We start from the raw sequence: 72089 nt of genomic DNA on the forward strand, positions 1-72089 counted from the left end.
TCAAGACAGTGAAGCTGCAAGCATATGATTGGTTGAAGGAAATTGACATTGAAAAATGGACATTACATGCGGATGAAGGCAGGAGATGGGGGATGCTAATAACAAACAACTCAAAGTCATTCAATGGTTTGCTAAAATCTGCTCGGGGACTGCCCGTTATTGCAATAGTGAGAATGACTTACAAGTAAGTTGTGGAGCGGTTTGTGACTAGAACAAGACATGCCAAAGCCATATTAGCAGATGATGGGAAATGGATGCCAAATCCTGCAAAAATGTTCGAGCATCATAGGAAAAAATGTGAGCTACACAAGATGGTAAAGTATAACCATACTGAACGTGTGTATGAAGTCAGGACAGGTTATTACCAAGGCCGGGGAGGAAACATTCATACCGTTTATGAGAGCACAAGAACATGTAGTCGTGGTAAGTGGCAATCATACCACATGCCGTGTTGTCATGCCATCAAGTGTTTCGAGGCAATGAGAAAAACAGTATAAAATTATGTGGCATCGGAATATAGCGTCAAAAATTATCTTAAAGTATATGTCAGTAGTTTCTATCCACTTGGTGATCAGTCTTATTGGCCAAACGAGCCATTTTCAATGATTTCTAAGAAGGAGTATATTCATAAAATGCATGTTAACACACGAACTCGGATTCACAATCAAATGGATGTTCCGAATAGGACATACTCTTGAAGGTGCTCGCATACTCTTGAAGGTGCTCAACGTGTAAGGAGTTTGGCCATAATAAGCTTTTGTGTAACCTACGGGGTCGTGGTGGTGCAAGTACCTCTCGTAGTGGAAGAACCTCTCGTAGTGGAAGAGCCTCTCATTGTTGAAGAACCTCATGATTTTGTGAATGTATTTTAATTCTTCTTGATATATTCGAATTGTCTTGAATTATGAATCTTCAGTATTTTGTTCGTAATGAATGATGTATTTTTTTTTAATGAAGCATCTTGAATTAGGCATTTTTAGAATGTGAGTTTTTTTTAACCGAATGAGTTATATAAAAGTTTTTAATCAAAAGAGTTATATAAAAGTTCCGTAATATAGATGTGTCATATTTTGCGGTCAAAATGTTGCGCAATATAAGTGTGTTATATAAAGCGGTCAAAAGCGAGCATAGTGTTGTAAATAGTAAATAATTAACCCCTATTACGCATGAAATTCCTGTGCAAAAGGACTTAACAGCGCCGTTAACTGTTAAGGAAAAGATAGTAATGTAACTTTTTTTTTAGGGGGGTATTTTGATTCAGTTGCTTAGTTTTTGGGTCAATTAAGTTCCTGACTCCCTACAAGCTCGAGTGCAAATGTTGCCGCGGGGCAGAGATTTAGTCATTTCGTCTAGCAGATTAAAAAACATTTAAATCCTCTATTCTTTGGTTATTTTTTTCCACATACTTATTAGAACGTGTCTTCGATATCAAATAAAAGAATCTACGGAGTATCTATCTAACTGAAAATCTTAAATTCATACTGAAATTTTTATTATAAGCCCGATTAAATGTACTTACATGATCGATGTATTCTTTCTGGTCAGGGCATTCACACAAATGCCCCTATTTTTGGATGGTCTTTAATTTTGCCCTTCAATTTGTGGTCTTTATTTTTTGCCCTTCAGCATTATATTCTTGGCGCTGCATAGTTTAGAACTTTAGATTTCGTTCGGCGAAGTTTGCATTTAGCTCGGGCATATGTATCATAACATCCCAGAAGTTATGTCGGACAAGACAACTTTCAACGCTCAACATAATCTGAAAAACATCATATGTTTAGATTTCACTCGGCAAAAATTACATTTCACTTGGCATATGTATCACATCCACACAAATTATACCGGAAAAGACAAATCTTTCAACGCTCAACATAATCTGAACAATACTACACAACTTATGCTGATAACTTAATTCTTACCAAACTTGTGCTGAGCGAGGTAAAAGTTCTGTTCGAAGAAAAAAATATTACAAAGCTTATGCCGAGCGAAGCATGTCTGAAAATTTTCAAATTAAATGAGTCGCAAAGACAAAAATTAAAGATCACATATATACGGGACAAAAATTAAAGACCAGTACGTTTGAAGGTGCAAAAACTTCTTGCAATTATAATTTTTTTATATACATACAGAACTTTTTTGCCAATTGATAGCGTGCAAGAAGGGATGGGCCATTATAAAGGACTGCAGTATCAGTCCAATGTAAATGGGTCATTTGCACGATTGGCCTTCAGAGGCACTAGTCTTTAATTTTTGTCCTTCAAATTGGTTGTCTTTAATTTTTATCCTTCGCCTAATATAGCGAAGTCCTGGGTTCAAACTCCGGCTCAATAAAAAAAAAATCTCAAGCCAGAGTTTCGTAGCAAAATTAGGCCTATTCGGGCAAAAGTTAAGCCTTAAGACAGAGTTTTACAAAATTTCAACTGAATAAAAAAGAAAAATTTGCCTTAATGCAAATCTCTACCTTAAGGTAGAGTTTTGCCTTCAGGTATAAGACAAAACTCCGCCTTAAGGCAGAGTTTGTTTTGCCATGCCTGAGCAAAACTCTGCCTTAAGGCAGAGTTTGCCTCAAACTTTGCCTGATCAGGTAGAGTTTGCAGTCAAACTCTACCTGATAAGGCAGAGTTTGCCTCTAACGATGCCTGAAGGTAGCAAAACGCTGCCTTGCGAATTTATTTTAATTTTTGACTAAGCGGGGGTTCGAACCTGGAACCAAGGAGTTTTTAGCAAAGCCCAAAAATTAAAAAAATTCAATTTAAGGGACAAAAATTAAAAACCAATGCCTTTGAGGCCATTCCGCACAAAAAAAATGAAGGTAAATTATGGCAATTATGCCACTAATTGTGAACGCAGGGTCCATTCTCTGGACTTGTCCTTAAGTTACCTTTTATAACAAGAAAATTACTAATTTTATTTAAGTATAACGAAAAGTCATAAGGAGGAAATACATACTTTTTATGATATTTAGACAAACTAGTTTGAGCGTACGTGAAATAGCAATGGACGTTAAACATGTAAATTTGAGTTATAATTCCTATTAATAATATTACCTATACTTTTCTTAAAGCAGTCAAGATAGGAATTATATATTTAACCTCCGTTTTTGGTTGAAATTCTTTGATGGTTTAGTTCAATCATAAAATAAATTAGATACCCTGACGTTATCATACCCCTCTTCATATACTATCTTTCTATTGTGACATTTTTGATTCGTTACCTTTAGCGTTTGACATATATAGCTCTTTTATTGAAATTTAAATAGCAATAAAACTTAAGCCACTATCTAATTGAATGTAATGTTGACTTGGACAATGATCCACTTATGTGTAAAGGTACAACTTTTATATAAATGAAGCTAATTATTTTTTGAAGTTTTCCAATCTTTTCGTCCTATTTATAACATATAATCGGATAAAATAGTGTAAGATCAAACTACATATACATAATCCTGCTTAATCTTAAAAACATAAATATTAAATTTTTCCATCTATACATTTTAAATAAGGGAAGATTTATTAATAACTAAAATTTTAAATAATTTCAATGCTCTGCATATTAGGAAATATTTAACTGACTATTTTGTTTAGTGTGAAATAAAATTTTAAATTATATTATGTGAATTGTTAAAATTGTAATTTTATGTCTAAGTTATAAATTGAAATATATTATTATTATATTATGCTAATATGTTTATCTAAAATTTTAATCATTTGGTCTCAACATTATAGAACATTTATTTTTTGTTGGTCCAAATTCTTCTTATTAATTAGTTCATCCCAAATTTTATAAATATCTAATCTTAAAGTTTTACGTGAACTCTACGACGGAGAAGATAACTTTAGAAAAAATATAAGACATTGTTGTTTGTACACGCTTTGTGCATGACAAAAGTGCTCACATCATTTGACAACAAATACTAAAGTAAAAAAAAATGAACTTAGCTACGAACTTTGTTGTTAATTTATGGCTAAATTGCTTGTCATCAAAAGAAATTTCTAGTAATTCATTACTAATACCTCGCTATATAAAATTAGTGACGAATTTTCTGATAATTCATTACTAATACCTCGCTTTATAAAATTTGTGACGAATTTTACTAGGTAACTTTCCATCGATAATTCTTGTTCATTTAGTAGTGAAATAACTTAATATATAAAAGAATATTGAAAGTTTTCATTTGTTAGAGTAAATGTAATAAAAAATATGGCTATAAAGTTTAATTTTTCAATTCAAGCGTGAAAAATTAGATTTACGCAATCAATAGATGTAGAATAATCAATTACATTACTCACTATTATATTTCAGAAATTAATCACATTTTCAATAAATCATCAATTGTCATAGAAAAAAAACAATTATCACATCCAACTTAAATACGTCGATGAATGCATATAAACAACAATCACACGTCAATGAATGCATATAAACAAGAATCACACGTTTAGAAACTAAATAAACTTAGATAAATACTCAATCATGTCAATATTGGAAGAAAAATAAATGACTTGAGAATTTGTTAAAATGTAAAAGCTCAATATTGTTAGTAGAATTTGAGAACATGATAAAAATAAACCACTCACCTTGATATTACCGCTATAGAATTTCTATAATAGTCCTAGAATATTAAAATATATCCTTTTTTGCAAAAAATGAACATAAAACTAAAAATAATAGGTAATTGTTAACAAAAGTTAGAACCTAAAAAAATGAAGTAAAATTAATCAAGTTAATCACGATGAAAATTTTACCCAACGGAATGTTAGGCGCACGAAAGGTTCCTACTTTGATTTTTTTTTAACTAGTATTCGTACCCGCGCGATGCGTGGACAATATTAAAAAAATTATTCCTAATCATTTTAAATTGCTACATCATATCATAATTTGATATATTTTTTGTTTGAGAATATTTGATCATATTGTCTTAAAAAAGTTCAACCACTATATTATTTCTCCATAAATATTATGCCCCCAACACCACTCCCTAGTGACCAAACCTATATGAAAACAAAGATAACGAATTATATAATTATCAAATAACTTTTATGTTTCATATTTTTTTTAATTACATTGTTCATTATTTAAAATTATTAATATAAGTTTGTATTACCTTATCACTTGGCTTAATTTACCTATCGAGGGTTCTCCTCATTAATATAATTTTTCTTACTAGTGAATTTTAATTTTACTCTGTTGTTTATAATTATTCAATTTCTTAAGTTTATGAATATTTTGTGTATAACTATATTATTTATTTATTATATTATATTCTTAAAATTAATTATAAGGATAAATAACCTCATTTATCTCTACCCCCACCCCCTCCTCCCACCCCAAACTCCCACTCTCGTTGAACATATGTTGCTGCTGTATTTTAATCAATTTTCTCTATTTAACATTTTTACGTATAATCAATAAGTAGGGACATTGTTTTTGCATTAATTTTTTTTAAGAAAATCACTCATCCATTATTGTAATCGATATAATGGTTGAAAAGATATAAAAATCTATGCTAGTGCATATAAATGAAATTAAAAATTAAACAAAAGGAGATTATGAAAACTACCGTTTAACATAAAAGTTAAGAAATGTAGAAGCTATCTTGCAACTAATTTAGAGAGAAAATAGGTTAATTATTAAGTAGAATATGAAACAAATTATTCCTGTAGAGTTTTCTGAAGTCACGACCCCCCCCCCCCCCCCACACACACCTAAATTCATATAATTTTATTTTGTCAGTCATATGCTTACATGATCAAAGAATATTAGTATGATATATGATATTTCATAGTTTGTATGTTATTTAATATTTTTCTCATCACCTCAATTTTTTTAAACTTAATGTAACATCTCTACTTTATTTCTAGATGTTTCAGTTTCAATACATCTTAATTTGATATGCTCATTATATATATATATATATATATATATACACACACACACACACACACACACGCATACTTCGTCAATAATGCTTCATTGTGCAATTCTCAATATGCAAAAAGCAAATCTAAGGGACAAAAAACTCATCCATTTACTTATATTCAAATTTAAGAAGTTGCTTATTTACTGTTTCTTTAACATGAATGCACTATAACAAAAAAAAAAAAATCATATAGTGGTAAACAATAGAAGCATATACTGTATTTTTTCCAACTATTTTATAATTACCAGTTTATTCCCAATTAATATTTTACCTATAATCCAAATAATTCAACAAAAAATTATGAATTGCATCTCTGAATTCGTACTAATTATAAAAACAGAAGTTTTTTTAAAATCATTTTCCATATGATCTATCATTATTTTGAATAAATTAGTACCAAGTGCAATAAAAAAATTAAAATTTTGTTATCTTCTATTTTCAAAATAAATATTTGAGTTTCCCTACTATGATTTTTTTTGTTTTTTTCTTTAGAAATTTGTAATATATTGTATTTCTTGTGTGTATAAATTTTGGTATGCGGAAATATATGTTCAAGATTTTATCATAGTCATTATAAATATATGAACGTACCTAAAGAACATATCTAAAATTTTACTTGACTTTGGTCAATATAACTTAATTAACTTGTATATAACTAATATACCCAAATAATCATAAATCTTTTGCTATCATGATAATATTTGTTTATCAGAAAAGTTGTTACATACTTGCAAGTGCATAATGGTTGACGAAGGCATGAAGTTATTACTCTACAATTCTTCTTTTTTGGTCCTTGCGCCAAGCTTCCAGTTCTGTTGTATCCTTGCAGATTATAGTCAACCTCTATCACCATTAATTGTATCTGATTATCTAGTTCATATTGCACCTATCGGTTCAAAGGAAGAAAAAAAACGCTTATCAACCTTAAGCAAGAATATGGAAAAAATCATAACAAATAATAAGAAACCTTTTGTTCATCCTAATACAATAAAAGAAAATTAAAAGGATATCAATTTTATGTCGTCATATCCCGTAATACGACTATCACCATCTGCTCATAGAAAGTGAAAACGTTAACATAGAAGAAATCTTTGAAAATAAAGAATAGGAGAAATGCGGTAAATATAAATTCACAAATATAGCTAATGATTAATAACAAAAGAGGAGAACATCTAATATTATGTATTACTCAAGGGGTATATACATAAGAGGTTAAGAAGTTGGAACTTTATTCCAACTCAAATTTTATTTGAATTCAACTATCATATCAATTTGTTAGAGATAATTTTAAAAAATAATATAACGTGTGTTTAAGAAGATAGATTTCTAAGATATCTTTTATCTCATGAGATCAATTCAAAATATTCATACGAAACAGAAGATGTAGTCACTATTCCTTATCCTTGTTTTACCTTTTCCTTACGTTTTTTCCTCTGTTTTTTTTTTTCATTAACCTTCTTTTCTTTCTTTATATATTTATAAATTTTATTTTCTAACATAAAAGGATAGGTTTCTGCCACATTTATTTTATGTTTCCTACGTGAGAAATTCACCATATTTATTAAACTTTGTTTGATTTTTTTTTTCATTTTTTGTTTTTACTTCTGATTTTATCTTTTATTATTTCAGCAACGTAGTCTTATTCACGTGATGCTTTATCTTTTATTTTTTAATTAAAAATCTATATATAAGAACATTTATTAAAAAGCTTTATTTTTGAAGTTTAATTTGATGTGCTTACGTGACTCTTTTCTGATATACATAAGATTGGATAAAAAATGTACTTATCTAAGAATTAGTTTCCTTTTTTCAGTTTTAATAATAACAAAAGAGAAAGAAAAAAAAGTTAATGGGATATTCTGTTACGTTGCAATTTAATTTGGCATTTTCCATGAAAGTATTAGCATGGTTTTTCCATCTCTTGTAAAACTGATACTTAAAGTTGATTTTATGACCATTGCTTTTTTTTGTTAAACAAAAAAAATAAATAACAAAACTTATTTGTTATCCGTTAAAACCACAAACTTAGTTATACTTTATCAGAAGAAGAAAATCCTTATCTGAAAATTCAAATTCAAACTCAAATTCAAAAACTAACCATAAACAACTCAAACAAATTATCTTTCTATTAAATTTAAAATTAGCCATAATATAATAATCCGTTTAAACTAAAAAACTAATAAATTCTTATTCAAAAATGTTATATTAAAAAATCTCCATATTTATGTCAATAATTAGCTAGTACATTAGTAGGAGTAGTATTTGCCGATAATATCTCCATCTTTATCTTTAAGATTAACTTCCATTCATTATTTTTCTTTTCTTTCCGTTAATTAACAAAACAAAAGTTAATAGGTGCATGTATGAGAATGTTTCTGTGCTGATATTTGTTTTCAATTTGCTCCAGTTAATTAATATCACTATCTAACAACTTGCCACTTGCCTTAATTGCATGACAGGCTACCCTAATTGTGATATTATATAGATAATATAATATAGATACAGTCATATCGGTATAAATATATATTTATTTTGTCTTAAGCTTTTTTTTGTCTTAAGCTTTTTTCTTTTTGTGAAAATACTCTTTAATTTGCTCACTGAAATATATTTCAATTGCTTAAGTTTAAACTTCCAAATCACGTTAGCTTAAGGAAAAAAATTATTGTAAATTGATAGCTTTTAACTTTCAAAAGATACTTATCTTTAAATTCAAATTCAAATCGTTTTATCTCTCCAATCAAATTCAAATTTCTATCTCAATTTAATCTTTTTTAATTGGTGCAACAATTTAAACACTTTATTACGTACATTGCTTTTTGATATTGTCTTAAAATTGCCAAGTGACTTGCTATTAGCTTGCCACTTGGCTTAACCACGTTACTTGTACCTCTCCTATTTTATATATATATATAGATATAGATATAGATTATAAAATATCATTAATTGGCTTATTGAAAGAGATAGTTTGAATTTGAAAAGTCCTAAAATCACGATGCCAATGATAAAGATGAGTAGTTGTTTTAGGTAATTATGCTAGCTTTATATTAAAAAATTAAAGCTTTATTTTCAGTTATAAAATTAATTCATCAATTAAGGAATTTGATAATAATTATAAAAACCTTTGTCCTAATTCTCATTAACTTTGTCTTAAAATTGCTAACTGTCTTGTTATTAGCTTGCCACTTGGCTTAACCACATTACTTGTTCCTCTCCTTTTTTATATATATAGATTTTTGGTGTTATTTTTTCAATAAGGAGGGCTTTAGGAATACATAATATTATTTGAATATTTAAATGTCCTATTTATTAGGAAATATGCTGCAAAAAAAAAAATTAGAATCACGAACTTCACTAACTGAATCTTTTATAGAAGTGTTTGTCTATTTAATTTCCCAAATACACAAAGAAGAGATAGTTTTCAAGTACACAAGGAAAATTTGTTAAAAGCCTACAACCCACAAGTTATGTGAGAGAAAAACAAAGGAAGAGTCCTATACCTTAAACAAAGACTCATGTAATCACCTATAAATGAATGATGCAAACGACAACTTTACAAAATAATGTTATTTTCTTGTGTTATGATTTTCCTTTGCAAATACATTATATTATATAGTTCAAATAAGACAAAAATATTTTTTAAAAAATTAGTTGATTTAAAAATCTTAATATGTTGAAAAATAAATAAATATTTTACACAAGTTTTGAACTTTGAAGCCCATTCTTTTTAGTTTTGTAACCATGTCTAATTATAAAATAAACACTGTTTTTTGAAGAATAACTAAATGTCTCCCTCACAATAAATAAATATTATCCATAAGTTTTGAACTTTGAACTCTAGTTTTGTAACCATATCTAATTATCAAATAGACCATGTCATTCCATATACATGAAAAATAATAGATATTTATGAAAATTGTAATCGATACGTGCAATTTTCTTTTTGCAAACAATTCTCTATTTTCTTTATAAGTATGCTTCCAACAAAAAAAGGTATTAACTTGAACATATTAGATATTAAAATAGACAATAAAAAACTTAACAACATAAATAGAAATAATATGAAAGAGAAATAAAATTCAGAATAGAAGCATATCTTTAATTCCAAGCTTAATCAACATGAAGTCTCAATAACATACTCGAATCTTCCTTCGTCTGTATAAAATATATGAAGAATCAATTGAGAACCAGTACCCTCTTCCAGAGCCTCTATTGGTACCCTGTGACCAACATCCTCTTCCACGTTAACAATTGAAAATCTCTAAATTATAGTTGATGATTTGAAAATAATAGGACATATCTCATTCTTGACCTTCTCAAAATATTGGCAAGAAATAAATAACAAATAATAATACTCTGAAGGAAAAAATCATGGACAATTAATACTTACTGAAGCTATCAATTATCTAATCATGACCACGCTGTGAAGATAAAGGTTCTTTTTGGGTTGATCAAATAGTTCCCTAAAACAACAAAATCTAGGAATAAATCACCAAAAACTAATAAAAAAATATTTACGAGACTCTGTGAACCATATAAAGAACGAAAAAAAAGTATGTAACTGAAAATAATCTGCATATATAACATAGAGCTAACAGATTGGTATACTAAATATATGAATGTTTATGTATCACACAACATAAGAAGCTTGACATTCAAGACAAAGAAAGATGGCAGTGGGAGTGAAATTGAGAAGAATGAACAGAAAATTGTTAATGAGCCTATATAGAGGCATAGCCGACTCAAAGTAATTTGTGCATTTAGAATTTTTATGGCTTTAGAATTCAAAAATTACTATTTTACTTTTACTAAATTTTTTTTACAGGTTTAAATAAGGAAATATAGCATAAGCAAGAATTTTTTAGATTTGTAATTAATGATTGGTTGTAATTTAATTCTAGGAGTGAAATTACGTGGCAACTTATTAAAGTTTGTCCTTAATGTTCTTGCTATTATTGTAATGTTTTATAATTTGTATCATCTAAAGTTTAGACAACTTGTTAGAGTTAGCAATTAATGTCTCGTGTAAATTATTTTCTGATTTTGTATAATTTCAGTTTTTAATTGTTAGACTATTTTATGGAGTTCTACGTGGAAAGGAAAGCATTCATAGTAGTCTTAATTAATAGTATCTATTGATTTCAAAGTGTTAAATAATAGGGTTTCTACCTATGTAAAATAATGAATGATTTAATAAGGCGTTTTTTTAAAATTATTGTTAATAAGGTAAGTTTTAATCGATTTCAAAGTGTTAAATATTAGGGTTTCTACTTAATTAGTAAACGACTATTTTGTCTATTGCGGAGTCTTTTAATGAAGGGCAAATAGTTCAATCAATATTTTTAAGGCCCTTCACACTTTTAATATAGTATAGATTAAGTGACCATTTTGTTGTTAAAAGTTGTTATGTGACTTCCTATGCTATACTTATAAAAGTTTGTTACTCCTTCCGTCTCAAATTATCTATCGTGATTTCTAAAAATAGTTGTCTCAATATTTTTCATTTTAGAAGTTCAAAACAAAATTTGTTATTCTTTTCCTAGTGCTCTTAGTAGCAATTATTCTTGAAGACTACAAACACCTCAATTACGGGAAGATGATACATAAATAGAATAAGTATTAAATGAAGAGAGATTATCTTAAGACATAAATAAGAATAAAATAGTCAAAATTCATCCTTAATAATTTTTTTTAAGAGGCGTGTAAGAGATAAACATGACAGATAATTTGAGATGGAGAAGTAAGGATTTCTTATGGTGCTTAAATAAAATAAAATAATTGATTATTAAACAGATATTTTTGTTATGAACTATGTTACAAGATATTTGGATGTACTATTAAGTGTAAATTATACCACTTGCACACTAAGTGATAAAATACAACTTGCACTTGCAAGATGTATCTTAGTTGTAGCAAGTTATATCTTAGTTGTATTTTCTAGTTGTAGATTAGTTGTATCTTAGTTGTAGCTTAGTTGCAACAAATTGTAAATCAATTTGTACAAGTTGTATGTTGAAGATTGAGGAGCAAAACTCTTCTATAAATAGAGACCTTTGCCCTCTCATTAGGACACCATCAACAAGTGATAATACAATATCTCCTTTCTCTCTACAAAGTTATTTTAGTTTGCTTCTCTTGTTTATTTCCAATTATATAGTTTTATAACAATTTTATTAATTTAAAAAATATGATAAAATAAACCTGTTGGTTATAAATGGGTTTTTGTACGTAAAAGAAATGAGAAAAATGAAATACAAAGATACAAGGTGCGCCTTGTTGCACAAGGTTTTTCACAAAGACCTGGTGTCGATTATGAAGAGACATACTGACTGGTTATGGATGCGATAACATCACGTTATCTTATTAGTTTCGCTGTCTATGAGAAAGTTGAGATGCATTTGATGGATGTGGTTACAACCTATCTTTATGGGTCACTTGATAATGAGATATATATGAAAATCCCTGAAAGATTTAAGATGCATGAAGCATATAGTTCAAAGTTTCAGGAAATATACTCAATCAGATTGCAAAGATCATTGTATGGTTTGAAGCAATCAGGACGCATGTGGTATAACCGCCTTAGTGAGTATTTATCGAAGGAAGATTATATAAATGATGTCGTTTGCCCATGTGTTTTTATAAAGAAAACAACATCGAGGTTCGTTGTACTTGCTGTTTATGTTGACGACATAAACCTTATTGGAACTCCAGCAGAGCTTCAAAAGGCAATTGATTATTTAAAGAAAGAATTTGAGATGAAAGATCTTGGAAAGACAAAATTATGTCTTGGTTTGCAAATTGAACATTTGACAAACGGTATCTTTGTCCATCAATCTGCCTATACAGAAAAGGTGTTGAAAAGATTCTACATGAATGAAGCACATCCATTAAGTACTCTGATGGTTGTCCGATCACTTGATGTGAATAAGGATCCATTCCGACCTCAAGAAAAGAATGAAAAGATTCTTGGTCTTGAAGTACCATATCTTAGTGCGATTGGTGCACTAATGTATCTTGCTAATACTACAAGGCCTGACATAGCATTTTCAGTCAATCTGTTAGCAAGATATACCTTTGCTCCAACCAGGAGACACTGGAACGGAATCAAACACATACTGCGGTATCTAAAAGGGACTACTGATATGGGCTTGTTTTATTCCAACAATTGCAGTCCCGATCTTCTTGGTTATGTCGATGCAGGGTATTTATCTGACCCACACAAAGCTCGATCTCAAACAGGCTATGTGTTCACATGTGTAGCTATCTTGGCGATCTACAAAACAATCTATTGTGGCTACTTCATCAAATCATGCCGAAATAATATCTATTCATGAAGCAAGCCGAGAATGTGTGTGGCTGAGGTCAATGATACATCTCATTCGAGAAAAATGTGATTTAAAATGTGACAAAGTACCCACGATCTTATATGAAGATAATGCAGCGTGCATAGCCCAATTAAGGGGAGGATTCATAAAAGGAGATAGAACGAAGCATATTTCACCAAAATTATTCTTCACACATGATCTCCAGAAGAATGGTGATATCAACGTACAACAGATTCGGTCAAGTGATAATTTAGCGGATTTGTTCACTAAGGCATTGCCAACCTCAACATTTAAGAAGTTGATATACAAGATTCGAATGCGTCATCTCCGAGACATTACTTGACGTTTCCATCAGGGGGAGTGAAATACGTGTTGTACTCTTTTTTCCTTAACCAAGGTTTTATCCCATTGGGTTTTCCTGGTAAGGTTTTTAACGAGACAACTAGCAATGCGTATTACTAGATGTGTTTACTCTTTTTGCTTCACTAGAATTTTTCCCACAGGGTTTTTTTTAGTAAGGTTTTAACGAGACACATTATCTATTAATAAAACATCCAAGGGGGAGTGTTATGAACTATGTTACAAGATATTTGAATGTATTATTAATTGTAAATTATACCACTTGCACATTAAGTGATAAAATACAACCTGCACTTGCAAGATGTATCTTAGTTGTAGTAAGTTATATCTTAGTTGTATTTTCTAGTTGTAGATTAGTTGTATCTTAGTTGTAGCAAATTGTAAATCAATTTGCACAAGTTGTATGTTGAAGATTGAGGGGCAAAACTCTTCTATAAATAGAGACCTTTGCCCTCTCATTTAGGACACCATCAAATTAGTTGTATCTTAGTTGTAGCAAATTGTAAATCAATTTGCACAAGTTGTATGTTGAAGATTGAGGGACAAAACTCTTCTATTAATAGAGACCTTTGCCTTCTCATTTAGGACACCATCAACAAGTGATAATACAATATCTCTTTCTCGTTATTTTAGTTTGCTTCTCTTGTTTATTTCCAATTATATAGTTTCATAATAATTTTATTAATTAAAAAAATATGATAAAATAAAAATTTGAGGGAACTTTTGGCCAATAGTTAAGCCCTTCAAAAGGTAGCACGCATAACAGGTGGCCACTCATAAATACAGTTAAAAAATCTCTCTGTTCAGTATCAGGTGCATTTCTACTTTTTGTGCCCTATTTTAATGCGTAAATTCCCTTTATCTGTTTGTTTATTTAACTTAGATGCACCTGTAAATTCAATCATCCTGTTTTTAAGGTTTTGTTACTACTGGAATTTCTTTGCTTTACCCTAATATGAAATTCTGTGAACTTTTCACATTTTATTTGAATTTAATTGCGAATTCTTGCAAGTATAAGATTCTGAATATCTCTGCTTTTATGGAACCCTAAGTAGTTTTTAAAGTCAAATTATTTGATATTTTAATGAAACGGGCTTGAATTGTGCGAAATGAATATTAAGGATAGATATAAGAGGAATTTTCATAAATAACAAACTGTTTAGAGTCTTATTAGCGATACCGTGTATTTATGATTCGTAGCTACTGGTGGATTTCAGAATGTAGTGATATCGTGTGTCCGCGCACTCAAAAGTGTATTTATGAATGTGTTTAATTTTTTCAATGTTCTTTTCCTTAAAAGTGGCCTCGTCAAGCCATAAAATTAGAAGTATTGACGTAGTGATAGATCAATGGACTTGGTTTAACTTTCATTTTTAGCTCTTGTCGGTTCTGAATGATTTATTCTTTTCTAAATAATCAGTTTAAGTTGTTTTAGTTTTAGCTCTTATTTTTTCTGAATGATTATTCTTTTTGATATCATCAGGTTAAGTTACCTTTACTTGGGATTTGAACCGTGTCTATATCCATGTATTTGGGTCATCACACAGCAGAAGTCACTAATCTTTCTCCGGAAGCTACAGAGAAAGATGTCTATGAGTTTTTTTATCACTGTGGTGAAATTGAGCAAGTAGAGATCATCAGGTATCTTTTCATTTGTTTGACTTCTCCTGCAATTTCTGCTACAACATAGTTGTGATTTCGAGTTGATTCTTGTCGGTGCTGTAAATTTATGCTTGGCGATTTGTTTCCAGAATTGTTCTATCTAAGCTGTAAGAGTTGATGCACATGCCTAATCAATAGTATTCTGTTTGCATGGCATAGCACAATTCTTCCTTATGAAATATGTCAAATAAGACATGTCTTGCCATTTTTTCCCCTGTGACTTCTTCGGAGCATCATGAAATATAAACAAGAGTTTATGTGTTTATATAATTTCTGAGATGTTTGCATAGAGAGAACAAGGTCAGCATCCAATAATGTTCAATGTTGACAAACCCATGTGCCTGTGCCTCTTGTGAAAAGTGAAGCATATTATCTTATTGTCCTGATACCACAAGGCATTCCAAGCTTTCTCCATCAAAAGGATGTTTAAACTTTAAACTTTAAACTTTAAACAAAGGAGCTGATAGAGAGATTTTAATGCTATTTAGCTGTGTGAGAAAAGATGAATGTTCTTTACCCTTCCTGATTTCAAGTGTTGCCTTTATTGAATGCAGATTGAGTGAACATGCTTCTGTAGCCTATGTTACATTCAAGGATACTTATGCACTGGAAATTGCTGTGTTACTCAGTGTAAGTTTCTGCTTTACTCCGCTGTTATGTTAGTTCTATGTAGCAGAAAGAACCTGCAAGTTGAATGATGTTACATATTCAATGCTGCATGTCTATATGCTAATAAGTCAAGTTTATACGTGTCATCACTATGATGAACATCAATACAATCCTGAGGAATTTCTGTAAAATTATAGGTTAACCATATATACTTTTTGACCAAAATCTTGAAAAGATTTTTTCATTGGCTTGCTTATTGATATCTCCTTTGAAGCTTATAGTTTCTTTGTTTAACTAAGGAGAGATTAGTCAATTATCTACCAAAATAAGAGCTTGCAGTAACTTTGTAAACTCAAGCTTTAGAAGCATCAATGAAAAATACTATATTTATACTTTCGCCTCACCAGTAGCCTTTTCAGTCAAAGCTTGTCACGCCAAGCTTGCCTAGTGCGGTTTACATCTCCTGTGTGGTTTGCGAGCTATTTCACAGTGAGCAGGTTACCCAGTGTGCACTCAAAGAGTAGCGGCTGCGGGTTCCTCTGAGGGTTCCAAAAAAAAAAAAAAAAAAAACTATATTTATACCTAGATTCCTAAGATATGAATTTTCTTTGTATTGCTTGAGTTTCTGATTAATATTGTTGTGTCGTTCTTTTCACCTGTCAGTGTTCGAGCCGTTTGATTTCTAGCTGATCACGAATTAGTAGCCTTTGTGCAACACCTGGAGGGTCCTTTTATAGAGCTTTGATGGGCTATCCTATGTGGATATGTTCTTATTAGATATATATCTTATATCCGCAACAAAATGCAGCGCAGGGCGCCGCAGGCTCCCTCATTTAATCTGTTGTGCCACATCGTTAAATCTAATATCTCTCTTAATAATGAGATCAGTTTTATCTCTGACACAACATGCTGTATTTAAATCCTATATCATTTCGTACATTACTACTTACGAGGTTGCTATCAGTGGCGGAGGCAGGATTTCCATCAAGGGGGTTCAAAAAGAATCATGCTAATAGTGCTGACAAATGAGCGGGTCGGTTCAAAGATGAGAGAGCTTATATACACCTTTCTAACCAGCAACCAAACGACCCCTTAGTCCCTCTCGGACCAACATTATATTTGTGTTTTTCTTTTCAATTCATCTTATGGCAAAGGAGTCGGCATAAGTATAAAAATTGTCGTTGTGTAACCATGCAAGAAAAAATTTCAATTTGTTTCATGCAAGACCTTAATAATTATAAATTCGATTTGTCACAGCGAGACCTTAATAAATTGAATTACTTTTTTTTGCATAGCAATGGAAAAGGAGGCTTTGATTAGGATACAAATTAGGCTTTGAAAATGGCAATTAGATGAAGACAACTATTTTTGAAAAAGCTGCGAGTTATTTGTGTACCCACCAACCAAAGAAGAAGTAGATAATGATTCTAAGACGTGGGAATATGCAAACTAGTCTTTATGCGATGTCATTTTTTTTTATTCACTATCTGCAGTTAGAGACGTCGTGGTACTGGTGCTTGAGTTATGTATACCAATTTCCTGCTTTTATATAGTTTTCTTGTCGTTTGTGCTCTTTTTCTTCATTGTCCTTGTTCTCTCTGTTTTTAGTTGGGCGTATGTGCATCAAGTGAAATGCTAGATTTATTTCTTAGGTGCTAGTACTGCATTCACTAAATTCATACGGCTAATTTAATGTTTCAGATTTGTACCTATCAAAAAATTCTTAACCTTTTAGCCTTGATTTAGGGATCCACTATATTAGATCAATGTGTTCGTATCTCTTGCTTGGAAGTCCCACTAGATGAAGCCAATCCTTGGAATAGCTATATACATAAGATGGAGAATGGAAGCAGCTCTGCGGTAAGCTTCTTCATTTGATTTCCTTTTTAGTTAAAGTTTGCCATTTGTTTGGACAATCACTCTCTTATTGCCTGTCCATGAGGGTAAATGAAAATAAAGATGTTATATCAAACATGGGTAAATTGATAGGAGTGTGATCTCAGTGGCAGTTCCGCTTTTGAGATCAATTAGCCCCTAAGGGACAGTCTGCACGGCAAAGAGTATCCAATTCGTGAACTGAGCTTCTCATGGCTTTCTTTCTTTGTTGAGCCCTAGAGCTGAGGATACATAATTAATATAGCTTATTTTACTATTCTTCTTTTCCTTTTTGTTATTCTTTTCTTGGTAGACGTATTTGCACCTTATTGTAATTATTGAGTTCCCTGAAATTCAGTTCGACTCTCGTTAATTAATTTGGGGAAAGTTCATTCAGAAAGTTATAAACTCTATTGATTGCATTATCTCAGTGGAGATGTAAGAACAAAGTAATTCTTCAAACAACTCACTCCTCCCTACCAACTAGTCTTTCTTTCTTCTTCTTTTATTTTTTTATTTTTTGTTCCGCTGTTTTCCAGTTTTCTCTTTATGCTTAGCTTCCCTGAGGCCATTTTGAAATTTTGCTGTAAATTTAGCAGGTCAACCATACAAATCAGTTTGTGTCAACTCCTGGAGAAGCTGTGACCGTGGCACAGCAGGTAGTTGTAACCATGATAGTGAAGGGATATCAACTAAGTAAGGATGCGCTATCCAAAGCCAACGCTTTTGATGAGTCTCATCAGCTCTCATCTACTGCAGCAGCAAAGGTGGCAGATCTCAGCAAGAGAGTTGGGCTTACTGATAAAATTCAGTCTGGCATGGAGACCGTTAAATGCGTGGACGACAAGTACCATCTTTCTGAGGCTACTATGTCCGCTGCATCTTATACAGGGAAAACAGCCGTAGCTGCTGCAACTGCTGTTGTTAACAGTAGTTACTTCTCCAAGGGAGCTCTTTGGGTTTCAGATGTTCTGAATCGGGCTGCCAAGGTCGTTGCTGACTTGGGTAATAATGGGGTAAAAAAAGAAACAGTTCCTATGGAAATGGACCAAATTGGTAAATAAGGCTGACACAATGTTTGCCCACATGGAATTGTGCAAAGGTGTAAGCTTTTCATGGAGACATGAATGTGAATATGAACAAATTTAGCTAGTTGAAGCAATCTGTGGTGTTGAATGGGAGGGTGCAACATGGTTTAATCAATTTGATTTCCTTATGGGAGTACAATGTAAGTAATAGGCTTGACTGGATTGCATGTTGATCATACATGTCATGTTTTTCAGTGAGCTGGTATTTAATCATTAGTTAATGAAACGTGTTATTGACAAAGGTATCTTGCATCATTCTGTAATTGCAAGCACAGTACTGCTTTGAATGTGCCTACTTGCAAGTCCTAGAAGAGCGCATATTAAGAATAAATAACTTAAGATGTTCATCCCGGGAAAAACTGGGAAAGAGATTTTACTTTCATGTGGTTTCAAATGTAAGAACTACCTTGAGATACTAGTATTAATAATTCAGATGATTCAACTACTATCAAATTGCCTCCGCCTAGTACAGCATCGTTATCCATCACAAACAGAATCCTCCATTTTCTGCCAAATGCTTGGAAAAGTAATTTGTTTGAACCTTATCAACCATGTTTTTCAGTTAGATAAGTGCTACTACTGCTACTAATGTGCTGAAGTGGTAAAAAATTGGATAATCTGCTGGCTAGTTGATATTTGCATCAGTTTAGGTGCTTGAATAGAAAGGTTCAGGATCTAGAGTCAGTGAGTTTAGAATGGATATGATCCTATTATATGTACATATTTTAAATTCTTTAGCATATGTACACAAAATACGAGCTAAAGCAATGCGTTCGGTTGAACCCATACAACCCGTCTTAGATCTGCCTCTACCTATTAGTTCAGGCTTGAACCTTGCCCATCTTTGTCCTTGTAATACGAAACTGGTCATGTGAGAAACTACATTAATTTTCTCAATTAGAGAGCACCATAGAACTGATGAAAGTTAATCACAACAAATCGGGCATCGTGTAAGGCCATTCTCATTGCAATCTGGGCATCGTAGGAAGCCACACTCATCATCTTCAAATTCTTCTTCATCATAGTCTACTTCATAATATATTTTACAACTCCCATAGCATGTCTCACATGGTACAAATCTAATATCTCCACAGCCCTCAGAAACTCCATCTTTTACCCTTTCACAGTTTTTTACTACCTTTTCAAGCTGTCCATCTTCATGCATTCAGCATATTTCATCAACCCCACCAATGTATTTTCTCCCTAGAAATACCCTTGGCATCAAAACCCCACCACTGTATTCTTCCCCTAGTAACTCTTTCAACTCTTCCTTGAACACTGCATGCATTGATACATCTCTTTCGTCGATCTTTACACCTAGTCCCTTCAAAATCATCCGAACATGACAACAATCTTCGTACGTTTTTCTCACCCGTCTCAGGCTTGTGAAGCAAAAGACCAGCTTGTCTTTACTATGTTGGACCAATTTATGCTCTGTTAGTCGGGGAGTAAGTTGATCATAAGGATTGCCGAAGAGATGGAAAGAAAAGCTAGGGAGACGATTGGGAGGTCTAACATCTTCGAGATCTTCCATTAATTCCCAAACATTGACACTCTCTGGCTTACCAGGAGGAATTGTAATTGGTGTTTTAGGAATCACTTTGGGGATTCTCATTGATCATTTGAGACCATGTCTTTGCCTCAATCAACCCCATTTCAAACTCTTTTTTACTAAACTTCCCTTCATCACTGTCAAAACATTTTTGAACAATAATTGATCATCTTTGACACTTTGGTTAAGTTGATCAAGTCTCAGAGATCCTAATGTTGAGGAAGTGAGAGAGACTAGATGGAAGCTGCACTCTTCTTTATCAATAGGAATATGTTTACTCATCGAGTAGCTTCGATGCACTGGAGAATAGTGTGACTTGCATTTTTGGCATATCTTTGGCTTCGAATTTGTACAAGCCATCTCTGAAAATCCAGCCTAGAAATTGACTGAGTAGAACAAATGAAGAGTTGTTACAGCAGTGGATGGAAAGAGATCAATCAAGATTGTATTTTTATTTTTGAATATGTATATTGATATGGAAAGAAGATTAGAGGAACATTCCCAGACGAATGCATGGGTAATGGATTGCGTGAAGATTTCTAGAGATTAAAGTAGACAAATCGAGGAATTTAAAATAGAGGAATTGTGCTAACGTTTCAAAGATAAAAAGAAACAAATCGTAATTTTAAATTAGTAGGAGTATTTAAGACAAGTGAATCACTGAATTAATGGTAAGCATCATACATCAAGTCTTTTGCTCTTTTTATTTAAGGCATTGACACAGTTCATACGAAAGACAACGTTAATTTTGTGCATTGATCAAAGTACGAAGAAGAAGATGAGAAAGATCCTAGCCGTCGATTATCAGAATTAATGAGAGAAGAAAGAGAGAAATTCCAGAAAATGGGAAAGAGTAGTGTAAGTATAAAAAAGATGACCATTTTTAGCAGCTATATATATGGCCTTTCTATTCATTCGCCACGCAGGCTAAATGTTATAATTGTCAGCTGAAAGTGGATAAAACAGAGGCAGGGTGGTTGTTGGATGAGTGAAGTTAATGTACTTCCTAGATAGATAGAAAGAAAGAGTTTTGGGCAAGTCAATTGGTTAAGGAAGTATGAGTTTCAGGTAGGCTAATTTGTTACTCCTAATCAATTGGTCTGAGGAACGACAATTGTAGTTCCCCATTAGCTGATCAAACACTAACAAAAATTACACATGTTGATGTCTATATCAAGTAATGAATATATAATATGTATCTTCAAGGATTGACTTTTGATATGTAAGTCAAATATATGAAAGTACCAAGATTGTCACTTTTAAATGAGTGGTGGTGAGAGTTTCACATGTCTTTTCATTTAAATGACGATGAGGATCCCCACGAGTCAGGTCATTAAGGGGTAAAATGGAAAACTTAAAATTTAATAGTTTGTAAAAAGAGAGAATATTCTTACCTTTAATTTATCACATAATTAATTAAATATCACCGGCAAGTAAGCCACTTTAGACTTAGGTTTAGAGAGGGAGGCATGAAAATATATTCGGAGCATGCGGAAAATCATTGCTTGATTGCATCAACAACAGGATAAGGGAGTCCCCGCTTCTTGTGGCCAAAGCTTTGAGTAAAAATTGTTATGGTAAAAACTTATCTGAAAGTTTATGTCAAATCAATTCGACTTATTGTGATTAGGTGATTTAATGAAGAGAAAATATACATTAACCCTAATTAACCATGATTCAGCAACAACATACGTAATTAACCATGATTACGTAATGATTATATATGTTCATTAATTTGATGTAAATACCTGATAGTTTTCCATTTCGGATTCATTCATCCAAGCCGTGAGACAAACAAGAAGGGGGTGGGGGGAAGGGTTGGTTTGAAGTCATTCATTACTTTATTGGCCCCTTTTTAGTACTTTACTTCTCTGAGTGTGTTGGCTTTGAGTAAATTTCTGATTTTCAATAAAATGTTTCAGCAGTTAAAAATTCGCAGTTGAAATCGTTACGTACATTATTATAATAAGTACTTAGTAGGAGTTAAAACAATAGAAAGTTTTTTTTTTTTTTTTGGTAAAAAGTAGGGAGTTGAATTCACTCAATAAGATATGCGTATGTTAAACAAGATAATAAATCCACATCAATGAAGGATCAAGGTAGAACTTAACATATTGTAGTTAGGTACCTGTTTTATTTTAAAGTTACTAATTTTACTTATTATAAATAATTTATAATTGTCTTTTAAGTAACCTTATAGTGTCAAAATTCTTTATACTGTTAATCTGCATAAGTTAAACCGTGTTACTATATAGTGTCTAGGTGGTAATTCCCAAAATAGTGTCTAGGTGGTTTAAACATGAAGACAGACTATGTGAAAGTTCAAAGTCAAGAATATAAGTTAATGAAACCATGTGAGAAACAACCCATGATCATAGGGATCATTAAAGATTTGATTTTGAAATCCAAGTAACAATTTTATTATTTAAAAATGCACTGCATGTACTAAAGCCACCAAGAACCGATTTAATTGCAGAATATACAAGATTTGTACCTAATATCAATGCTTGGAGTAGATTCTTGATCCACCTTTCCCGTTTCCACTATGTTTTGTCTTGTTTATAATGGATCTGCTTTGAGTCTGTTTGAAACACCACGACCAAGAGGAAAGCCCACAAACTCGTAGAGATCCTTTATATATTCAGACATTTTCACTGGCCATCCCTTTTTGGAACATCTGTTTTAGTAAATATTTATTTTTTTTAGCTTTTTATGGATCTTTTAGCTCATGGTTTAAAAATCTCTTTTGAGCAGATTGAAAATCTTATGAGAAAAACGTTAGACCATAATCTAAATTTTTTAAAGTTATTAGAAACATCAGACTAATGTTTTTTCTATAAAATTGTGTGATATATAAGCAAACATTAGGCTCGAATATAATTAACGTTATCTGGAAGGGTATTTTTTCAAGGACTATATTTACAATTTTTTTAAAAATAGGGACAAATTCTAAATAGCTATCTAAAATTGGTTCATTTTCATAAATCAGTCATATATATTCGCAAGAAAAGGTTAATAGGGCCGCTGCAGGCTGCAGCAGCCAACTGGGTAGAACATGGCAAATAATAACAATAAACTAGCTACAGAGTAAACATTTCTCCAGACATAAATACAATTAAATTTAACTATTGGCTAAACAAGAATCTTGTTTAATCCTTACGTCTAGAAACAAAAATATCAAACCCAATGATAACTAGTCATATCCCCGTGCAATGCAAGTACATTAGATTTTTTCTAATAGAAAAAGTAAATTGCAGGCTTAGTTAGATTGCAACCCTCAGGCTAGTGACTTGGTTTGTCATCAGATGTCCAAACCAAAAGCTTGGTGTCATCTATGGTCGACACCATAATCGGTCATTTAAGTTACATACACTTACAATAACATATCTAGCTTGTGATAATAAATAAATTAATGTTTATAAGTGATCTCATTGTACAAATATTTTTATGACAGTCGATGCATACAAATTAAGCTTCTTGAGTCAATTTTACGTAGAGTTGGAATAGCAGAGCAAAAGGCTAAATTTTATTGGGTAGAACCTTTCTCAGAGCTAAAAACTGATAGAAAAGTGTGTGAGAAAGAGCTACCTCAGCTTCCTGGGTGATAGGTCGTGGTCCCTCCCCCCCCCCCCCCCCCCCCCTCCTCACACACACAACCACTCCACATTACAAGATTCCACTATGTAATAATAGACTATAGGTTCCTAAGTTTACTTGTGTTCTCGTATTATATGTGACAATAGTTTAAATCGGTATACAATTTAAGAAAGAAATGAATATTTTTAAAATTTATGATCTTAAATAGGTCATAATATTTGTATAAATGTAAAAGTTTTTCATTATGGGTAAAATATTGTAAGATTTATTTTCATATACTCTCCCTATTTCAATTTGTTTTTCTAGTTTTGACTTGACACAGATTTTAAGAAAGTAAAGGAGACATTAGAATCTTCTGGTCTTAAATTAATTAAAGATATGTAGAATGTACTAAAATATCCTTTAATCTTGTAGTCTTAAACATGAAATGTAAAAGGTTGGAATTAGAGGATTGACAAAAAGGAAAGAGACATACTTCTTGAAACAGACTAAAAAAGAAAGTAAGACAAAAAAAATTGAAACTGACGGAGTACAATTTTATAGAAGAGATTTGAGGTTATACTATCTTTCTGTTATATTGTATTTCTTGCGATGATTACAGTCTAATTCCCCTTTAAATTTTCTTGATTTTCTCTCTGTTTATGAACAAAAAGAAAAAATAAAATAAAATCAACCATGGTTTTCAATTTAAAAACTTACAGATGTGCAGGTATCTATCTAGAGATCAGCACCAAAAGAGAAAAAGCATATCCAAATTATTGGCAACGCCGGCCCTTAGCTTTCTTCTTATTTTTCATGGCAAGGCATCAACCAATTGCGAGAAGTATAACTATAAACATGGCCCAGCCACATGCATTCTTCAGATTTTGCGGCAGACCATAATCTTTTTAATATTATTCCATTCAATTCACCTAATTGTATCAAAGAACATCATCAGTTACGAAAAACAATTTACTTCATACCAAACATGACCTTGATTTCACTAATTCTCCTTTAGAAGATTCTGATGTTGACTTCAACTACGGTAACTAATTATATTTCTCTCATTAAAAGAACACTCCTATAACGTTGGTCAGTCTACTAATCTTGAACATTCTAGCGATTGACTTTGTGGAATACACATTGCTCTAGCATGTTTAATCATTGTATTTTTCTGGGCAACTAATAGTATATAATTAAAGACTTTAATGAGATAACAAATAGTTTTATGACTTTAGCATTGATATAACAAGTAAAGCTCAGTGAATTTAATGAAACGAAGAATACTTTTGTGACCTCAGTGATGCAGCACATAAAGTTTAGTGACCATGTGTGAAATTAATCTCAGAGAGTTTACATCTTAGACAATTGACACGGTAGCATTTTTTTTTTTAAAGAAAATTTAAGAAATAGATAAAAAGTTGGACTTGTGATCTAGATACCTAAAGCGCAAGTCATAGGAAAAATAAATTAAATAAAAGGGCATCACATTGCAAGTAAGGAGAATATTTGTGTGATAATAAATTTAATAACATTTCACGTTATGTGCTCTTAATTCTTAACAAAAATAATTAATAAACTTCGCTGGCTTTCCAGTGTTGCCATCTTGCCACCCCATGTTAATGTTCCCCTTGGCACCTTCCATGTTCCCACTTCAAAACCTCTCCTCCATTAGACTTTCTCACTTATTAACAACTCCCCATTAGCCATCACAAGAAGAAAAAGAAAAAGAAAAAAGAAAAAGAAAAAAAGAAACAAGACATAAGATTTTTATATATATATATAGTTGATATATGACTTTAATTGGTTTACTTTGTGCATAAGATTATCTCCCTGTAGATATAATAACATGCTTTTTAGTAATACCGGTACCATGGCTTTTGTTCCTGCAGCACCTGAAGAGAATGACCTCCCTCCTTCCTTCCCTAGTGTCTTTCCCACTTCTTGTGCTCCTCATCAAGAATTTCAAGGTTCTCTATCTCTCCCACTCTACTCAATGTATTTTATATATAGATGGTGATGAATTCAAGATTTAGAGTCAATGAATTCTATTCTTCATATATGTATTAGAGTAACTTTTTTCCCCACACATACATAGTCCAAGCTAAAAACATGGGTTCTGTCAATTCCACCACATAAAGGCGGATTCAGAATTTATACTTGATGTGTTCGATTATTTCATTTTTTTCGTGATGAATCCATTGTTAAAGTTATAAATTCAGAATTTGATTATTTTTGGAAATTTAGCACTGAGCATATCGCACTTTTGAAATTGTCAGATTAGATTTTTTTTGTTGTTGAAAATTTAGCTATTTTTCACACACGTATATCTGTGCTTTTTGTCAAAAAAAGATGGATTCAATTGAACCTATTCACTTCTCATTGCATCTGCGTCTTGCATGTTGCGTCTAATCTAGATCCGTCACTTGTGTATGATGACATTTTAGTTTATTGTGGATATTGTGACGGATGCAGGAATTTCATCGGTTTTAATGAGGAGAGCAATGTCATTCGACCATCAAGATTCACGAGCGGATGACATAGACATGTCCGATGATGATGGCTCTTCACAATTACTTGGGGAGAAGAAGAGAAGGCTGAATATGGAGCAAGTGAAGGCACTTGAGAGAAGTTTTGAGATTGGTAACAAACTTGAGCCTGAGAGGAAAATGCAATTGGCTAGAGCTTTAGGGTTGAAGCCCAGGCAGATTGCAATTTGGTTCCAGAACAGAAGGGCAAGGTGTAAGACTAAGCAATTGGAGAAAGATTACGAAATATTGAAGAGGCAGTGTGATAAAATTAAGGCTGATAATGATGCACTCAAGACTCAAAACAAGAAACTTCACTCTGAGGTACGTATAATTGCATATTACTTCCTCAATTGCATGGCATACTGTACTTCAATTGTAGTTTTTAATATGTAAAATTTAAACATTCTCCTAACTTTACATCACATAAAGTGAAACGGAGGGAGTATCAAATATGTAAGTTGCCCCACATTGCATGTTTAGATGATTTTCCAAGACTTCTTAGCTGAAATCAGTTTAAGTTTGATTTCTGGCATTGAATATCATCGGCGTTCTGGAAATTAAACCACAATCACTTATAGTTCTATTAAGTTAATGGTGGATTTAAGTTACACACACTGATAACATAAAGAATTATTACTATGTTAGTGTAATTTAACCTCTTATATAGCAAATTTTTTTTGCTTTATTTGTCAGATTACTAGATCATGCAATCATAAACACCTTTTATTGCATGTAATTTTATGAAACGACACAAAGAAATTATACATTGTCAGGCCACAGCAATAAATCAGTTTCTTATACTTCTTTCTCGTGTGCAACACAAAATTATTTCCCTTTTTTTTTTCCTGACTACTTCAAGTCCCAATGTTTTAAATTTTGTATTTTGTATTGATCATTTCTGATGGCAGTTGCAGTTACTGACTCTGAGGAACAGAGAATCAGCTGGAGGTACACCAATATTGTTTAATCTGAACAAAGAAAACGAAGGGTCTAACTGGAACAATGGAAGTGGTGATGAGAACAGTACAATAATAGATGTAAATCTTGGAACCACAACAAGAACATCATCAACAAGCAGTCCACATAACAACCATGATGTTTACCCAACAGTTAATTATAAAATAGAACAAACTGTCCCTGAAGAAGGATTTTGCAACATGTTCACCAATGTCGAAGATCAAACTAATTTTTGGCCATTGCCAGTGCAGCAACACTTTTACTGAATTTTAGTTTCTTTTGAAGTTATTCAAATTAAACCATTTTTTCTTGGTCTTATTGCAATTTTTTATTAATTGATTGTGTGTATAGTGAAATGCACATATGTTACTGTACCAGAATTATCACGAAAGACTTGAAAGTGACATTGTAAGAAATTGGAAATTGTTATTAGTATTTTAATTTTCATTATTGAGAGAGACAGGTATTGTTTACTTTGTTTGTGCAAGGTTGGACCACTATGGAGGAGAGATTATAATAATTTGTCTAAGCAGATAATAAAAAAGATTCATGTTCTGAGCAATATAAGGACCTTGTGGTGTGGGGTCAACTTCTCTGGCTATGGGAGTACAATTTGGAAAGAGGAAAAAAAAGGGAAGATTCTCTCCTTGCATTTGTTTTTTATGTTACTTCAGATATGGAGCCTTCTTGTTCCTTTCTTTTTCTTTACATGTTCTGTTGGTTAATAACTGACTATTATTCATAATCCCTTTGTCTCATTTTACGTGATGGCATTTATTAGCTTAAGTATAAAAAGATTATAAAATGAATAAGGTATTTAAAAGTCTCGAAATGCCAATTTTTATCAAGAATCCATGACATAAGTCATGATATGTGGTCATGATATGTAACAAGGCAAACATTAGCGTATAAAAAGAATGTGCATGTTGTGCATGTAGATCACTTCTACCTAGTATTCACTCGGTTGAAGTGACACTACTAATACAGATGTATAAGCAATAGCACTTCAAGTGAAAAAATATTGCTATGAGATATTTTCTCCCTCATAGAAGTCCCCTCAAAATTAAAGGGAATATAGATTCACACAATTGGATACAAGAGATCATATTTACAGTTTCTCATAGTTAGAACTGTCAAAATGGGCTGGCCCAACCCAACCCAGCCCTAAAGGGTCAAAAAATTAAATGGATTAGGACGGACTGACCCTTTTAATTGAAGGGCCTGCAAAATGGTAGCCTAACTCAGCCCTAAGCGGGCTGGGGGCTAGGACGGGCCAGTCCTTTAAATTTTTTCGTCTTCCGAAATAACATTTTCTAAGTGATTTTTGGTACAATTTGGACATGAAACTTTTGCAATATAAAATAGAATCTTCTACCACCCATTCTCGCTCAAATCCATATCAAGAAAATAAATATAAATTATTATTTTTAATCACTAATTCAAATCACGTTCAAAAGAAATTAAACATAATATAAATTCTAAGACTAAAAAGTATTACTCCAGTTTGTAATTACTATTTAGTAGTAAGTACATTCTTTTTTCTCATTACTTTTTATCTTTTTGTTTAATTTACTTATATATTTTTTTAAAATTTATTTATTTATTATTCTTTTCTAGCCTGAAGGGCTAATCCAGCCCAACCCTTGAGGCCGGCGGGCCAAGAAAGGCTGGGCTTTTGGGCCTCACTTCTATATGGGCTAAAGATTCTTAGCCCAACCCTACTTAAATAAAGGATTGGGTTGGGCTGGCCTCGCGGGCCAAGCCCATATTGACAGCTCTACTCATAGTCAAGAAGAAGAAAATCAGAGCTCTTAACAGAACCAAAAAAGACAACATTTCATGTAGCGAAAACATTGAAAAATCTTAGTTTAACTCAGACAACTCGATCAGGGGAATGCCATGTAATATATTTAGCAACAGAGAAGTTAGTCTTCTGTCCAGCTTTGCTCAACTATTTCACGCACCTTCCTGTTGAAGACGCGCTTATTCACACCGAACAGGTGTGCTGCTACTGCATTAGCTGAGAAGACAGGGTTTGGATCACAGAGTAAAGACTGGACTAGGAAAAGCCACATATCATGGATTTACCAGCATAAATGCTTACGGTATACTTGCACGGATTGCTTTCTTTCAGCTAGAAGATGCTGAAAAATGCTAGTGATTTTTTTGATCCAGTTAATTATAAGAATTGACTTTATTTATGTTGTCTATCATCAGCTGTAATCTACTTACTTTTTTGAAGATTTAACAAAAAGGAGAACAATATAACCACCAATTGAATTAAGAAATGCTGAGATAAATCACAGCCGGAAAAAGCAACTTACTCACTAACCAAGGGGAAATACATAGCAATTATGTAAATACCTGCAACTATTGAGAGTACTTCTTACATGAGAATTGAACTCGTGCAAGGAATTGCTTATAGTAACAAATAAGGTTAGAGAACATGAAGAAAGACTTGATTCTGTGGGCTAGATTATCAGAACTACACGCGCATGTTCAAAAATAAATTTCATAGCCTACTAGTAATCTCAAGAGAACTGAAAACTTGTTGAGCGGCATCAAAAATAGTATCACTCGGGAACACATCTACGATCTATGTTATCTTAAGAGCAACAAACAAGAACCAGTCTGCTTTAGTGCATTTCTATTGATGCTTCTTTTCTTCCTCTATTCATATGTTCAATTTAATATGTTATTATTTATCATTAATGTTATAAAGGTGATGTCTAGTCAACTTGCATGAACGTCGCCTAATCCACCAGGTACCTCCTGCATTCTTGACTGATCTGAAATAATAGAGGCATCCAAAATAAAAAATAAAAAATAGAACAAGTCTAAACAGAGAAATGGTGAAGGAAATGAAACTCGTTCAAAATGTATGTGTGTGTTCATTAGCAGGAGATCACCAGCCTACTGACCAATGAAAACATTATGTCCTCAATAGTGATGGACTAACAGTGCAAAATCTAAAGTAAGAAAATGGAATTCACAGCTAGAAAGCAGAACATCTTATAATACCTGTATTGAGGTAAGTATAGCAGCGACGTCATATAGAAGACTCCATTGATTTTGCAAGGTGTCCAAGAAAATACTTCCATCTGCATGAACTGAGCAACAATAAGGAAAGGCATAAGAGATCAGCAAAACTATACTTTGCATGCAGTACGAAAAAGTAGAAAAACAAACTAATGCTATGTAATACTGGAAAAAATGAGAGGCAAAAACATCGATTGGAGATGGAGATCTTGGATTAGCTGAATGTGCAAAAACAGATAGAAACTAGAAACAATTGGAGTTAGAAATAATTACATATATTTGTGAAAAGTGCAAGCAGCACATATAGGATAAAATAAGAGAAGTTCATTTGAGATGTTTTGTCATGTCTGCCTAGAAATGCGCAGATCAGGCATGAAACCATGATGGTCAATAGTGTCAAAGGGGATGAGATAGACCTAAACTTATATGGAAGGAAGTTGTTTCAAAAGACTAATAATCTTTTCGAAGTCATGCAAACTTAGCAAAACATAAGAGTACAATGGTAGAAAAAGATCTATCAAAGCATTACCAACTAGTTGCGATCAAGACTTAATTTTGTTGGTATAGTCACATTAGTCCAATATTTGTTTAGGAGTCTATTTGATCTTGTTGAATATTTGTACATCAATAGAAAATGAGAGAGAACTTGTAGGGTCTGAGAGCCTAATTTGCTGTATATTGAAACGAGACGTGTCTAAATGAAACAAAATGGATAGTGATGATTTATATAGCATCCCAACTAGCTTAGAATTGCGTCAACCAGCTTTAAATTGAGTCTTAATTATTTTTGTTTTTGCGGAAGGCTTGACAATGCTGCAATGATTTACACCTACCAACGTTGCCCTCCCATACATAACAGTACGCATACACAAACACACACATATATACATCTGTACGAGAGAAAATGTGACTAGATTTTATCCTCCCATAAGAATTTATATAGTGAACGGTATTACCCTCTCTAAGGATTACAATTTTGCTAAGAACAAAGAGGAGTAGAGAAAAAAGGTGGGGGTAGATTTACTTGAGCTACTTACTATTTGGATGGAACATTCTGGAGATAAAGCGCACTCTTGGTGGCTTGTTAGGATAATCCTCTGTAAATTGAAGTGTAAGCAAACAACATAACATAACAGTCAAAGTTGGGCGAAGATATCTACAAATTGTACAAGCAGTTGTCCAAACAAATTAGACAAACCCCTGATGCTTCACTTTATTGGAAGAAGTAAATGGAAGAGGAAAAGGAAACAGCAAATGTAATGACCACAGAGATTGACATGAAACTAGAAAGCTACTAATGAGACAGTGAAATATAAGAAAAGGATCAATTGCTCTAACCATCCGCATAAGGCTATAGGAATATCTAACACAGCAAATGTAATGACCACAGAGATTGACATGAAACTAGAAAGCTACTAATGAGACAGTGAAATATAAGAAAAGGATCAATTGCTCTAACCATCCGCATAAGGCTATAGGAATATCTAACACAGCAAAGGGCACTGGTTATGAACGCACTACCTATCCTAGAATACCTTCTTCACTGAGAGGATAAAACAAGAAAATCCCAGCATTAAAGCCACAAAGCAAAGCACATACAAAGATCCCTGTATTACAATTACGCAACACAAATTCGACCATATCCACACAATAATTGTTCATAGATGCAGCTAACTTTCCGATGTGCTAGTTAAAGGGCACTTTATTTGTTCATAAATCACACAGATTTACCAAAACAAAAGCAGGAAAGGAAACAGCAAGTTCCAAGGCATAACTAAGTCTCAGGAAGCATATTTATGCCGAAGTGATACTCAACAATAAGGTTTCGATTCCTATCACAAACCAAAGGTAGTCACAGAGCAACATTGTCTCACCTCCATCCCATGGAGTGTCATCGGGATTGCATTTCAAGGGAAAAAAGAAAAGAAAAGCTGTAGGGCAGAAGAACAATAGCTACCAAGTTCAAATAGTTATGGAACCATGATTTTCATTCAATTCCAGATGTCATACCCGAATATAACAACATTCCATAGCATTATAATATTGTTGTCAACAGGTGCACCATTGATGCCAGCAGGAGGATCCTGGTGTAACCGCTTGAGATCCCTCATCAATCTCTCCCTCGCCGGTGTTGACATCCTCATTGTCTAATTAACAAACTACAATACAGGAACACAGATTTTTTTTTAATTTAAAAATAGCCTCATTTTCCAAGAGTAAAAGCTAAGAAATATAACACAATTTCCCCTCTGTGACCAATAGGCAGATCCAACATTTTAAACTAGTGGCTCCATAGTATATAATGCCACTGCACTCACTACTTTTTCTGTGACAATGGATATGGACTTTGTATAAATACATACTCTCTGAGTCTCAATTTCTTTAGATATCTTTCGAAGAAAACTGTACCTTTCTAAATGTGGAATATACTTAACTTTAACACTCCCAGTTGTCACTGAGATTACTTGTTGCATCCCCACAAATTGTCTGTTACAAGGGATTTTAGTGGTTTGTTCATATTTAGGTGGTGTTTGGATTAGTTTGTGTCAAACAAACTACCTTTCTTTCCTAAACTTGGTATTTAGTCAAACTACATCAAACAAATTGGTAAGCAGGGAGTACATTTAAAAATATTCAATTACATTGTGTAAACATAGTAAAGACATATACATGTATATTATGTTAATTTTTCAACTATAATGTGCGAGCCGCACGTGCCTGGCAATTTGCCACAAAACTATACAGGTCTATATATGAGGGCATGAGGCAATGTAACGCTACAAAATTTAGTCAAGGCAAAACAAAGAGGACGAAAGATGTAGCTCTAGATCCCCGGAAAGAAGTTTAACAAAGAGTATTACAACAACTACGCCTCAATATCAAGCAATAACTAAGAGTATCGGCTCGCATAAAGAAAAAAAAATGTCAATTCAATTCAATAAGGTTGATGTGAAAAAACCGCACAACACATAAACCAATCACGTGAATTATGCAGAAAAGCATAGGTGCAATGGAGATTGATATACCTGAAGGAAAAAGCGGCAATAATTTGAAAGATAGGGGACGGTTTTTGAATTTGAGATGGATAACTGGCCGCCCTGGTAGGTTTCCCCATGCAATGTACTTATGGTATGGTATGGTATTGCATTAGTGAATAGAGTATTTGGATAGAGGTATATTTGTTGTGGTTTAATAACATTTTTGTTGTTTGGTTTGATTACATGGTACTGTATAATAATGTGCAAGTTTACTAAAATATCCTTAATCCTTAATTACGAACTAGTTTATATATATTAATAAAACTAGAATAAAGGATAAAATAGGAACTTTAAAAAATAAGTAGGTGGTGGGGGTGGTGATGGTTGGGTGGGTGGTGGGGCGGTGGAGGGTAGTTGTGGGGGTGGTGGTGGGTGCGGAGGTGGGGGTGGAATGTACCTCTTATATAAACATAATGTTGCAATTTTTACTATTGAACCAAAAGTTTCCGAAATCTGTACCACAAAAAAAAAAAAAAAAAAAAAAAAAAAAAAAAAAAGTTCGGGAACAAATATAAATATTTTATATTCATTCCTATGAGATATATCCTAAGGAGATTAATAGTGATTCATCATGATTACTTCTATTGTCACACCAACTCACAACCAACTGCTTAAAAGGAGACAGTTCCATCAAGAACTTTAAAACTATAATTTGTTAGTGAAGTGATAGAGTCGTATTTGTGCAATTTGAGGGAAAGAAATTAAGTTTGGGTGGATAAAAATTCTTTCTAGATACAGTACTGTCACAATCCTTGCAAAGAAACAAACAAAAAAAGAATCTACTTCGGCCATAATTAAAAAGTTATACGGTACACATTGTATATGTAAGTTTTATCTTTCATTTAGTGTAGTACCAATGTATCGACAGAGTTTTTTAAGAGTAATAATAGACCATGCATATCAAAATTACTTCTTCAAAGATAAGACAGTAATGCCTCTGGGAACCAAGAGGTCTCACTTCTCAGGTTCAAATTCTAGCAGAGACAAAAAACACTAAGTGATTTCTTCCCATCTGTTCTAGTCTTGGTGGACAGAGTTACTTGATACCTGTTACTGGTGGGATGTGACAAGTATCCGGTGAAATTAGTCGAGACGTGCGCAAGCTGGCTCGGACACCACAGTTATCAAGAAGAAGAAAAATCTAGCTAAAAGATTGCTTGGCTAATTACCATGAAGTAAAGCTCATCAATATGATTTCAGAAAAAGGTTGTGTGAAGTTTAAGTCATGAGTGAAAAAGGCTAATCCAATCAATCTCCAGCTAGAGGTGTAACTTCTTTTGTGACCTGAAAGGGGCAAAAACTGTGTAGCAAGGCCCAACAGCACCATTCATATAATAAGGTCTAAGATTAAAAGTCATTGTGATTAAGGAAAAAAAAAAATGGTCAAAGAGTTTACATTTGGGTATATATGTAGCAAACTTTATCAAAGGACAAAAAAATGTCTAATTAAAATATGTCTACTTCACTAAACTGAATTTTCTCATCAAATCTTCAATTCAGGTTTTGGCGGCACCAACCATTGATGAAATAGCAGCAGCTAGCACTGATTGAAAGCTAGGATCTGAGGTAATTGCCTTTGTCAACGTTTCAGTTAGTGCCTGCTGAGAAGAATCCTCCTTCAATTTATTACAACTAGTGTTATTATTATCCTTTCCAATAAATGTTTGGTCAAATTGTTTTTGGGTTGAGCCAGTGTTTAAAAGGTTCTTGTGATACGGTAATGTACTAGTAGAATCATAATTTAGACCCCCACTGCCTAAAATTTCGGGTATTGTGGCCGACTCGGGCGAGGAAAAGTTCAAGCTGTTTGAAAGAAATCCCGAGCCGGATTGGAAATTGGAAGGAAAGTTGAAACTAGTGAATGATGAAGTGGTTGGGAATGTGGTGAAGTCTAACGTGATGGTGGGAAATGGATTCGAAGACGAATTGGATAAGTAGAGAGGCGTTGTTTTCGAAATATTAGGCAAATTTCTGATATCTTTTGCTGATTGAGAACTTGATGATGAGCCAGAAAGAAGCATAGAAGCTGCAGCAGAAGTGGTAGAGGCCATGGCAGTTGCCTCAATTGGAAGTGAATGATTATGTGTTCCTTCATAAGTTGTGATCAAAACGGACATGTCTTCGAGACATCGTTGGACTTGTTTTCTCACCGGGCATAATGGAGCGACTGAGCACCGATAATATGATCGTGGACACGGGTTACCTCTAGATATCTTTTGTCCATATTTCCTCCATTGACAACCGTCGTTTATCTGCCATCAATAGAGTAATCATGAGCTCCAAATGTTATGAACGGGAAAAAAGGAAATAGGGTGTGGAAGAAAATATGTAGTCAAAACTAAATGGACGAGCATGCAAGAAACTAGAAGTGAATTCAGAATTTAAACTTTATGAGTTCGAGTTCGGAATTCAAACCTATGCACTAGCTCTGCCTCTGCAAAAGAAAACAAAGGCAAAAGCCTAAGAAACAAGCGGTCCTCATCATTTCTCTACTGGAATTTAATTTTTGTGCACTAACCATATATAGAGGAAATGAGATCTCTTGCCCTCTTACAATTTGAATAGAAGAAAATGGCTTGTTTCAGATCTCTTATGTATTTTTTTTCAGATCTCTTATGTGTAAAAAATGTAACTTAAATTCATTTCTTAATCATCTTTTCCCTCCTAGTGAGTTCCTACATGAAGTGAAAAGGTTATTTAAGTGAAAAGGTTCACAAAAATAACGTGAAATAAATTGTACGTAAAAAGTCTAGATAGTATGCTAAGCATGAATTTGTATCCTTGAAAGTTAGAAATCAAGGTGAATAAAAGTTTGGAATTGATCTAATCAACTAATTTTGTATAAAAAACCTAGATTCTTTTGTACTAGACTTCAAACTAAATCAATGCTCCGATATGAGGAAAAACAAGAATTGAACTCACACCTATTCTGTAAAAAGCTGACACTAATATATTAGACAATAAGTTTTGGTAGTTGAATTTTTGTACTTACTGTTGGGTAGTCGCATTTTGTCCGAACTGATACTCGAGCTCTCTTGACATTAGGTTGGGAAGCTTCATCATCACCAGCTCTTTTGACACTTCCATCATCACTTCTCATTGTCTTGACAACTTCACTAGTTGGGCCTACTACCTTAACAGGGCTTGGATCCATATTGGGCTTTATAATATCTGATTCAGATATTCCACTAGTGTAGTCCAGCCCAAGTTTAAGCCCATCATTGGACTGATTACAAGAATGATATTCCTCTCTCGTCTTGTCGTAGCTTCTTTTCTTATCAACTTTCTTGGCCTCATTTGGACTCGGACTACGCCCCAATCTAAGTGAGACCAGTTCAGATTCTTCTTCATCTGCAATGTTTTCGGGAGTACATGTTGGGCTGACACTCTTCTTCGAATCTGGTTGACAAATATTGAAGAAGAGAGTTTGGAGAGAATTGTAATCCTTCTCTATTTGCTGAAGCAACATCTTTAATCTTGCGTTTTCTAGTTTGACTTCATTCACTTCTGCTATGGCTGACTTATATTCATCATCCTACATTTACAATTGTACAATTTAGTCAAACATTGTTTTCCCATATAGGCTCGTTTTGCCATAATTAATATTTCATATTTACAAATAAAGTATATGTGAATATTTGTTGATATCAATATCAAATACTTAACTTCGGTATTTGAAATACAGCTGAACATTGGAATTTGTTTGATATGAGTATTTTAAGTGAAAGAACGATTCAACTTTTACTTTTCTGTGTCGAATTCATGTCTAAACACAACTAATCGTCTTCTCATATATATGTTTTTTGAACTTTTTTTCCCAATTCAATCCAAGCATTTCATAGAAATTGAATAAACGCCAGATCTTTTACTGCTTTGACATTAAATGAAAGGCAATATATACTTAGTATCGATTGATTAAGAAGGATAATCAATTTCGTACTTGACGGTATCTAATACACAAACTCCCATCACTGATGGATGTTTAATAGTATTTAAGTGACTCTTTATTTTCTTTTGAACAATTTGATCTAAACAGAAATAAATATGTTCAAAAATACACACACTCAAAAACAAGGGTGGCAATTAAGTCGTTGGAGATAGAATTCATAGTTGACTCGAAACAAATCTGGGAAACTAATGAATTTTCTGCCAAAACTACGTAGAGGTCAAATTCCTAAAGCGAAATAATTTTGTTTCTTGATTTCCCATTTAGTTTCTGATACCGCTTTAGGAACCAAATCAAAATAAATTTTATTGGTAGAGCTCAAACACGAGACCTCAAACATCAAAAATGAATTGGGTATCAACGGCACATAGAATGAAGAAAAAGGTTTATAGAGATAGTGACTTACCTTTAAGGCTTTTCTGATATCTTCTTCATCATGATTATGGCCTTCTCTAGCTACAGTAGCTCCTGAGATGGAGTTATCAATTTTTTTCTCCATTTGCTTATTTGAAAGCTTTTTTGGGTGGACTCTTGAACAGTTATTGAAGGTTTGTTATAGTACTAATGCTTCCTCAAAGGACCCTTTGTCTTCAAACTAATATTATTATTAAATTCACTTAAATCTAAGTCTTCTCCTATCGCTATACTTACACACAAAAGTTTTAAATTTATTTTTTGAAGTGACCGCCAATCATCTTGTATATAATATTCGTTATTCTATACACACTCTGTTGATGACCTGACGAATGGAAGAAAAAAAGAATAAAAAAAGAACAGTTGAAGTTCAAATTCAACGCTAGTGACAGACGAGTTTTGAAGACTTTATGAGAAAACAACGTATATTTTGGCTGTCTCTGATCTTGATATATATCATTATGTTATATATTTTGAAATTGTGTCCTTCGTTTAGTAGTAATAAGTTTGAACTTTGAAGCTTTGTACGAAATGAAAGGTCACGCAAAAGGGTCAACGATATCATACTGTTAACTTAATTTGCCATGGCCGGTGACCAGATAGATTCGTAGGATATGGAGCTAATTAGCTAAAAGGAGAGACAAAACACTTCTCATATTTAATTTTTTACTATTAGATATCTAAAATGCACTAATTCAATTAATCTTAATTCATGCTAATAGGTGCACAACATGTACTTCTCTAATATGAAAGATTCTTCATTTTGAGAAGTCGAACACGACTGACTAAAGATAAAGAAGTTCTAATTATTCGATGAATTACTTATATATACCTAATATTTACACAAAATCAATGGATTCATAATGTGCATTATTTGTCTTTTACATAAACAAGAAATGTGATAATTTTTTTTATTATCCCACCACGGCACCACCGCCCCTCTTAGTGAATTAAGAACCTACAATTAATTACGGCTTAAACCAAATCAGCATTAAAAAAATGCTTAAGTTATTCCGTAACACCTACCTTGTTAGGGTTTTGCCCAGATTTTCTACCATAATTAGAATTCCTTTTTTGGTGGAAAAGATCTTTTTCATATTTGACTAATACTTACTTGGAGGAAAAGTTTTGTATTTCTATAAATTAAGGATTCTTTCTTCACACAAAAAATATAATAACATCCACAATATAGTCACTAAAGAATCTTGTTTATTGGAAGATTATTCTTTCAATAGTTTTCATCATTCTTTTATATTAGTTTTTGATTTGATATGTAGGCCAGTTGGCCAAACCATATTAAATATTATGCTTCTTTTAGTATAGTTTTTTTTGTCGTCTGATTTATCGTCGTTTAAGGTTTGCATTATTAGCTTCCGCATGACGATCGTTTATTTCGATCCCAACAAGTGGTATTAGCGCCAATGGTTCAGCCAATGATTCGGCGATGTTCAGGATATGTTCAAGACGGGTTCAAATCAAAAGCAACTAATATCACGATAATGAAGATTTTATTCAGGAATACTACATGTAGAGATTAATTTGAACCATAATTTCAGCATCCCTGCTGCTACATTTTTTAAAATAAAGCAAAATATTTTTAAACCAATTTTTACCACATAATATTTTTAACCATGGCAAGCAGCACTGATGAAAATTATGTGAAGAAGATGGATCAAGTTTTGTCAAGAAAATTCAGGCCAAAACGGGAGATTTGTTAGGGTTTTGCTTAGATTTTCTACCATAATTAGAATTCTTTTCTTGGTGGAAAAGGTTTCTTAGGTAGAAAAAATCTCTTTCATATTTGACTAATACTTACTTGGAGGAAAAGTTTTGTATTTCTATAATTAAGAATTCTTTCTTCACACAAAAAAATGCAATAGCATCCACAATGTAGTCATTAAAGAGTCTTGTTTATGTGAGATTATTCTCTCCATAGTTTTTAATGCTTTCTTTTAAATTAGGTTTTTTAATATGTAGGTCACTTGACCAAACCATATTCTAATATTATCTTTTTAGTATATTTTCTTTGCTGTTCAATTTATCGTCGTTCAAGGTTTGCAATTGTAAATTTCGGCATGACGCTCTCATTATTTCGATCCCGACATACCTCTTTTTTTCTTCTTTTCCTTATCACTCTTTTCTCAATGAGGAGATCAAAGAAAGACCTTTTGAGAGAAAAAGTGACTCTACAATGAAGACGCAAGAAAATTAACCACTCTTTTTTACAAATAAATATGTTTTTCGACATATTGCATGAAAATTTAGCTCACGTAACCCCAGATCTTTCATTTAATTTGACAGTGAAATTAAAAAAAAAAATAGACAGTGAAATTGACATTGCATTAGATTAAAAAGGATTATGACTTTTTCTTTTCCAATTCTTGACACTCAATACATCTGTCCCTCAAAAGTATTAATGTATTATAACGTTAATAACGTTGAATTATTTCGACAATATGGATCTAATCATGCTCTATTTTAATTAGAAGATTTGTTCATTAATTTTCAATAACAGATAAATTACTTCCAATTTGAAAGAGAGTAATGACAACACAACCCTTTAAATAAGACTCGTTGACCTAAGATCTAACTGTACCTATTAAGTGCCACAGATATAAACATTATATAGTAGCAACTAACTCAAACAAGAGAGAGATTTTTTTTTTCCAATCCGATGTCCAGTACTCGCTTGGACCCAATTAATCTGTATTTGCATCAAGAAATTCTACGTTGGAGAAAAAGTACAATCTATTAAAAGTAATTTCATTCACATGATTCGAACCGAAACTTCTAATTAAGGATATAAGAGTATTTACATCTGACAACAACGTTTGGTGGTAAGGGAGAGGTCTTTGAACTATTATAACTTATATATCATGAGGTCCACCTGATTTTTATTTTTCTTTCATCTTTCCCCCCTCCCAACTTGGTCATCAATGAGCTGCTGTAATTAATTAAGTGAACTATATTTTTAAATTGAACATGGCATGACACCAATATCTTAAGAGATTCCCTTTTTTAATACACCTCAATTACTGTGATTCTTCAAATTTGTTGAACTCCTAATTAGCCTACCGTTGAAACAAGACATCTCTGATCTTCTCATAATCCCTCTTGTCAATCTCTTGAAGACTGGGTACTGCATTTTTTAATATTTTATGTTAGTATTTAACTTATATACATTGGAATATAATTTATTTTTTATACTATCAATTTAATTTAACTTATTATAACATGTTTCATATATATTATGAACAATTAATTTAATTATTTTTAGACTATCTGATAGTGTAAAGATATTTTTATACTTTCAACATATATATATAGAGGTCAAATAATATGTTTCTCACTGTATTATAGTTACTGCAACGACTCTCTTGGTCACACAAAGGGCCTGTAGGTGCACTTTGAATATTCTTTGCTATAGAGACTTTATTTCGATTATATGAGCTGATTAGTAATGATATTTTGCCAACTCAAGTTGAATATTACTGAAATTTTCGTTGTTAATGAGTATTGATGAAATCGATCGTGACTTTAAACCCAGATCTGGACCACAATTGGTAAACAAATGCAAATTGAAATAATATCCCACAAGATGGTCAGCTGACCTGATTTGAAAAGTCTGAAAATTTGGTGTAAATGGCTTCTAGTTAAATAAAAAGAAAAAAAGAAGAACGAAAAGGATGCAAACTATGGAGTCTAATTCTTGATATGAGATTACACAAAAATATTTACACACTATCTATCTGGTAAGAGTATAACATTCACGCCCCCCACCCCCCCCCCCCCCCCCACCCCCACCCCAACCACCAGAAAAAAAAAGTCATGCTTTTTCAAAAACTCTCTCTAAGTTTAAGCAATTTATTGCCCTGGATTAGGAAAATTATTTTTTCAATGAATATCTTTAATACCACGGTCCACGAAGAACACAATAATTTACGTACATCCTTTTAAGAGTTCAAATGAACTTTGTTCTGGGCTTAATACATAGATGACCCCTCAAAATTGTCAATAAATTATATTTAAACACTTGAATTACTGGTCTTTTTCAATTAGTTAAGCAAATGAAGATATGATAAAGTGTTCTTACTAGAAACTTTCAGTTTCAATTTTGTTTTTTTTTTTTTTTTTTTTTTGTGTGTGTGTGTTCTCAAATGATCATGTTGTAGATAAGTTAACCCCCCAAAATAGGCAACCTCCTTTAATTATATGAATTAGTCTCAATAACCTGCAGTAAAACCTCAGACATATTCCAATTGAAGATGCTGTGTGTAACTAAATAAGATGACATATTTTAAGTAGTTAACTTATCTACGTATACGTAATGGGCATTTGAGATCATGCGCAAAAAGAATTCAAAAATTTGAACCGAAAGTATCAAATAGGAACACTTTTCATGTGTTTAGATGCTCAATTGAAATAAGTCATAATTGGAGTGTAGCCAAGTTTGAGGTGCTGAAGATGAATTAAGCCTTTTTTTTGTACTAGCTATTACATGTATTCCCTTTTGAACTCCGACCAGGTACAAAGAGTTCGTTAAAGAAGTAGTCTTTTACAAGAATTAACTACCTATCGATCATATTCAGAAGGAAGACAACGGTCCCCAAACGTTTCCAATTTTAAAACTTTTTCTTATTTTTTATGAAACATTACGTTCTACATGTTAAAGATGTCATGCATCTAATCAGACAAAATCTTAGACCTTCTCACTCAAAAGTCAAGTCTTAAAACTCTTAATTTGTTTTCTAGCGTAAGTTGTGAAGCATGTACATTGTACCGACTAGACTATATTTACATCAACGTCTGGCAAACCACTCCAAAAGTTAAATGCTATAATAGTGATAGCCCACAAAATCAAAAATATTGATTTTGCTAAAATGTGGTGATTGATCTCACTTTAGATTAAGTCTTGTTGGTAGAGGCCAGATTCGGATCGATTAGTTTATAAATTGATCAATTTAGTTTATATGTATTTTTTTTTTTATCTTCGTGTTTGGTAATATTAAAAGTGTTTATAAACTAAAAAAAATTGTTGTAAGTTGGTCACACCAAACTTATAATATTTTAGCTAATAAATATTTTTAGTTTAACAACAAATTTTACTATTTTATCCTGTATATATTTTTGTAATTCTCAAAAATAATGTCTAAAATACAAAACTCTCTCTCTCTCTCTCTCTCTCCAGCTAGTTCCGTAGTTCGTTCTTCTCAATATACAAATACTGTTATAAAATAATAAAGCAAGCAAGAATAATATTGTAGAGAAAGAGAGAAGAGAGAGGAATTCTTTATTTATATTGTTAGGGATTGATTTACAATGAAGGAGAACCTCTATATTTATAGGGGAAAAGTGACTTGATCCCAAAGTCATTAACTCTAATATTTCTCCTAAAGATAGACATCCATAATAATAAATAATATTTATAACACTCTCCCTTGAATGTCTATTTGATAGATAACGTGCCTCGTTAAAACCTTACTAGAAAAACCCAGTGGGAAAAATTCTAGTGAAGGAAAAAGAGTACACATTTCTAATAACACGCTATTTGGTTGCCTCATTAAAAACCTTACAAGGAAAAACCCAGTGGGACAAAAACCTTGAAAGGGAAAAAGAGTACAGCGCGTATTAACTCCCCCTGATGAGAACTTCAATCCAAAAACTTGAATCTTCACATCTCAATCTTATGCACCATCTTCTCGAAAGTTGCAGTTGCTAGAGACTTGGTGAATAAATCAGTCATATTATTGTTCGAACAAATCTCTTGCATGTTGATATCACCATTCTTCTGGAGCTGGTGTGTGAAGAACAACTTTGATGAAACATGCCTTGAGCTTTTATGAATCTGCTTTTTAGTTGGGCTATGTATGCTGCTGCATCTTCAGTCTTTGGATAGAGTTGCATTGGTATATAATATTATTGAAATCACTCCAAGTGCATTTCTGACTTGCTTTATAAACAGATGTTACCTTTATATGATTTGACTATCATGTAAAACAAAATCATATGATCATAATCCCTCATAGTCATAGCAAAATATATTAATACATCAATTGCATAAAGATATGACACTTCAGGACCAAAAAATCTTGCAAGTTTCTCATTTCAACTTCTTTCAACAGATAATATATTTCTTTTGAAAACTCTTCAAGAGTTTCCATAATTCTTAAGTCATCAACTTGCACAAACAATATCACAGATTTTGATTTTCACAAATACGTAGGGATAAATAGCCCTTAGTCATTAAACATTCATTAAGGTGATTAAATCACATTCACCTTGCTTGATTTAATTCATATAAGAATAATGAACAAATTTCTACAACTTGTGTATGCTTCAGGCATTTAAAATTCTTCAGGAATTTTCATATAATTTGGTCAAGTAATTAATATAGGCTGTGACAACATCTATTTCTATTTAAATATGTGACATCTTCTGGTGTCTGAACAAAATGTCCAATAAGCTTTACACATACCAAGATGCATCATTTCACTTGATAATAATTTCTACGTTAGCATGCTTTAATAGACGTAGAATTTAGATCCTCACAACCTTTTACAATATTGCGCTATATTGTACCAAAGATATCGTCGACGATATATTATCTTGTATCGGTTTGCAATAGGACATAACTTATTGAGATCTCATCACTTCCATTATTTTTAGGTACCTGACCTCTCATAAGGTTTCATAAAGTGTTATGTCGTAGGCTCTTCAAGAGCACATTGCCTCCTTATAATGATCATTGATCATTTTCTCCTCTTTCTTTTCAATGATTATTGCATTTGGAACCGATTAGTCTACCACGCTTCATGCATGCTATAGACTCTGTCCTTCAGGGACATGAATTTAATAGGAGCATTTTGCAGCTGAAATTAGAAATTAATTTTGGGTCAGCAAATGCTTCTAGCATTTGAGTTGAATTATCTTTTGAATGAGGATCATACTAATGATAATTCATAACATATTCCTCAGCTGCTTATTCTCTCCCCCTTATGTTAGAAAAACTAACATATATATATATATATATATATATATATATATATATATCCATCTTCTTTGGGGGAATCCATCTTTGTGCATCATGGTAGATTAATTAATCATATACCACACATATAAAACTGTTAGATGGAAATATTTGGTTCCTAACCCTGAACCAATTGTGAGGAGAGAATTTAACATAATTTATTGGTCTGAAGCATACAAGTGATGTTGTATACAATACATCATATCTTAGACCAACATATGAAGCTTTGTTCTCATAAGCAATGGTTTAGCTATTTATCGGAGGCATTCAACGCCAAACCAGCTTTGATATAAATCAACATTAACAAGATGAATTATCTTGATTACATAATCTGAAAATTGTTCTCTCAACTCAATTATTTTGAGCAAGTAACTTTGCATATGTCAAACTGCGGGTTAACAATAAACACACATGTGACCGTCTTATCGATGCATCTATTTAAGACATCACATAACAGGTGAACGGGCCCATATTCACCTTTTATAAAAAAAAATTCAGAATTTAGGAAATTCAATCCCAACATTAGCTAGTATAATCAACTTATCATGAGAACAAGCAACAAAGATAAATTCTTGAAGAATCTTCTAGTTCTTCAATATATGTCAAATACTTAATCATCTTTGAATCGGGATGGCCGAACCGCTTATGCCGACTAATAAAATTATTTATACTAGTAAACTTCAAGTTTACCATGCCATGTGCTATTTGTTTTAGTAAACTTCTGGTTTACTATGACATGGATTATTATTTTTTTGTACCAGTAAACTTCTGGTTTACTGTAACATGTGATTTCATCATGGTCATACTATAGTATACGTTGGAAAGTAAGGCGTGTAACCTTTCACATAGATATTTATTACCCACCATGATTTTGTAGATATTTGATCATCCCATCATTAATAGCTACAATATGATAGTCATTTACTTTAGTAAACTTCGGGTTTACTACTTGTATTTCGATCATAACAACTTTGGAGATAGGATGAATGCCATAATAATAAATAAACTCTTCAGGAGCTTTCAATTTATTTTTCATAATCAGATATTTTGGACACTACTGGAGTCATGATTCTTGTATATAAACAATTAGGTTCTTCTAGATCTTGATTATTACTTTTGTACTACCAAATATTGCTTAGACACTGCAGGTGTCTAGAAAAAATATTTTATTAGATATTTCTGATGTCATGAAAGAAAACGGTAAGCGAGTGGACATTTAGAAATAATAAATTCATAATTTAATTTTAATCTGAACTTGCTTTGAGAGTTATCCATATTAGTACTATTAGAAAGTGCAAAGTAAAATAAATACACATTAAATATTAGTACTATTAGAAAGTACAAAGTAAAAACTAAGTAATATAACAAACCAATGGTTATATTCTGATGAGAACCAATACAGACATGTGATATCAAATGGACTAATGAGTATAGTACAGTTTACACGCACACATGCAAAACATTCTTTGGCTGTGGATATACACCATAAACACATAGTGATAGCCATAAAATAAAAATGCACAGAGACTATAAAACTTATAAAGAAATGGTTTAAGATATATTTCACACCTTTCCTCCCATAATTTCATAATGGTCTAATTAACAAAGTGATGGATACTTCCATGTCATATACTTAAAGTTTCAAGTCGTTGTTTTCATCAAATAGAATTACACCCATCTTGATAAATTTTCATCAATATGATAAAAAAAAATGACTAGTTAATAAATCCTACTAGGATACAATAACTCACTTTTCTAATTTTAAAAGATTTGCATACATATAGTACTTTTTAAAGAGAATCCTTTTATGATGTATCGAAGACTTAATATAATAATATTAATTTAATGAAATTGGGTAGTGACCCATATCTCCTTATACCAGAACAAAGGATGAAAACACATAAATTATTATGGTTCTTATTAATGTATCTAGTGCCTATGTGGTTTAGGCTCAATCCAAAACAACAGTACGTACTACTCGTGGTTTACACGTACCTTAATATTCGACAAACAAATAATAGTTGTGCACTTGGTTTTGACATATTATTAAGAATATGCACTACATGACATATTGGTGTACTTCCTCGAGGGAAAAATATATAAATTGTTATTTCCTTCAGGAAAATTAAAAACATACAGTAGAAAACATTCAACAAGATTTGCCATCTTTTGCCTTAAAATAAAATTGATCAAGATGTTTCTACGTACGACAAATACGTGCAACAATGACTTTATACCACAAAATAACATTTATATTCTTTGTTATTTATCTCTTCAGGAGGTGTTGTGGTATTTCTTCATTCACTTCGGGGAATGAACCTGGTCACTTAGATGCGCTTTATGTAGAATTTTCAATAGCTTTTTTCTTTTTCCAACCACAAGAAGATATTGCTTCAAATTATTTCTCATATATCTTACAACTTCTTTCTGCCTCAGGAGAAAATTTTAAAGCTTTACTTCTTAAGGAGTAATGCAAAGTTTAACCACTCAAGAGTAAAGTTAGAAGTTCTACCAACTTCGGGGGTAAATTTAAGAGTTCACTACTTCAGGAGCAAATTTCAAAGTCTTACTACTTCGGGAGTAAACTTCAGATTTACTACTCCAAGTGTAAATTTTAGAGTCTTACTACTTCGGGAGTAAACTTCAGATTTACTACGAGTAAGGAAATTCAGAATATTTCTTCTCAATTATTCTTCCTCTTCTGGAGGTGAGTCGTGATATCTTCACAACCAAGTACATGTTGTTATTTATAGGCTTTACAATATTGTCATATTCACTTCAGAGAATGAATCTGTATTTGTAAGTTGTTTCACTCACTTCAGGGAATGGAACCAAATCACATGGACTTGCCTCAACCACATCAAAATTACAGTAACTTTCAACTTCTTCTTATGATGTTGCTACTTCAGGAGCAAATCGAGGCATGTATATAGAGATTTTTTCTTTAACATATCTCCCTTATAATCACAATAAGCCTATGAAAATATTACCACTTCTGGTGGTTGTAGACATAAATAAATTTATTCATAACGTGACTTAAGAAATATTGTCACTTCTGGTAATCACATGCATAAATATAAAATTATCAAGTAAAAACATGATTTAAATATTGTAAATATTGAATATCCGAGTAATTGCATTTTAACCTTTCACGAAAGTTATTAAATCTTCATGATTAACATGAATGAATACAAATAGTAGATGTATCTAACAGTACCTTTAGGCAACTCATTATAAGGAGAAATATTGAAGTCCTTGACATGCAGTAACATAATATTAAGGATGTACCTGGGCTGCCAAAGCGTAAAACAAACTTGAAAATTGATTAAAACCAAACTGTGATGGCGGCTGCCATATCCCTTGTACTGGTTCATCCTTCTTATCATTAGCTATATGTATTTATTTGCATCTTTACCTAAAGATGCAATATTTCACCTTTTTTTTTTTTTTTTTTTAAATTTTACAATTCAAAGCTTTGTAATTGCTAGGTAACGGACAGAAAAACACTCGGCGGTTTTACAATATTGTCTAATTTTTCAATTGGCTAGAGACTCGTGCTGATAACGTGTTATAAAATAATAAAGCAAGCAAGAATAATATTGTAGAGAAAGAGAGAAGAGAGAGGAATTCTTTATTTCTCTTGTTAGGAATTGATTTACAATGAAGGAGAACCTCTATATTTATAGGGGAAAAGTGACTTGATCGCAAAGTCACTAACCCTAATATTTCTCCTAAAGATAGACATCCATAATAATAAATAATATTTATAACATATACTTTTTAATTGCTAATTCATGAACACTTTTATGAACATGTTAGTCATTTAATAGAAAACTACTTCCTAGCTAAACGGGCTCTTAGTGTTTCATCTCCTATTCTGGCTTCATGAAGTTCAACATTTGAGTTTTTTTTTTTTTTTTTTTAAAAAAAACTCAAGTTATAATTATATAGAATATCATGTAAATATTTCGTGTGCAATTGGGTAAATTAACATGTTATAGGAAGTTAGTTATTATATTTATTAGGTTAATTATTGTTATTATTCATCATATAAATTTATTTATACCTTATAAGTGAATCGATTACGCAAATACTTTTTACATTATTAATGCACAAAACTTGAACTAAAATAATTAGTGCTCGATCTTATAACCATTTGAAAATATTATTTTATTACTTAATATATAATATTAAAATGAAAGTAATTTAGTGATGAATCAAGAAAGGGAAAACGGTGGTCCTGCCAGAATCCGAATGTGAAGACACGTTTCACTATAATCACTAAGTGCAGACGTTGAGGCCAAGTTGGGTTTTTCAATTGAATTTGGGTCAATGATTTAGATTAGGCATTAAGTCGGACCTGAACAGAAAACCAAAAAAAAAAAAAAGTATTTCAACTGAGGATGATTACTTAAACATCTAATTAGAAATTAAGAGCAGTTGACTATAGAAAAAGGAAATTTTAGAAATGAAAAAGAATAGTAGAAAACGAGACTGATTAAGAGCTTTGACCTAAACCTTTGACGTTTCATGGAACCAGCTCCTTCAAACCATTTTTTAAAATGGGAACCAGTTCTTGTATATTTATACAATTTTAGACTTAATAACTCTTTGTAATAACTTAAGATTGTTTCTTTTAGAAAAGAAAAATGGGACATGATTTATTAACATATGTAACTATGATTGAGTGGAACAATATTTCAAACTATCAATTTTCTTCTCTCACTTTCTAAGATATTGTTATTTGTTTCAAATGAATTAGTATGGAAAAGTGATCCGATTTGCATCAACACTATTGATATTTACAACCTATTGGAACTCAAGTTATTTATGGTTTCAGAAGGTATTGTTTTGCATTGTATGGTTAAACTTGAAATAATTATGCATAGACTATATAGTTAATTAATGGTTATTTTATTTCTTATTTGGTTTAATTACATTTTATTGTTCAATAATTGATAAGCTTACAAAATGTCCATAAATACTTTTACGATTACAATTCTCATCCCACAACAGAAACAATTCTTGCAACATCAAGACTTTGAAGCTTTGTTCAAGCAATTTTCAACTGATGAAATTTCACATGATAAAAGGTTCATTCTCCATCAATTGCCCCCTTCCTAACGATAAGAAATGAAAAAGTTTTTTCTCTAATAAAGGGAAGTTCAGTTCTATCATTATGACACAAGTATTGTTGCAAAAATAAATTCAAAATAAGATAAACAGAATACTCAGCACCATCAAGATCTTGATATAGTGGGGGACTATGTTGGGGTCTAATAATCACCTTACATAAATTTGTGCATGGTGAACTTAGATGCTTCTGTTTTATCGATGATTTTCGACCAACATACTTTGCTTTTTATATTGGACCTTGGTCCTCTATTATTATACTTTGCAAATAAATGTTCGTGACATTCGGATTTGGAAGCCGACCTTGCGGGTCAATAAGGTCTTCAATATAACTCGGTGTAATTACTCTCTTCCTTTGATTTTTTCATGGCCAGCCTAACTAACTTGTCATTGCTGACTTGTTAAACCTGATGTGGGGATATTGTACAATTTGGAAGAATTAGGCCCGGACTCTGAGTTACATTGTCTAGGTCATGGGAAAGTATCGTGATTGCTTGTCCAAATATTGATGTTCTATGCAAAAACTGCACTATTTTGAAAAATGATCAGTCCATCACCAATAAATTTCACGTTTTCTGAAAAATGCCGACCCTACTTGCGCAAAAATTATTCCTGAAAACTGTCAAAATGACATTGATAGTATGAAGCTAAATCGTGAAAAGGAGAACTGGTCAATGCTGCCACTTGACTACCTATTGCTCCAACGGTATTTCTGATTGACATGCTCCAATGAAATTCTTGTTGTAAACATCTGTTCAATCAAATATACTAATGTTACCATCTTAATCTTTGATAAATAGATCATTAAAGTTCATAAGTTAGTTTAATCAGAGACAGAGCTAGAATTTTAAGTTTATGGGTTAATTTTGAAAAAGACCTGGGTTATAGACAAATTATTTATTAATATTAAAAAGATCTTTAAAAAAAAAAACAAGGTTTAGACCAAAACTATTGAATTTTGCCAAATCCGTAAACGGATTTATAGCTCTGCCCAGAGTTTAATAGCCTTAATCATAAAAGTTTCATTATTTACCTGCTCAAATATCTCAATTGATCTTCGAAATAATAGATAGTTAAAGCCTATAAAAAAAATTGCTTAAAGGAAGAATTTTTATAAAGTAAATTGTGGGAAGTAAATAGTCTTTACAGTGCTGGAGTAGATCTTAACGATGCTATCCCTAAAATATCGTTGTTTAGCAATGACATTACAAATAGAGGAGGAACATTAAATTTTTTTGTTTCTCCCTGTCAGTGCTCGCCATCCATGCTAGTACTTCAATGAGTGGCCAGTGAGTGACACTTGTTTCCTTTTCGGTATACATGCTTAATTGGGGGTTCTCCGGGGCTTGCTGGAGGGATCAGCACTTATCAAGTATATTATTATAAGGTGAGTGCTTAAAGGAGGTGTGATTAGGCGTACTAACACCTGAGAATCTAATTCCACTGTGAGGGGTTTTAGATTCATTGTGAATGTCAATTGTAGGTCCTTCAGTAGAAAATAAATTTCTGCCTGTGATACAATATTGAAATGCTAAGGGAACCCTCAATTTCCACTATTATATATATGTATATATATTGGATGAAGGTTTACAAACTCACTGTATATGATTTATCTCCAGGGATTTCTTTGATATTAGAAGCTTTAATCACTTCCCTTGAGCACAACATATGTTGTTGGGATGTACGTGGCTATACATACATATATATCCTCCTCCTCTAAATTTTATTCTCTCTAATTCCATTTTATTTTTGTCACGCTCCAAAACCCACCCTATACGTAACAAGCATCCGATGCTATGAATAACACCAGAAGCACCTTATGAATCAATAAACATCTAATCCTTTCTGTTAAACAACCTATCTAAATAAATATGAAACAAGTCATTAATAAATTGGATAAAAGACTAACTATACTTAGAGATAATTATGTTGAAGTCAAATCAAATACTTAGTTAATAAATGTGGCAAAATGCCCCAACGAGTTATACGAGACTCCAACACACTACCCACAATCTGACAACTATCTATGGAGCTTCTAAGATGATGAGTAAATGTCTAAATCATCAGGACGCAGCTCGGAAACTAAAACACGAAAAGTAAAGATAGACTGGTGCCCCACGAACAATCATGTGAGCTTACCAAATAGTCTCGAAAGCAGTAAGTTCTCCTAAGTTGTAGGTGTATCACGAACCTGCTCTTCTACGTTACCTAACACACCATAAAAAACGACAATGGTATGCCTGAGTATTGGGTACTCAGTGAGTGTCTGTGGGACGATAAATAATGTAAAATAATATAATATAAGGCAGTGCAACAATGTAAGTAAAGCAGTTCGAAATTCAGAGATAAGACCATTCACCAAACTTAGAGAAACCATTATTAGAAACCATTAAGAGAGGTAAATCACTTTTCAATTAATTATGCCATTTATCAAGATTAAATCCTCCATTTATGAACTGAATATCAACATCAAGTCACTCACGAACAATAACAATAATGCCAATACAAGCCAAGTCAATGAAACGAAGGGATGACCATTAAGGTTCCCTAAAACCGCATGGAAGCACCACATCGGGGTTGTCACCCTCGATGGCTATCCTTCCTCCCGAATAGCTAGGTAAAATCACATCGGGATTATAAACCCTCAATGGCTAGAAATAGGCAAAATGACATCGGGATTATAAACCCTCGATGGCTATCCTTCCTCCCGAATAGCTAGGCAAAATCACATCGGAGTTATGAACCCTCGATGGCCACTCTTCCTTCCGAATGGCTAGGAATACCACACTAGGATGTGACTACCCCTCCTCCAGAGTAGCTAGGTGTCACGCACCAAAACCCCACCCTAGACGTGACCGGCATCCGACGTCATGAACAACATCGGAAGAACCTAAACAGTGCAATAATGACACTTGAACCCGCCAGGTTCAATATTCGCCTCCAACAGTTTATAAAATAAGTATAACAAATCATGAATATATGAATTAAATCAGCGGAAGTCTTTATTCATCCAATACTTAGTCAAACGTAATAACGTGCCCGAGAGTTAATCAATAACTCAACAACTACCCACAAGAACGTATACTATGGAGCTTCTAAGATATAGGACTAATAGTTTGACTCATTGGGACGCAGCCCGAAAAACTAATACTGAACAAACAAAAAAATAGGGTGTCCCACGAACGAACGTGTGGGCTCACCAAATCAGCAACAACAGTAAGTCCTTCCTAAGCGCCTGAAGTGTTAAGAACATGCTCTTCTCCATTACCTAACATACCATAAAAAACAACAATGGTATGCCTAAGTACTTCGTACTCAGTGAGTGTCTAAGGGGCAATAGTTACAAACAAGATATGATGAATAAAATTAATAAAATGATATTAATGAAAATCATAATTCAAACCCAGGAATAATGTAAGTCAGCAACATTAAAGAGTCATGAAAGAATCCAACAACGAAAGACATAGTAACTTAACTCCTTACCATTTACCATGCCAAGCATTTCACTTACGAATTCAATATCACCACAAGCCACTCACAGGTAACAAGATATGAAACAAGCCACTCATAGGCAGACTAATCAATCAATCGATACTTCGGGTTAGGAAACCACGGAGGCTAATAGTCCTCTGGACTAGCACAGCAATAGATACTCCGGGCTAGGAAGCAACGGAGGCTAATCATCCTCTGGACTAGCACAACAATAGATACTCCGGTCTAGGAAGATACGGAGGCTAATCGTCCTCTGGACTAGCACAACAATAGATACTCCGTGCTAGGAAGCAACGGAGGTCAATCGTCCTCTGGACTGACACAACAATACTCGTATCGATACGTTAGGATCCATAACGGCTAATCGTCCTCTGGATTAGCACAGCTTGCCCATACAGGCCCAAATACCAAAAAAATACAAATCATGGCATATTACCGAATCATCAATCATGGCTTAGAGCCGAATCTCACTTTTCAAGTCATCATCTCAAAATGGAGGCATTTCAAGTCATAACCGATTTAGAATCTTATTCAAATCTCTTTCAATTTCAAGTTCAAGAAACCCATTCAACAACAAAACAAGTTTAAGGTCCAACCTTTAGAAGATTAAGTTCAATCATCCAATAATGGGAAAAGCAAGTTTCACAAAGTAGTATAGTTCGTATAAGGTTCGATGCGGGCTTGACCCTACACACGCATGACCTTGTCTAAAAGAAATCATCTTTAATTCCAGAATTAGTTCCACCAAACAAGAGTTATAACTTATACAAACAATCAAGGAAGGATTCTCATCAAATACAATTCATGCTTTCACAATTTAAACGTACTTCACAAGTAGACATAGTTGAAAAGATGATTTTTTTGAATATAGACATACTTGAAGAAAGATTTTTGAGAAAATCTAGACATACAAATTACCTTTATATTAAAAAAAAAAGGATTTTAAAAGAGCCATACATTAGGGTTTTGTATGAGAAGTTCACCCTTTTTATTCAACAAAGAACTTTCGAGAAAAAGACATATATCCATAATAACGTTTTTAAAAGAGAGACATACAAATCACCTTTATAGTAAACAATGATTTTAAAAGAGACATACGAATCACCTCTATAGTCAACAATGAATTTTAAAAGAGACATACAAATCACAACCAAAGAGTTCGTAAAAAAACCGATAGAAAGAGTATGTTCAAAAGAGACATACAAATTAACTTTATATTTAAAAAGGATTTTATTTTTAAAGAGACATACCTTAGTACATTAAACAAATTTTACCAATTCACTTTTCTAATGAATAACACTCAAACCCTAGCCTGAATCGCTTTGGAAAGAATTATGTTGCAAACCCTAGGTTTTGGTCACAAGAATCATGTTAAGAATCAAGGGTTTGATGTTAGAATGGATTAGTAATATTAAGGATGTCCTTACCTTTGATTTGGATGCTTGGAGGAATGATTTTCGTCCTTAGGGTTGTTTAGAAAGTGGAGGAATAAACAAAACAAGTGTCTTATTTATACTTTTTTGGTGAAAACGGGCCAAAGGACGCCCCCGAAGGACGGACCGTTCTTTGGACCGTCCTTTAGTGAAAATTTCCAGAGAGTTCTGGTGATTTTTGAGACATTACGGTACCATGTTACGGCCCGTAACACGTGTTACGGTCCGTAATGTCTCACCGTAACACAGGCCAAATTTCCAGCGAAGATAGGCTTTAGTAAAATGGGCATAAATTTTTGTACGCAACTTTGTTTGGGCTGGCGACCTACCGTTGGAAAGATATTTCAAAGATCTAAAACTTTCATCAAGGAAGTTTTTCCAAATTCGCAACACATGTTCATGAAAATCGATCAGAAGACAGACCTACCAAAACTTAGGTGAATTTAAGAGCCCTTAAGAACTTCAATAGTTGGTTTGATTTCAAAACGACCATCTTTCACCCGAATTCATCAAGAATGGGTTCATATAGATAAAATATCATCTTAAAACTAGAGTTTTACAAATTCACTCCTAGTTCAAATTTACGGGGTGTTACATTATCCCCCCCTTAAGATCATTCGTCCTCGAATGAGGGTTATGGCCTAAGATTTTCGCTAACCCTCAAACTTTCGAATTCTCACTAGTGCTTCTTTATGTGGTAAGATATCACAAACAAAACTTATATAATGCTTTAACAATACCCATATGGTCCTCACAGAGACTCCCACAACAACCAGACAAGCCTAAGCATTGAATAAGGGATTTACACCCATAGTCTACCTCGAGATTTAACGATATTACTCTTTCAATCTATAATGGGTTCACCTAGAACTACTAGCCTAACCATTTCAATCTAGAATTGTATGACACTTGGTAAGCCAGTCTGTACCCATAATCACCTCAAAGTCCTCTATTCCTATTTCCAACAAATCAGAAGTAGTCTCACGATCCTTAAATACACCACACAATATTATAGATCCTAGAAGTACTGTCGAGGCACTAACTGTTTGGGTTCTCTACATAGTCGAGGACAAAGCACAGAGTTTTATAATGAAGAGTCAAACTTTAATCGGTCAACGGATACGCCTTAAGAGAACATATAGTGACAATACCTGTCCCCACGTCATCAGGGTCTTCAGCCGCCTCTCTACGAGTCAAACCATAAAGTCGAGCTTGTCCCCCATTAGCGGTGTTAGCAACCGCTTTACCAGCCCTATTACCACGAGCATTAGGGGTGTTCTTAGCATTACCATTAGAGGGATTATTCTTTTGGCCTGAAGAGTTAGCCATTTCACGAAGCCACTTCCTACAATATTTCTTGATATGACCCCTAATCCCACAATGGTGACAAACACGATCCTCTCCCATCTATATGCTTGTCGGTTACTACCTTGTGAATATCTGTTATGATTATTGTTCCTCTGACCTAGTCCACCAGATGGAACGCCCATATTAGACTGAGAAACAAACTATTAAGGTGCAGAATTTCCTTTCCGTCGCCCTCCATGATACGAACCAGTGAAACCACCCGCAGATCGGGCCTTCTTACTTTGTTCCCTGTCTAGCCTCTTTTCTCCCTTCCAATTCTCTTGTTGCTCGGAAAAACCAACCCAGGAATTACCGTTCTCGACCCTAGCAGTGGTACGGTTAGTGACCCTGCCGGCTCGTCCACTAGACGATGAGTTAGAAGCACCATTGTTTCCCTGATTAGCAGTCCTTGCACGAGTTAAAGCCATTTCTGTGGGGCACGAATTATCGAAAATGTCAGAATGATCCTAACGGTAGTTCAAGCTCTATAGCACAATCTAGAATATAGAAGAGTGAGAAACACCTATAAATGCCCTGGTAGTCTTTCGATCATGCAGGTGATCAGGCTGCACAAGGAAGACTCCACTAGACACAGCTCCACAGACACAGACAACTCTTAGGACACATTTAAACCTAGGCTCTGATACCAAGCTTGACACGCCCCAAAACCCCACCCTAGACGTGACCGGCATCTGACGTCATGAACAACATCGAAAGAACCTAAACAATGCAATAATGACACTTGAACCCTCCAGGTTCAATATTCGCCTCCAACAGTTTATAAAATAAGTATAACAAATCATGAATATATGAATTAAATCAGCGGAAGTCTTTATTCATCCAATACTTAGTCAAACGTAATAACGTGCCCGAGAGTTAATCAATAACTCAACAACTACCCACAAGAACGTATACTATGGAGCTTCTAAGATATAGGACTAATAGTTTGACTCATTGGGACGCAGCCCGAAAAACTAATACTGAACAAACAAAAAAATAGGGTGTCCCACGAGCGAACGTGTGGGCTCACCAAATCAGCAGCAACAGTAAGTCCTTCCTAAGCGCCTGAAGTGTTAAGAACCTGCTCTTCTTCGTTACCTAACATACCATAAAAAACATCAATGGTATGCCTAAGTACTTCGTACTCAGTGAGTGTCTAAGGGGCAATAGTTACAAACAAGATATGATGAATAAAATTAATAAAATGATATTAATGAAAATCACAATTCAAACCCAGGAATAACGTACGTCAGCAACATTAAAGAGTCATGAAAGAATCCAACAACGAAAGACATATTAACTTAACTCCTTACCATTTACCATGCCAAGCATTTCACTTACGGATTCAATATCACCACAAGCCACTCACAGGTAACAAGATACGAAACAAGCCACTCATAGGCAGACTAATCAATCAATCGATACTTCGGGTTAGGAAACCACGGAGGATAATAGTCCTCTGGACTAGCACAACAATAGATACTCCGGGCTAGGAAGCAACGGAGACTAAACGTCCTCTGGACTAGCACAGCAATAGATACTCCGGTCTAGGAAGATATGGAGGCTAATCGTCCTCTGGACTAGCACAGCAATAGATACCCCGTGCTAGGAAGCAACGGAGGTCAAACGTCCTCTGGACTGACACAGCAATACTCGTATCGATACGTTAGGATCCATAACGGCTAATCGTCCTCTGGATTAGCACAGCTTGCCCATACAGGCCCAAATACCAACAAAATACAAATCATGGCATATTACCGAATCATCAATCATGGCTTAGAGCCGAATCTCACTTTTCAAGTCATCATCTCAAAATGGAGGCATTTCAAGTCATAACCGATTTAGAATCTTATTCAAATCTCTTTCAATTTCAAGTTCAAGAAACCCATTCAACAACAAAACAAGTTTAAGGTCCAACCTTTAGAAGATTAAGTTCAATCATCCAATAATGGGAAAAGCAAGTTTCACAAAGTAGTATAGTTCGTATAAGGTTCGATGCGGGCTTGACCCTACACACGCATGACCTTGTCTAAAAGAAATCATCTTTAATTCCAGAATTAGTTCCACCAAACAAGAGTTATAACTTATACAAACAATCAAGGAAGGATTCTCAAATACAATTCATGCTTTCACAATTTAAACATACTTCACAAGTAGACATAGTTGAAAAGATAATTTTTTGAATATAGACATACTTGAAGAAAGATTTTTGAGAAAATCTAGACATACAAATTACCTTTATATTAAAAAAAAAAGATTTTAAAAGAGCCATGCATTAGGGTTTTGTATGAGAAGTTCACCCTTTTTATTCAACAAAAACCTTTCGAGAAAAAGACATATATCCATAATAACGTTTTTAAAAGAGAGACATACAAATCACCTTTATAGTAAACAATGATTTTAAAAGAGACATACGAATCACCTCTATAGTCAACAATGATTTTTAAAAGAGACATACAAATCACAACCAAAGAGTTCGTAAAAAAACCGATAGAAAGAGTATGTTCAAAAGAGACATACAAATTAACTTTATTTTTAAAAAGGATTTTATTTTTAAAGAGACATACCTTAGTACGTTAAACAAAGTTTACCAATTCACTTTTCTAATGAATAACACTCAAACCCTAGCCTGAATCGCTTTGGAAAGAATTATGTTGCAAACCCTAGGTTTTGGTCACAAGAATCATGTTAAGAATCATGAGTTTGATGTTAGAATGGATTAGTAATATTAAGGATGTCCTTACATTTGATTTGGAGGCTTGGAGGAATGATTTTCGTCCTTAGGGTTGTTTAGAAAGTAGATGAATAAACAAAACAAGTGTCTTATTTATACTTTTCTGGTGAAAACGGGCCAAAGGACGCCCCCGAAGGACGGACCATCCTTCGTGTTACGGACCGTCCTTTAGTGAAAATTTCCAGAGAGTTCTGGTGATTTTTTAGACGTTATGGTGCCATGTTACGGCTCGTAACACGTGTTACGGTCCGTAACGTCTCACCGTAACACATGCAAAATTTTCAGGGAGGATAGGCTTTAGTAAAATAGACATAACCTTTTGTACGCAACTTTGTTTGGGCTGGGCGACCTACGGTTGGAAATCTATTTCAAAGATATACAACTTTCATCAAGGAATATTTTCCAAATTCGCAACACATTTTCATGAAAATCGACCAGAAGACAGACCTATCAAAACTTAGGCGAATGTAAGAGCCCTTAAGAACTTCAATAGTTGGTTTGATTTCAAAACGACCATCTTTCACCCGAATTCATCAAGAATGAGTTCATATAGATAAAATATCATCTTAACACTAGATGTTTACAAATTCACACCTTGTTCAAATTTACGGGGTGTTACACTAGGACAAACACAAATAATAGAGATCATGACATAATAGCCGAATCACAATCATAGCATAAAAACCTAATAAGCATTATGGATAAGTTCATCATCCCATCAATAGGGGTATCTCAAATCATTAATGGGTTTAGAAACCAAGTTCAAGTCATTATATACATTTCAAGTTCAACACAATCCGTTCATAAAGCGAAACACATGAAATATCCAAGCTTTTTCGAAGTCAAGTTTAAGCATCCCTTATGGGGTAATTCATGTTCAAATACCAAAGCTTTGTATCTAAATTTTCAATCATCCTTTAGAGAGCAATCATGAATACGTATATCACTACTAAAAAAACAGTATTTCCTGACCTCAGTTGAGGTCGGAAAGTCGTAATATTTATTTTTTAATTTTTTTAAAAATAAACCGACCTCATGAGGTCGGTAATATTGTACTAAAATTTGAAAAACGTAATGTACCGACCTCAGTAGGTCGGGAATTTATTTGATGCTAAATATAATAATTTTATTTTTAATTTAAAAGAATACCGACCTCACGAGGTCGGTTTATTAAAATTAAATTTTAATTAACCGACCTCGTGAGGTCGGTATGCTTTTAATTAAAAATAAATTTATTAAATAATTATACATACCGACCTCATGAGGTCGGTATAATTAGTTAAATAAATGAAAAATACAGACCACTTAAATATATACGTACCCTTCATCTATTCACTTTCTCTCTCTTTCCTCTCACCTTTTCTCTCCCCCCAATATCTAACCCTAATAACCCGCCCGCCAGTCACCATCGCCGCCTTCCAGTCACCGTCGCCGCTTGCCAGTCACCGTCGCCACCGTCCCATACAAATATGTTCATTCATTATTGATGATGATGAGTTTATATTGAAGAAGGCCATAGTGGAAGTTTAACTTCTTAGTATTTTGGTTTCGTATCATGTTTTTCTATTCTTATTTTTTATTTAACTTCTTAGAGACAAACCGGTTTAGCTTCAATGCATTTTGTTTTGTATCTCTGAAGAATAAGGTTGTGAAGAAGAGGGTCAAGAAGTTCATTAGACCTCAGAGCGACTGCAGAATCTGTGTTAAGGTACTTTTCCTTTCAGTAGATTTACCTGTTTCAGTAGGTGAGTATCCAAATGAAATTGTGTTTTTTGGTGTAGAATTAGGAAGGAAGTGAACTTGGATCTGTTTATACCCTTTTGTTAATTTCTCAGTTTTGGTTAAACCCAATTTTGTGAGAGAAAAGAAGTAGAACAACAGTGTGAAGGTTTTCTTTTCTTCCTTTTCTAGTTTAAGTTTTTGCTATGTGATTTCTTGAAAAAAAAAAAAGGCATATTGATGTATCCAAAGCATGCACTGTACCCGCAAGGGTGGCTTAGTTGGTTGAGCATGGGGCTTCCACAATGGAGGTATCTGGTTCAAAACCCACTGCGTACGGAGATTTGCCTTTTGGGTAATGCTCGTCTCACGGGGCTTGCCTAGTGCGGGTTATCTCTCTTGTATGGTTTGCGGTGCTATTGCACAGGAGCGGGGTTTGCCCTGTGCACATCTGAATGGTAGTGACTGCGGGTTCCCTCGAAGGCCTACTTTACTGATTCACTTTCAAACAGCTCAGTTGTCATCTAGTATGCATTTTTTATGTCTTAAAGAAATGAAGGTGAACTACTTATCACACCGAAGTATGAAAAACACAGAAAGAAGAAGACGTTAGTTGGGGTCGTTTCTCCAGTCAATAGTGCAAACAACTATCATCAAAATTGTAATATTCTTCATCAAATACTTCTTCATCAAACTTGCTTTAGTTGACTTCACATAGTTATACTGTACTATCTACCCCTCTTCATCGTTAGCATTAGTCTTGACTCGATAGGTTCCTGCCTTGTACATATATAAAAGTTGTTCGAATAAACAGGCAGGTTATGTGGATTTACATGCTCCATACTGATTAGGGCCATCCACCTTTAACCAGCATTAGTCTTATCCTCTGAACTATCTATTTTGGCGATCTTATGCTCTTCCTTTTTTATTTTCCCTCCGCCATCTTATGTTCCTTCAGTGACAATAACAATACACTAGTTGGAGCTTTCATCTCTTCCTTGGATTCCTTGGGGTTCCCATTGAAGTGCAGGTTTTCTTGTAATATAATTATTTAAGGGACTTTATTTCTCTGTAAATTTATGGGGAAATTCAACATACCAATGATGCTTTCTATGAAGAAGTTCTCTCCGAATTATCTTGTCCTTAATTGATTTTTGAATAGACCTATAAGAAGCTTAGACTTTACAAGGTTTTGCGAAGAAATACTTGATCCTTTCAAAATTAGTAAGAAAATACAAGTTAAATTCCATCCTAATTAACTAACTGCCCTCTAGTTTTAGTTGTTTGAGAGACACAGAATATATCAGCTAAAAGTGTAACTTACAGGATATGACATTTAACATATTCAATTTCTTTGTGTAATCCGTAATGAAAGTTTACCTGATCCTGCTCCTACTCTTGCCTTTTTTTTTTTAATGTTATGCTAACACATTGTGGTTAATTCCTTCCCACCAACCAATGGATAGCAATGCAAGCCTACCGCCTCCTCTGGACTGGTCTAGGGGCACAACTAGCTCGTGATGTTCCTTTCTCTGCAATTTTCTGGTCTACTCTTGAGCCACTAAGTGCTTCTAGTCCATAACTTGGTGCTATCCCTTCACTCACACTGCATTTAATTGAATAGAACTCTCGCTACTTTTGTGAAGGTTAGGAGGAAGCTACTAGGACTGGTGGGAGATGAAACAAGTGCAACAACTGTCCTTGGTGCAAACTTCTCTGCTGAATTTTTTGCAAGAAGTCTTGCAACTGTTGCAACATGTCCTTTAGATGTGGCAAGAACTAGAAGACATATAGAGGTTGGTCTTCTCCCATTTATATTCAGCTAAACAATTCTTAAAAGAAACAACTAACACAAAGTGTGATTACCTATTGTGAAGTTCTCTTGGATCACATGAGTAGTTGGACCTCCTAATAATAGGCTGATATTAAGGGTAAGTTTTATAAAAGCAGCAGGAATTGTGCTTTGAATATTTACAAAAAAATCCAGCTTCACATCAAATCAGCATGGACTCAAATGTGTCTAACAAAGATTCTGCATCATAATCAAATCCTCTTTACACCAAAAAGAAATCAAAAGTATTGTTTTTTATCTTCTCTCTGTAGAGAATTTAGTTGGAGTACCTGTGATAAATGTCCATATATGGTTAGTGGTGAAATGTTTACTCGTTAGTGTTTTTTTCATCTAGCATATCTATGCATATGCATGTAAATGTCTATACATACGTGTTCAGTTTGTGTTATAAATGTTGACATGCATATTCCTCACTTTTTGTGTTAATTTCCCTTAAAATGAAGAACTTATGGATGGCTTTTCCAAAACATTGATAGGAAAAAGTGCAAATTCTGAGCTACCTGTGTATATTAGCTATATTAGTGGCTGAATATTCCGCTGAAAAGACAATCAATTAAATTTAATTGTGTATACATATGTATCCTTAAGATACTGAAGCGACTATCATTATTGATATCAAACCAGTAACAATTGTATAAACTGCAGGTTTGACAGAAAACTGAAGAACCCAGAAGATAATCTGCTCTTCAGCAGGTTAATTTCGTTTAATTTTGTTCTTCCAAAGCAGCTTCTGTGTGTTGATGTCTTTATTTTCATATTAGTCTGAACCTTTTCGTAGTATTGATTTCAACCATGTTTACTAAATGTTTGATAGTTTTTTCTGTTGAATTCGAGATTTAATTTGGTTGCTAATTTTACCTTCTAATTTCATAATCAATATCAACTTTCAAAGGCAGACTACTTGCTTCGAGGGGGATTCCCTCGTATCCTGATGGCGCTCGTAACCCCCATACTCAATCTAGTGGTGCGAATGATGATGGGACTCACGTGTCAAACACACAAAGGAATGCTTGAATGTTAATGTTGTGTTGGATTTGTGGATTGTGTAAGTGTTTTGTGGATGTTTGTGAGGGGTGAAGTAGTCTAATGTTGTAGACTAACTTAGTCTAATGAGTTAGACTAACTTAGTCTAATGTTGTAGACTAACTTAGTCTAATGTTGTAGACTAACTTAGTCTAATGTTGTAGACTAACTTAGTGTAGATCTACTAGTTTAATGTTTTGTGGATGTTTGCAAAGGTTGAAGTAGTTTAATGTTGTGTAGATGTTTGTGAATGTTGAAGTAGCTTAATGTTTCTTCGGAATGTTTGAATGACGTTTTGATTCAACTTTGAAGTAGTTTCGAATTGAATTTGACGTATTGTTGGTTGTGATATATGTGTTTGTTTAAGTAGCTTAATGTTTTATGTTTTTTAGTAGTTTGGTGAATTGTTGGCAGCTATTTGAGCTGGTTTTAGTCGAATATAAAAAAAAATTCATCTTGACAGGGGGGCAGCTGGAATAGCAGCTGGATCCTACAATTTTTTTCGCAGATTACCGACCTCATGAGGTCGGTTTTCTGCAAAAAGTTTCAAGAAATTGCAAATTACCGACCTCATGAGGTCGGTTTTATGCATAATATTCCCAGAAATTGCAAATTACCGACCTCATAAGGTCGGTTTTATGCAAAATATTCCCAGAAACTGCAAATTACCGACCTCATGAGGTCGGTTTGCTGCAAAATTATCTATAGAAATTGCAAATTACCGACCTCATGAGGTCGGTTTTTTGAAAATAAATTATATTATTAATATAATTTACCGACCTAATGAGGTCGGTATTTTATTTAATTAATACCCGACTAAAAAACATTACCGACCTCATGAGGTCGGTAATAATTCCGACCCCCTATTTTCCGACCTGATTTTGAGGTCGGTTTTTGCCCAAAACCGACCTCATGAGGTCCGAAATTGCTATTTTTTTGATGTCGGGAAATACTATTTTTTTAGTAGTGTATGTAATATAGTACAAACAAGATTTAATGTTGGCTTGTCCCTCACGCACACAAACCACACCCAAAAAGTCACCCAAATCGTTTCAAAATAGCATGTTAAAAGGAGGCATACAAACTACCTTTATAGTCAAAAAGTTTTTTTTTTTTTTTAAAGACATACTTCCGAAGAAGGTATTCAAAAGGGAGATACCACAATCCAGCTAAAATGGTTCCAACAAATCTTCCACGGTTCAACAATCACTCTACAATAGGTTATTAATAACAAAGTTTAGAACTTTAACCAATTCTAGGGATTTATACCCTTATTTGAAAAACTAGGGCTTTTCTAGCCTTAAAACTTGTTCTTGAATCCTTATGTGAAACATTAGTGAATTCTAATCTTGCATTATGCTCTACACTAGTCCAAAACTCATTAATAATCCCACAAAATCAGAAATCTTACCTTTTAGACAAAATTCCACCCCCCCTTCTTCTTCTTTCTTGAGTTTTCAAGAATCTAGGGTGTGGGAAGATGAACTACTATCAATTTAATGTTACAATGATGAAGTAATGATGGTAATTGATCAATAACTTACCTTAGATGTTTTGGGGAAGTTTTAGGGTTGTTTCCTCTCAAAAAGTCGGCCAAAACAAAGTGGGAATGAATATAACGAAGTGGGAGACGTATAAAATTCAAAACTAGAAAAATAATAGGCCGCGACACCCTTGCGTCGCGGACCCATCATGGATCATACCAGCTACAACAGCCTTGCCATGTAGTGGTGCCGCACAAGGCAATATTTTGGTCAGGACCACGTTTTGATCGCGGCACCCTTGCGACACGACTGCAGACTGTTGCTTACTAAAATGGTCATAACGTTTCGTACGTAGCCCTATTGGATGCGGGTGACCTACCGTTAGAAATTTATTTCAAATACCTACAACTTTCATGATTTGAGTTTTCCAAAATTCCTAACATAGATACCCGAAAACTGGACATAACTAAAACCAGTCTTAAACTTGGACGAATTTCACGATTCTTAATGAACTTCCTTATCTCATTTGACCCCGAAAAGATCACGTAACACCTGTACCTATCCCGAAGGGATCTGTTGTTGGTTGTGCGTCCACCAAAAAGTATTTAAGGCACCTGGTTGTACAGCAGTTCCCTTATGCAATGCAGCAAGTAAAGAAGGCACGATTTTACCGTGGAAAACTCCTTGCTTAAGGGATTAAAAACCACGACCTACCCAGTAGGATTTTAACTCTACTACACGAGCAACTTCAAGTTTCAGCTCTATCGTAAGCTAGGAATTAACTCCTATAATCTCTCACCCTTACAATAACGCTTATGCAACCTAGGAACTAACCCTGTAACCTCTCCACCCTTGCAATGCTTCTGATTGCAAGCACCTCCACTTGACTAACTCTAGCCAAGGAAACTAATACACCTAGACTAACTTTAGCCTAGTGTACCACTCAAAGTTCTTGTGAAGACACTCTTCCAACAAGAAACCTTTGAGAATTCAACTAATACAACTAAGCTAACTCTAGCCTAGTGTACCATTCAAGAGCTTGTAGAAGCAACGTTGAGAATTTAGAACACCTACAAACAGCTTCCTGTTTGGGAAGGGTAGGTTTACAGTTTGAGCACATGAACAAAGACTTACAACAACCTAAAGAACATAGACTAAACTCATATTAGGATCTGGTTCTTCAGCTTGAAAGTAACTTTGTTCTTGAGAGATCTTGAGAACTTGTGTCGGCAACTTTGCGCTATTTAGATTCGGTTCTCAAGTCTACCAAATATGTTGTCATCATGTTGTATATATAGTGGGAGCATGTGCGGAGAAAATAGACCACTTGTTCACTTTGACCTAAAGCATGGGCCAGCTCACTGCTGTACTTGTTTGCAGCAAGTGGCTCGGCTTTACAGTTGTCTCTGTCGACAGTGCAAGGTGCACAGAGAGCAGATTACAGACCAGGTCTCTTATCTGGTTCTGAAACAGTTTGACAATCATCAAAACATGAATTCACTTGGAACTATCAGGATCCATATCGATAAGAGGACATCTCAACCCCAATTATTTCACATTCATACCTAACTCGAATTTACTGGATGTTACAATTCTCTCGGGACGGAGCTATTTACAGCCAAGGGAGTTTAGATCCTTTTGACAGAAAATTACACTGTTTATACATGGTTAAATATATTTTATGTATATATAGTAGATGTGGATCCCCCTATAGCTTCTTCGCATGTTTATTTTTTTCATATTTTGAACCCCCTTAATAAAACTCCTGGCTCCGCCACTGCTACTAAGTAAATGCTAACGGACAAATATAACAATACGGAAGCAATTGCAAGTCCAGAGTACTGAAACCATATGGTAATTTATCACGGAATTAACAAACTTTGATACTTATGTGGGTGTAGTCAAGACACCAAAATAATTATTTAATGATAAATCAAATAACACATCGTGAACCTACAACTAAATACTGATGATACATTTGTAGGTGAAATATGAAATTGCAAACGCCTTCGTTATATAGGGGCACAAATGATAGTCAAGGTTGTTACGGTTTGCTTTTATGCAGGTAAGGCATAAAAGTTACTACGAGATTGTTGGTGCTCTAATTGGATTTAGTATTTTTAGAGTCGTCACGTAATTCATTATGAAAAACTAGGAAAACCGGGTTTAATTTTTTTTTTTCAAATAAGTAAAAATCTTTTTGGACCAAGTTCGAGGTAAGGGTTCTGGTAATACCCTAGGGAAGGTTTTACGCACCCTAGTATTAAAGATCTATAGAATACAGTTGACCTACGAACTTCAATGTGTGATTTAACTGTATTTATTTTAAAATGTTTAAGTTTCTGCAAAAATGTCCTTTTTTTTCATATCATAATTTTTGAAAAAATTCGGCAACAAGTTCCCTTATAAAAAGGGATTTTTGAGTTTGAAAATGCACGTAAGTATTTAACTCACTTTATTGCCGGACTAGGACACACCTAGGATTTCTCCCAAGTACAGTCACTACTATTCTAGTCCTAACGTAATGGGTTTGGTACTTACGGGTTTTATATATGTACAAAGTATGGAATATATTCCCGTTTATATATATATATATATATATATATATATATATATATATATATATATATATATATATATATATGTATGTATGTATGTATGTATGTATGTATGTATATGTATGTATAATTGTATACATTTTCCGATTTGAGCCAAATTTTAAAGTGAAGCCCATAAGTCAAATTATATTCCAAGGTCAGAATCCACTCAGCAACTGCAGGCCCAAATATTTGCCTCTTGGTCTCATATTATTTTTCTCTTTTGGCCCAACTGTGTTGTTTCTATCAAAGAGTTTAAAGTACTTCAATTTTAATAAATGTCTACTTTTTATCTAGAATATCACATGGGCTTCCAGGCCCAACACATTTTCAGAAACTGATTTTAAAACCTCGTGTGGTCCGTTTATTTCTAAGCCCAGAAAATGTCATAGTTTCAGTCCATAAAACACATGTTTTGTTCTATACTTTAACTTCAAAGTTTACCAAATTTCCGAAGAGTTTTTGCATCAAATATTACTTTGAATTTCTTCTTATAATATTCAGGCCTTTATTTAATTGTAAAATGGTTTGAGCTCATTTATCCTTTTTGACCAATTTCCAGAAATGAACAACTTTGAGAAAAGGGTTTTTGCTGTATCCGACAACTTTTAGTTTTAAAGATCTTGGTTCCATTTTTTTGAAAAACATTTTCACGAAAGGAAAGTCTCATTTTTAAACCAAAATTGCTAGTTTTAACGCTAGTTGAGACATAAGTAGTTGAAATCATTTTTAGGGGGACTTTCCTAATCTCTAAATACTAATCCTAAATTCTAACATTTATGGGGTTTCACTATATATATGAGTTCATTTACAACATGCAGTAATTAAAAATAGCCTAATGGCTACCCGCACCCATTAGGCTATTTTCACCCATAGCTGGGCCTTCAATAATATTTGCTTCCCTTGCCATTCCCCTCCTTGGACAGACTCGATCATAGATGGAATTGGGCTTAGCCCAATTCACGTGATAAATGCAAAGGCTCAATAGACCGAGGGTATTTTTTTGCAAACACACAAGAAAAATAACGATTAGTAACTGATCAATAAACTAATCATTTAATCATTACTATACTAATTTTATTTATTAAATTGGACAGACTCAGATATAAATAATAAGAGCCCATAGAGATTTAAGTGAAATGACACAGACTCAAACTCAAAACTGTCATAAAGTAAAACAGGCCCATAGGGTCATTTTCTTAAATGAAAAAGAAGTGATGTCACACAAACATAGATACACAACTTTCAACCAATATACCATTGATATACACACCTATGGAGATACTAAAACAGCCTAAAAGGGAAATTTTTCACCCTCTTATTCCTGATGTCGTACAAGATTCAAGGGGTTCTGGAAACCCCTGACATGGTAGACACCAGGGAAGGCTCAACCTTAATTCCCAAATGCTATTTTTGTCTCTCCATTTATGTGTTTAATTCATAGTATAATGAGGGAAGGAATGTACATTTGATAATGATAACAAACAATCCCTTAACAAAATATCAATGTATATTAACTACATATACCTAACCAGTTACTTATATTTAGCATCAAACATCAGTGCCCTATTGAATTCAAGCATAGTCACTAAGATGTTTAAATAGTTTATTACACAGCCAAGACCAAATAGAGATAGTCCACAGTCCACATGCACAAACTAGTGTACTTAATCTATACCTAGTATAAGTTTCTAATAAATTTTTAAGGAGAAATTCTCAGGCAAGCATACAAGACAAGTAAATGAATACAATAACTAGTGACTATACTTTTAAAGAGAACAAATTAATAGCCACTAGATGTCATAAACCAGTTATCAAGATATGAATTAAAATAAGTTGTCAAGTAGTAGTCTCTAATTTAGTTTCAAGTTCAGGGGTTCAATAGCCTAAACCAGTTCACACGTGGAAGCAACATCATGAAGGGAAAAAGGTTTCTTCCTTTAATAGTTTCAAAAAAAAAAAAGACTTAGCATATTTGGACAAGATTATATTTGGACAAGATTCCCACAATCATTCAGTTTAGGCACTCCCTCTAATGAATCACTGAATCACAATTAAGCCAATATCTTATTAAAAGTAAGTATTCTTTTTTCAGCTTCATTAGACGAACCAATCCATGTTCAGACATACAAGTGACTCAGTATATACCTAGCAAGTTATCATTTACCAAGTTAAACTAATTTATCAACACAGAAATAACACATACCAATCTATATTAAAAAAGTTGACAGTTTCGAAATGACTCAAAATGTTCCAGTTTTAAAATCCATAAGCTAATTACAAGTCAAGCACACAGTCAAATAGAGATCTAGTCTATAGGAAAACCAAAGAGGAACACTAGTTGTTTAGGACAAATTCAGAACCCAAGCAAGTCAATACTTAGTTACTAGGTGTGTTCAATATTTTTTAAACCATTTTCCCTTTGATCAGGACACTAACATGGTCATGTATTAAAACTGATTCTCCATAGATTAGACAAAACAAATTTCAGCAGGTTATAGTCTAAGCTTAATCTTGTAAACAAGTTTAACTATTAATTTGTAAACCATGATATAACCTCACATTAGGGTCAAGGAACCAACTTATTACTTCATATTTAAGCTTACACAGAATCATGTAATCACAATTAAACTTCCTTCAAAATGAATACAGTGTTGTCACAGGACATGGATCAACAGAGACCATCATAAAATATTTAAACCAGATTACTTACTTCTTTTAGACAAATTTAGACTATAAATCTTTCAAGTAGTCTTAGGACCATAACTCAGGGAGAGGTTCACATATCCTAAAAGCACATACTAACTTCAATCCTTCTTAAGGGATTAAGACTGGGAACGTTTTTATCAATATAGATCTAAATGAATGCTACCTTAATTATTATAAGCCTAAGATTAACATATATCTGATTCGATCAGTGCAGACTGTAATTAGACTAATCAAGAACTCAGATTAAGTAAATAGACAACAAACAAGAACTCACATTAAACCATCATAAACAATGGCACCTTTTAAACCAACTTAGACAACAACCAATTAACAAGAAACCATATTAAGTAAATATAGACATATTGAACTAATCTAGGTAACAATAAGTTAATAAGGACATACATTAAGCAATAACCAGACATAAATCAAACCCCAACTACTAAACATCATATTAATCTAACTTAAGCAAAAATGAACTAGCAAACTAGCTACATCGAAACCAAACTAATATTAACAGCACAAAAAAAATTAAATAAATAAAGAAGAAATGGGGAAATTACCTTTCTATGGCGCAACCCTGAAGAGATTAGATTTAGAAGATCCTTCTTCTCCCAACCCGACCAACAACAACAATAACAACACTTAAATATTTAAAAAATTTAACTTAACCCGAAAATTAAAGGTTTTAAGCAAAAATAGCTAGAAACCCTAGGTATTCAGATTTTTTTTAAGCAAAAGAAATTTTCAGATGCTCCTCATTTTTTTATGCAAAATTGGGGTTATATATTTATAGAACCCCTAAATCATAAAACCCTAGGTTCCAAACGATGTGGGACATTTGAAATTTCTCAATTGCATGTTATCACAACAAACATCAACGGCTCAGAAAAAGTAAACTAAGTGATAAAGGGTTAGATTTAACCCAAAAATGAGTCGATCATCTCGGTTCTTTGTGAACAATGAGATTCGTTGATTCAAACTTGCAACACAACAAAAACCATTAAAACTTCTCAGTGTATTTGACTGTTGCTACACGAAGAAGTAAAATAATAGAGAAAAAGTGAGAATGTTAGATTTAACCCAAAAATGAGTTGATCATCTCGGTTCTTTGTGAACAATGAGATTCGTTGATTCAAACTTGCAACACAACAAAAACCATTAAAACTTCTCAGTGTAGTTGACCGTTGCTACACGAAGAAGTAAAATAATAGAGAAAAAGTGAGAATATATACCGTGTTTGGGGTTGAGTTTGGTGAAAATGGGTGAAGATAATAAATTCTTTACCTCAAATGGTCGGATGAATACTAGGAAAAGCAATAGCAACCTGCTCTTTACCATTTTGAGTCGATGTGATGAGGAGAGAGAGAGAGTGGCCCCGCGACGGCTTGAAGGAAACCCTTCTCACCTCTTAAGGGTTGTTTGGTTCTGAAAATGAGAGGAAGATGGGGATATTCTCCTTTAGTGTGTGAGGTGGGCCGGGTCAATCCTTAATGGATTGGGCCCGGCTAAATTTTGAAGGAAATAATTGGGGGGAGGGAGAGGGGGGGGGGGGGGGCTGGTTTGTCAATATGTATACATGATATACACACATGTATATGTATACGTGTGTGTATATTTCGTGTATACACATATAGGGTGAGGACATTCCGC

At 33.4% G+C, this 72089-nt stretch overlaps 4 protein-coding genes and 1 pseudogene across 7 annotated transcripts; 2 read left to right on the forward strand and 3 right to left on the reverse strand.

Annotated features, from left to right (window-relative positions):
* Positions 1–14275: 14275 nt before the first annotated feature.
* Positions 14276–19077, forward strand: LOC132622045 (binding partner of ACD11 1). Of its 4 annotated transcripts, none has more exons than XM_060336558.1 (5): positions 14276–14415; positions 15086–15243; positions 15819–15894; positions 17620–17733; positions 18345–19077. In XM_060336558.1, the coding sequence occupies exons 2-5, from the start codon at positions 15128–15130 to the stop codon at positions 18810–18812; spliced, it is 774 nt and encodes a 257-aa protein (XP_060192541.1). In that variant the 5' UTR covers positions 14276–14415; positions 15086–15127; the 3' UTR covers positions 18813–19077. The 4 variants fall into 4 exon arrangements, with proteins under 4 accessions (XP_060192541.1, XP_060192544.1, XP_060192542.1 ...); XM_060336561.1 differs by having other exon boundaries at positions 18348–19077; XM_060336559.1 differs by having other exon boundaries at positions 14390–14449.
* A 95-nt stretch (positions 19078–19172) lies between these two features.
* On the reverse strand, positions 19173–21165 carry LOC132622044 (uncharacterized protein At5g39865-like; annotated as a pseudogene).
* Positions 21166–25413: 4248 nt separating this feature from the next.
* LOC132623600 (homeobox-leucine zipper protein HAT7-like) lies at positions 25414–27912 on the forward strand. Its single transcript, XM_060338376.1, has 3 exons — positions 25414–25934; positions 26440–26816; positions 27404–27912. Exons 1-3 carry the CDS (start codon positions 25814–25816, stop codon positions 27716–27718), a joined length of 813 nt encoding a protein of 270 aa, XP_060194359.1. The 5' UTR covers positions 25414–25813; the 3' UTR covers positions 27719–27912.
* A 1465-nt stretch (positions 27913–29377) lies between these two features.
* On the reverse strand, positions 29378–32670 carry LOC132623275 (ubiquitin-conjugating enzyme E2 2-like). The gene is made up of 5 exons (XM_060338010.1): positions 32502–32670; positions 32357–32391; positions 31529–31609; positions 30474–30562; positions 29378–29506 (listed from the first exon to the last, which is right to left on the reverse strand). Exons 1-5 carry the CDS (start codon positions 32633–32635, stop codon positions 29378–29380), a joined length of 468 nt encoding a protein of 155 aa, XP_060193993.1. The 5' UTR covers positions 32636–32670.
* A 2201-nt stretch (positions 32671–34871) lies between these two features.
* On the reverse strand, positions 34872–38324 carry LOC132623604 (probable WRKY transcription factor 72). Its single transcript, XM_060338379.1, has 3 exons — positions 37882–38324; positions 36522–37064; positions 34872–35781 (listed from the first exon to the last, which is right to left on the reverse strand). Exons 1-3 carry the CDS (start codon positions 37972–37974, stop codon positions 35026–35028), a joined length of 1392 nt encoding a protein of 463 aa, XP_060194362.1. The 5' UTR covers positions 37975–38324; the 3' UTR covers positions 34872–35025.
* Positions 38325–72089: the final 33765 nt, after the last annotated feature.

The sequence above is a fragment of the Lycium barbarum genome, chromosome 12, assembly GCF_019175385.1.
Source record: "Lycium barbarum isolate Lr01 chromosome 12, ASM1917538v2, whole genome shotgun sequence".
Taxonomy (NCBI): Eukaryota; Viridiplantae; Streptophyta; class Magnoliopsida; order Solanales; family Solanaceae; genus Lycium; species Lycium barbarum.

Excerpts from the sequence above, each read along its gene's own strand:
- LOC132622045 (XM_060336558.1), top strand. The coding sequence starts at position 15,128 with ATGTATTTGGGTCATCACACAGCAGAAGTCACTAATCTTTCTCCGGAA. Across the intron at positions 15,244-15,818 it reads GAGCAAGTAGAGATCATCAG|ATTGAGTGAACATGCTTCTG; the intron begins GTATCTTTTCAT and ends TATTGAATGCAG. Across the intron at positions 15,895-17,619 it reads AAATTGCTGTGTTACTCAGT|GGATCCACTATATTAGATCA; the intron begins GTAAGTTTCTGC and ends GCCTTGATTTAG.
- LOC132623600 (XM_060338376.1), top strand. The coding sequence starts at position 25,814 with ATGCTTTTTAGTAATACCGGTACCATGGCTTTTGTTCCTGCAGCACCT. Across the intron at positions 25,935-26,439 it reads TCCTCATCAAGAATTTCAAG|GAATTTCATCGGTTTTAATG; the intron begins GTTCTCTATCTC and ends TGACGGATGCAG. Across the intron at positions 26,817-27,403 it reads ACAAGAAACTTCACTCTGAG|TTGCAGTTACTGACTCTGAG; the intron begins GTACGTATAATT and ends TTCTGATGGCAG.
- LOC132623275 (XM_060338010.1), bottom strand. The coding sequence starts at position 32,635 with ATGAGGATGTCAACACCGGCGAGGGAGAGATTGATGAGGGATCTCAAG. Across the intron at positions 32,392-32,501 it reads TGGAATGTTGTTATATTCGG|TCCCGATGACACTCCATGGG; the intron begins GTATGACATCTG and ends CTTGAAATGCAA. Across the intron at positions 30,563-31,528 it reads CAGAATGTTCCATCCAAATA|TTCATGCAGATGGAAGTATT; the intron begins GTAAGTAGCTCA and ends ATTGTTGCTCAG.
- LOC132623604 (XM_060338379.1), bottom strand. The coding sequence starts at position 37,974 with ATGGAGAAAAAAATTGATAACTCCATCTCAGGAGCTACTGTAGCTAGA. Across the intron at positions 37,065-37,881 it reads ATATCAGAAAAGCCTTAAAG|GATGATGAATATAAGTCAGC; the intron begins GTAAGTCACTAT and ends TTGTAAATGTAG. Across the intron at positions 35,782-36,521 it reads CAAAATGCGACTACCCAACA|ATAAACGACGGTTGTCAATG; the intron begins GTAAGTACAAAA and ends TATTGATGGCAG.